The sequence below is a fragment of the Pongo abelii genome, chromosome 8 (genome assembly GCF_028885655.2).
Source record: "Pongo abelii isolate AG06213 chromosome 8, NHGRI_mPonAbe1-v2.0_pri, whole genome shotgun sequence".
Classification (NCBI taxonomy): Eukaryota; Metazoa; Chordata; class Mammalia; order Primates; family Hominidae; genus Pongo; species Pongo abelii.
Window position 1 is genome coordinate 106,974,622 of NC_071993.2, and position 70,948 is coordinate 107,045,569.

The window sequence follows — 70,948 nt, forward strand, 5'->3', positions numbered from 1 at the left end:
AACCAAAGGTCTGTTGGTAATAGACCTTTCCTAAAAAGACCCCCTTCTTGCATGGGGACCAGTCTGCCTTTGCAGGACTAACAAACTGGCTAGAAGATTAGAAATTACAGTTTAGGGGTCATGCAGCCTCTGGCTCTAAGAGCCTGAACCTCCCCAAATTGCTCCTGGGGATAAAATCACTATTGTAAAACCTAAGATCAGTGTTTGAGATATCTTGCAGACCCTGTACTCGATGGATCAGCATACATCACCCAAACTGGTAATCTGGCCCAACCAGTTCTGCCATCGCACCCAGGAACAGAAGACATTAAGAAAACCTCATTTCAACCTCCTAGGATTCCATCTCCAACCTGACCAATCAGCACTCCCCACTTCCCAAGACCCTACCCACCAAATTATCTTTAAATACTCTGATCCCCAAGCTGGGCACGGTGGCTCACACCTGTAATCCCAGCATTCTGGGAGGCCGAGGTGGGCAGATCACTTGAGGTCAGGAGTTCGAGACCAGCCTGGCCAACATGGTGAAACCCTGTCTCTACTAAAAATACAAAAATAAGCTGGGCGTGGTGGTGTGTGCCTGTAATCCCAGCTACTAGGAAGGCTGAGGCAGGAGAATTGCTTGAACCTGGGAGGCAGAGGTTGCAGTGAGCTGAGATTGCACCACTGGCTGGCACTCCAGCCTGGGGGACAGAGCAAGACTCCGTCTCAAAAAAACCAAACCAAACCAACAAACAAACAAAAACTCTGATCCCCAAATGCTCAGGGAGACTAATCTGAGTAATAATAAAACTCAGGTCTCCTGCACAGCCAGCTCTGCGTGAATTACTCCTCTTTCTCCATTGCAATTCCCGTCTTGATAAATCACCTCTGGCTAGGCAGCAGGCAAGGTAAACTCAATGGGCCATTACAGTGAGGTAGATGTTCTTTTTCTTCTTTTCTTTTCATTTTTCTTTTCTTTTCTCTTCTTTCCTTTTCCTCTTTTCTTTTTATTTTTCTTTTCTTTTCTCTTCTTTCCTTTTCCTCTTTTCTTTTTCTTTCTTTTCTTTTTTTGATAGAGTCTCACATTGTTGCCCAGGCTGGAGTACAGTGATGCAATCATACCTCACTGCAGCTTCCACCTCCCCAGCTCAAGCAATCCTCCTGCCTCAGCCTCCTGAGTAACTGGGACTACAGGTCCACGCCACCACACCTAGCTCATTTTCGCATTTTTTGTAGAGATGGGGTTTTGCCATGTTCCCCAGGCTGGTCTCAAACTCCTGCGATCCTCCTGCCTCAGCCTCCCAAAGTGCTGGGACTGCAGGTGTGAGTCACCATGCCCAGCCAGATATTCTTTCTTTCTTTTTTTTTTTCTTCAGATGAATAACTATGACTCAGAGAAGATAAGTTATTCGCTCAAAGTCACACAGCCAATAAGGAACGGAGCTAGAGTTAATACCCATGTCTGTCGGAGTCCAAAACCTGTGCCCTTCATTAGGGGCTTCTTCCCCTTTAGGAAACACCACCTATCCAGTCTGGCATTCCATGCAGAGGGTTTCCTCTTTAAACTAACTTTCTAGCTATAAAATAGAAAGGGTACCAGCCAGGAGAGGGCTGAGCCCAAAGTTGGAGGCCCTTCCTTCATATCCTGTCAACCCTGCCCACTCTCGTCCTGTGAGTCCTGATTTCATGCCCTTTGTATGCACAGAGAAATTTTCATGTGGTCATAGCCAGACCCTGTATTTTCTGTATAATACTTGGTCTGTATAATCACCTCTGATTTGAGTGCATTTTACTAAGAATGGTTTTTAGGGCTTGCTTTAAAAATCTGCATCTCCTTTAGTACTTAAAAATCCTCAGGTGGCAGGCAGGGTGGATCTGAATCAGAGTGGAAGTCTAAAAGCAGCAGAGAAGCCCTAGGGAGCTGGCAGGAAGTGCTCTGGAGTTTCCTGGTGTTCCCCACCCCTGCTGCCTGCCCGGGCTGAGGCCACCTTTTCTCCTTGCTTTTAGTGGTCTCCCCTCTGCCCCAGCCAGCTCTTCAGGCAGCAGCAGGCACTCATTCTAAATCTGATTCTGCACTCCCCTCAGCAGAACCCTTCAATGGCTACTTGTTTTTCTCAGGATAAAGTCCAAACTCTGTGCTATGGCTCAAAGGTCCTTCATGATTTGGTCCCTCCCTACCCCACTGGCCTTGGCTTCTGGCGTCTCACTCAGCTGCCACCATGCTGAATTTCATGCAGCTCTCCTGAACAAGCTGCAGATCTTCCAAGAGCCTCAAGCTGTGCTGTCTCCTCAGCCTAACTATTGTTCCCCCATTTCTTTCCACCTGGGCAGTGCCTCTTTATCTGACCTCATTATATCTCACCTTAGACTCCACTAGCTCTGGGAACCCTTTCCTGACCTTCCCAGGACTAGAGTAAGGCCCTTCCCACTGGCTTCTGTCCTCACCCCAGAGTCAATGGAATCCCAGCAATTATTACAAGGTACTGGAATGATCTGTTTCCCTTCCCAAGGAGCCTGTGGCTGCACTGAGATAATAGACTGTATCTTCTTCCCCCTTATATTTTCTGAATTTATCAAGAGCAAGGACTCAAAATATGTTCCCTGCATGAATAAATGGAAGAATGAATAAAATTCTGTGGATATGCCAGTGAAAGTACTGTGACCGTATTTCATAAACATTAGCTCTGTCAGCTGACTTTGTACCAAGGAACCTGAACACAAAGTAAGTGATATTCAGACAATCTGGAAAACTGAGCGCATGTGGCAACCTCAGGTATAAAGTTTCACTGAATTGAAAAATAGAAACCCTCTCAAATAGCTGCCTTTTTATAACAACAAGAAAGGCACCAAGGAACATGGGATTAAAATTAGGAAGAAATAAAAAATAGAAAGAAAGGATTAGCCTTTTAACCTGAGAAGTGAATTCCCTAAGTGGGAAAAAGATACATTTTCTTCTGTTTTCTTTTCGACCACAGATAGAGAGATTGCTCAGGTAACAGAAAAATGAATTATGTGTTAATCCTAATCCCGAATGGCCTCCAGAGGAGGGCAAGTTGTCACAGCTAGAGCACCTATGTTTTCTGATGGGTATGGGAATTCAGTCAGCCCTCCATATCTGCAGGTTCCCATTCAACCAATCTTGGATCAAAACTATTTAAATAAATAAATAAATAAAAAATAATAATACAGACTGGGCACCATGGCTCATGCCTATAATCTCAGCACTTTAGAAGGCAGAGGCGGGAGGATCACTTGAGCCCAGGAGTTTGAGACCCTATCACTACAAAGAAATTTAAAAATTAGCCAGGTATGATGTCACGTGCCTGTGTTCACCATGTTGGCCAGCTACTTGGGAGGCTGAAGTGAGAGGATTTCTTGAGCTCGGGAGGTTGAGGCCGCAGTAAGCCATGACTGCACCGCTGCATTCCAGCCTGGGTGACAGAGCGAGGCTGTCAGAAAAACAAAAAATAAAATAATGCAACAATAAAAATAGTACAAAGTAAAAATACAATGTAACCACTACTTACACAGCATTTACATTGTATCAGGTATTATAAGTAATCTAGAGATGACTTAAAAGTATATGGGAGTATATACCTAGGCCAAATGCAAATACTATGCCATTTTATAAAAGGAACTGAAACACTCTTGGATTTTGGTATCTGAGGGGGTCCTGGAACCAACTAGATGCCAAGGGATCACCATACAGTCATGTCACTTAATAATGTGGGTACATTCTGAGAAATGTATCCCTAGGTGATTTAATCATTGTACAAACATCATAGCGTGTACTTGTACAAACCTAGGTGGTATAGCCTCCTACACACATAGGCTAAAAGGTATAGCCTATTGCTCCTAGGCTACAAATCTGGACAGCATGTTACTATACTGAATGCTACAGGCAATTGTAACACAGTGGTAATTGTGTTACATATTCTTTTTTTTTTTTTTTTAGATGGAGTCTCACGCTCTGTCACCCAGGCTGGAGTGCAGTGGTGCGATCTCGGCTCACCGCAACCTCCATCTCCTGGGTTCAAGCGATTCTCCTGCCTCAGCCTCCCAAGTAGCTAGGATTACAGGTGCCCGCCACCACACCCAGCTAATTCTTTGTATTTTTAGTAGAGATGGGGTTCACCATGTTGGCCAGGCTGGTCTCAAACTCCTGACCTCAGGTGATCCACCCAACTCGGCCTCCCAAAGTGCTGGGATTACAGGCATGAGCCACCGTGCTCGGCCTGTGTTACGTATTCTAAATCTAAACATATCTAAACATAGAAAAGGTATAGTAAAAACATGGTATTACAATCTTATGAGACCACCATTATACACGTGGTCCATTGTTAACCAAAATGTCATTATGTGGCACATGGCCATAATTATTTAGTAGAGTTCAATTTCTCAGTGGTAAGAAAAGGGCTGGTTAATTAGAGGTCCTGTGGGGAGAGGGGTAGATGAGGAAACTGGAGCCTGCCCTGCCTGAGGCTGAGCTCTGAAATGAAGTGTATGGCAAAAAACCACTTCCCACAGGGGACTCAGGAACCCCCACATGCCCAATGAGGGTTTGTAAACTTGCGTGCTGCAAGGTAGGTGATGAAAGACTACACATCCCTTCAAAATCTTTAGTAACATCTACTTTGCTCAATAATGCTTTTAGTACAAATGGGTTCTTCCTGGGGAACTCAAAGAGGTGCAGAGTGCTATGTCGTGCTTGGGATAGAGCCAGGACACAGCCATGCCTCAGGGGCAGCTGCACATATTTCCATATCCAGCAAATGTTTTGAAAGATGCATATTTATTAAATGTCCATGTACAAAGAAGGGTAGCCATGGCACTAGGTATTTGCATGTCAAATTCTTTTCTTATTAAGATGCTATTGGCTATTGCTGAAATGATCCTCTGGGATTTCAGAAGAACTGGTCACTAATTTTGCTATGGGAACAACATCAATGATGGATCACTTACTTCAGCATTTCAGTCATGGTTCAGAAATCTTCACTGAGCACTAACTCTGTTGCAAACTCTGTGCTAGATTCTGGAGATGCAGCTGCCAACCAGCCAGAACCAGTCTCTGGATGCAGTGTGGACTGGCATGGAGCCTAAACCAGACTCTCAGAATGGAAAAACCTTACCAAACACCACTAGATGTATGTACTACCACATCAGCTTTCTTTTCTTTCTTTCTTTCTTTTTTTTTTTTTTTGAGACAGAGTTTCACTTTTTTGCCCAGGCTGGAGTGAAGTGGTGCAATCTCAGCTCACTGCAACCTCCAGCCCCCAGGTTCAAGTGATTCTCCTGCCTTAGCCTCCTGAGTAGCTGGGATTCAGGTGCATGCCACCATGACCAGCTAATTTTTTGTATTTTTAGTAGAGACAGGGTTTCACCATGTTGGCCAGGCTGGTTCCGAACTCTTGACCTTAGGTGATCCACCCGCCTCCGCCTCCCAAAGTGCTAGGATTACAGATGTGAGCCACCACACCTGGCCACCACATCACCTTTCAATAGATGCTAATTTCTTTCATGAGGACCTAGAGATGGCTTACTCCTGGAACAGACGGAGACCATTCTGAATTGTTCTGAATATGTTTGTATTTAAATATGTCCCAGATAATAAAATAGAAAGAATGCTTCATCTGATCTGAGAGCAGGAGCAAAGCCTTTCTGAAGGGTTGCCGGCACTGTGGGTTTCAGGCAGGGCCTCTCTGGAGCTGCCTCATCTCCATTTCTTTCTTTCTGGCCTGGGGCTGCACTTTGGCTCTGACTCCGTGCCTTCTGCTGGGAGCTCTCCTCACAGGGCTTACTTGAGGGATACTTCTTTTGAGGTGGAAGTTAACCTGGAAGAAAAAAAGCAGAAGCTAGGAGATCCATTTGGACCATCTTTTGCCATAGTTCCAGTTTCTGAGGGCTGGGTACTAGGGAAAATTATTATAGCAGTGACCCAGAGAAGCACTGGTGGTGTCATACAGACTTGGCTAACATTCCCCCAAAATTGGTATGCAATCATTGGTGATAGATAGAGTGTGACTGGATGAACTTAATATACATTGATTTTATATGTATTAGAAAAAAATGGGCTGGGTGTGGTGGCTCATGCCTGTAATCCCAGCACTTTGGGAGGCTGAGGCGCTGGATCACCTGAGGTCAGGAGTTCAAGACCACCCTGGCCAATATGGTGAAACCCTGTCTCTACTAAAAATACAAAGAAATTAGCCAGGTGTGGTGGCACACACCTATAGTCCCAGCTACTCAGGAGGCTGAGGCAGTAGTATTGCTTGAACCCGGGAGGTGGAGGCTGCAGTGAGCTGAGATCTTGCCACTGCACTCCAGCCTGGGTGACAGTGAGACTCCATCTCAAAAAAAAAAAAAAAAAAAAAAAAAGATTAAGAAAAAAATTAGTTTGGGCATGGTGGCTGTAATCCCTGCACTTTGGGAGGCTGAGGCGGGCAGATCACTTGAGATCAGGAGTTAGAGACCAGCCTGGCCAACATGGTGAAACCCCGTCTCTACTGAAAATACAAAAATTAGCAGGGCTGGTGGCACATGCCTGTAGTTCCAGCTATTTGGGAGGCTGAGGCAGGAGAATTGCTTGAACTCAGCAGGCAGAGGTTGCAGAGAGCCAAGATCATGCCACTGCACTCCAGCCTGGGTGACAGAGTGAGATTCCATCTCAAAAAGAAAAAAAAGTAAAGAAAAGAAAGAAAAATATATCAGCCAGGCGCGGTGGCTCACGCCTGTAATCCCAGCACTTTGGGAGGCTGAGGCAGGTGGATCACAAGGTCAGGAGATCGAGACCATCCTGGCTAACATGGTGAAACCCCGTCTCTACTAAAAATACAAAAAAATTAGCAGGGCATGGTGGCGGGCACCTGTAGTCCCAGCTACTCAGGAGGCTGAGGCAGGAGAATGGCGTGAACCCGGGAGGCGGAGCTTGCAGTGAGCCAAGATCGCGCCACAACACTCCAGAATGGGCGAGAGCGAGACTCCGTCTCAAAAAAAAAAAAGAAAGAAAAATATATCTACACATCAAATATGATTTCACCAATACTGCCACTTAGGACAAGAGCCATGATTGACAGTGCTGTAATAATCTTCTTTATGCTGCCTGGGTTGACTCACAGGTGCCATGCTCAGGCATGCCAGTAAGTGTCACCATGCTTCAGAACTAAACCTTCTGCCTACTTGTTTGACTTTAAAGATAGTAGAGATGATAAAGAGTGTTGGTATGGACTTAGGGATTTATTTTACTTTTTTTTTTTTTTTAAATTTTAGAGATGGGGTCTTGTTATGTTGTCCAGGCTGGACTCAAACTCCTGGGTTCAAGATCCCCCTGCCTCAGCCTCTCAGTCTCCTGAGTAGCTGGGACTACAGGCACATGCCACCACACCCTGCTTGGATTCTTAAACTGGAAATTTCCATGTGTGTTAATGCATCCTTTCAGGCGCTACATTGCAACTTCTCTTCTGGCCACAGCACGCAGATGGAAAGATATTTTTCACGGACAAATGTGGGACATTCGGGGTGTGGAAGAGCCATAGAACTATCCCAGGCTGAAGAGGAAGGAGAGGGAGTGGCACACTGTCCTAACCACACTCCTCTGGGGCAGGCCTGGGCTTTCCCACGCTTGGAACAGCTTGAGCCCCTGAAGCCAGCTGGGAGTTAAAAAACATGCCACTGATTGAGAGGCCTCTCTGTAGGGTTATTTCCTGCCCCTTCCGCAAAAATTGATAGCCAATTTTTCTGCTAGTTCCTCCAGGAGGGAAGGGGAGAATCAGAGCCAACTGTGCTGTATTATTTACCAGTTCCTATTTAGTAACATAGGAATCTAGGACAGAAAAAAACGAGAGAGAAGAGAGACAAGAAAATGAGGCAAGGACAGACGAAAAGGAAAGGAGTGGTGACATGTGGAAGGCCTTGGGGAAAAGCAAAGAGAACACTGGGCCCCGGAAGATATTTTACTTCATTTTATTTTTATTTTGAGATAAGGTCTTACTCTGTCATCCAGGCTGGAGTGCAGTGGTACAATCACAGCTCACTGCAGCCTCCATCTCCTGGGTTCAAGTGATCCTTCCACCTCAGCCTCCCAAGTAGCTGGCACTACATGTGCATGACACCATGCCCGGCTAATTTTTGAACTGTTTTGTAGAGACATGATTTCGCCATGTTGCCCAGGCTGGTCTCAAACCCCTGGGCTCAAGTGATCTGCCAGCCTCGGCCTTCCAAAGTGCTGAGATTACAGGTGTGAGTCACTGTACCCGGCCGAGACATTTTAAAGCTGGAAATTCTGTAATAAACAATCTTTTTTTTTTTTTTTTTTTTTGAGATGGAGTCTTGCTCTGTCGCCCAGGCTGGAGTGCGGTGGCACAATCTCGGCTCACTGCAACCTCCGCCCCATGGGTTCAAGCAATTCTCTTGCCTCAGCCTCCCAAGTAGCTGGGATTACAGGCGTGCGCTACCACACTTGGCTAATTTTTGTATTTTGAGTACAGACAGGGCTTCGCCATGTTGGCCAGGCTGGTCTCAAATTCCTGACCTCAAGTGATCCGCCTGCCTCAGCCTCCTGAAGTGCTGGGATTACAGGTGTGAACCACCACACCTGGGCAATATTTTTTTCCTTTTTTCTTTCCCAGACAGATGGATATCTGCTTTAGACTGGGAAGGGAGATAGACTGCTTTGTGATCAATAAATGGGTTTTTAGTTGTTACTGTGTCTGGAAATTGTATCCAAATGACAGACATCTTTTCTCCTCTGAGTATATTTGACATAATGATGGGTTATGTTAATTTATTTAAAGAATAAGTGAAAAAGGGGGCAAAATTCTTTGAAATTGAGTGTGTTACTCAAGAGGATGTGCAGTTGTTTGAATTTGGCGTTGAACAGACTTGCTGGTAATGCAAAACTTATATATGTAGCTGCTTAACAGTCATTCAATTTTAGGATATAACAAGAAAAAAGGGAAGGAGGACCCCAGATCAGCTAATAGGCTGCAATGAAAGATTTACTCTCTGTTTCCTGCAACTGTAAGGAGAAGTAATTTACATTATTTAGGAGATGGGACTAGGGGAGGGGATGGAGGAAGAAACTATCTGGAAATTCCAGAGGAATTCTCAAAGGACTTAAAGCATAGTTCTTTCTCCTGATCCTTGTGTTACAATAAGGAGCTACAAACACAGGTTGTACACTTAGTATGAGTTCCAGTAACACATTGGCTAAGAAGGGAGCCAGAGAGCCTGATATAGGTTCGAATACTGACTCCCACCACTTGCTATGTGATATGACACAAGTTTCTTTTATCTTCTCTAAGCCACAAATAGGGATACTTGCATCTACCTCACAGGGTTCTTGTGAAGGTTAAATGGGATAATGCTAGAAAGCTCTCATATCATGTCATACATAGTACTTATTCAATAAATAGTAAAAGACAAGCTTGACTTGACTGCATTGTGTTAATAGGGAAAGGTGGTGGGAGGGTCTACTAACGGTTGTGTACAGAAGGAGTGAGGCGGCCCTAGGAAAGGCTGACTTTTAGGAAATGAGATCTGTAGATGGCCGTTAAATAGGACTGCCTCATTATTTTGTCCTCATTTGAGAAATCTGAGGATTAGTGTCTACGATCTCTGAGCTCTGTTAGCTCTCAGATCTTAATACAACCAAAACTGAAAAGATCCAGGCTGTAAAATCAAAGAAGTTCTTTGCTTCTCATCCTATCTATAAAAGAAAGCCCTGGAGAGTTGAATCTTGAAGAGTAGCTGGCTTTTTGCGGCATGAGTGGAAAGCAAGATCAGGGCCCATGGAGCACCAGAAAGGATGGTACAGCGCCCTCTGGTGGCAGTCCTTGCCAGTGGCACAGAAGAATGCAAGCCTGCTGCCTTTCTCTGTGAAAACTGGTCTTAAAGAAACTATCAGATTTAGGCCGATCACATTCTAAGCGGAGGGAGCACAGTGGCTCACGCCTGTAATCCCAGTGCTTTGGGAGGCCAAGGTGTGAGGATCTCTTGAACCCAGGAGTTCAAGGCTGCAGTGAGCCATGACTGTACCACTGCACTCCAGCCTGGGCTACACAGAGAACCCCATCTCTACAAAAATAACAAAAATTAGGCCGGGTGCGGTGGCTCACGCCTGTAATCTCAGCACTTTGGGAGGCCGAGGAGTGTGGATCACCTGAGGTCAGGAGTTCAAGGCCAGCCTGGTCAACATGGTGAAAACCCGTCTCTACTAAAAATGCAAAAATTAGCTGGGCATGGTGGCACATGCCTGTAGTCCCAGCCACTTGGGAGGCTGAGGCAGGAGAATCATTTGAACCCAGGAGGCGGAGGTAGCAGTGAGCCGAGAATGTGCCATTCACTCCAGCCTGGGCAACAGAGCGAGACTCTAGTCTCAAAAAATAAAAATGGCCAGGCGCGGTGGCTCACGCCTGTAATCCTAGCACTTTGGGAGGCCGAGGCAGGCAGATCACCTGAGGTCAGGAGTTCAAGATCAGCCTGGCCAACATGTCAAACCCCTGCCTCTACTAAAAATACAAAAAATAGCTGGAGGTGGTGGCACATGCCTGTAATCTCAGCTATTTGGGAGGCTGAGGCAGGAGAATTGCTTGAACCCAGGAGACAGTGGTTGCAGTGAGCCGAGATTGAGCCACTGCACTCCAGCCTGGGTGGCAGAGTGAGACTCCGTCTGGAAAAAAAAAAAAAAAATTAGCTGGACAAGGCGGCATGTGCCTGTAGTCCCAGCTACTTGGGAAGATGAAGCAGAAGATCTCTTGAGTCTGAGGCTGCAGTGAGCCATAATCGTGCCAGTGCACAGCCTGAGGGACAGAGACACTCCCTGTCTCTATGAAAGAAGAAGAAGAGGAGGAAGAGGAGGAGGAAGAGGAGGAAGACAGGAGGAGGAGGACATATCCGACCTCCCTTGTTTGACTGTAGGTCATAAGACCCTACCTTGTTTGACTATATGTCATAAGTCCCTCTTTCCAGAGAGGGTATTGACCCACGCCCAGAAGGAAGAAATTCATGGTCAGAGAGCCCAGAAGAATCTGGAAAGATAGGCCTTGCTAGATTTCTTCACTCAGTGCATAGCATTAGCTGATACTTTTTTTTGTCCAATTGCATTTATACCTAGCTGTACCTACTTTGTTGAACCTACGCATAAAAGTGGACAATTTCCCCTGTATCTTTGGGCCTTCATTCTGAAGGCTTCTGTGTATACACGTTAAATAAATTGGTATGCTCACACAAAACAAACAAACAAAAACAAAAAACAGGCCGGGCACAGTGGCTTACGCCTGTAATCCCAGCACTTTGGGAGGCCGAGGTGGGCAGATCACCTGAGGTCAGAAGTTCGAGACCAGCCTGACCAACAAGGAGAAACCTCGTTTCTACTAAAAAGAAATACAAAAATTAGCCAGGCATGGTGGCACATGCCTGTAATCCCAGCTACTCGGGAGGCTGAGGCAGGAGAATCACTTAAACCTGGGAGGCAGAGGTTGCAGTGAGCCAAGATCATTCCATTGCACTCCAGCCTGGGCAACAAGAGTGAAACCCCGTCTCAAAATAATAATAATAATAAAAATAAAATAAAATAAAAATAAATTGGTATGGCTTTTCTCCAGTTAATCTGCCTTTTGAGAGTTGATTTGGCCGCTGCATACTAAAGGCTTTATGTGCACATTCTCATTTCAGCCTCTGGTGAAGGAGGCACTATTATTACCAATTTACTGAGAATAAGAGAGATTAGGTAATTTGTCCAAGGTCTGTGGGCAAATGAGCTGAATTTAGAACTAGACAGTGCTTTAAATCACTATGCTATGTTAGATAGAAGAGGAAAAGCCAAAAGGAAGTGAGGAAGGATATAATAGGAGAGTGACAGAACAAAAATTAGGATGTGCGAGCAATTAATTCTTTAAAAAACAGTAAAAGAAAGAAGCTGGGCAAAGATTAAAGCTGTGCAATCACTTAAGATTTTGTAAGGGCCAAGGGTGGTGGCTCATGCCTGTAATCTCAGCACTTTGGGAGGCTGAGGCAGTCAGAACACTTGAGTCCAGGAGTTCAAGACCAGCCTGGGTAACACAACGACATCCTTTTTCTACAAAAAGTAGAAAAATTAGTCGGACATAGTGGTGTGCGCTTATACTCACTCTCAGCTACTCGGGAGGCTGAGGCGGCAGGATTGCTTCAGCCTGGGAGATCAAGGCTGCAGTGAGCCACAGTGGTGCCACTGCACTCCAGCCTGGGTGACAGAGCAGGATACTGTCCTCCAAAAGAGACTGTATACGTGATCTTTACAGTGAACCGTCAAACTTAGCCTAACTCACCAATGTTGGTTCCGCAGGACCCACGGTCACAGTCACCGTCTCTGGGTCAAACCCAGGTGCTGTGGCACTAACAGTGTAGATACCCGGAAGCAGCAGCCGGAAGTAATCACCATGGTCACCTGAAAGTCACAAAGATACAACTCAGTCTACTGATTAAAAACCTGTCCCAAATAAGCTGGGGTTTTTAACTGACTACAAGGTTGGCTTTTCTTTTTTTTGAGACCAGATCTTGCTCTGTCACCCAGGCTGGAGTGAAGTGGTGCGATCTCGGCTCACTGCAACCTCTGCCTCTCAGGTTCAAGCAATTCTCCTGCCTCAGTCTCCCAAGTAGCTGGGATTACAGGTGCGTGCCACCATGCTCAGCTAATTTTTGTATTTTCAGTAGAGACGGGGTTTCACCATGTTGGCCAGGCTATTATCGAACCCCTGACCTCAGGTGATCTGCCCACCTCAGACTCCCAGTGCTGGGATTACAGGTGTGAGCCGCTGAGCCTGTTGGCTTTTTTTTTTTTTTTTTTTGAGATGGAGTCTCACTCTGTCACTCTGTTGCCCAGGCTGGAATGCAGGGGTATGATCTCAGCTCACTGCAACCCCTACCTCCCGGGTTCAAGCAATTCTCCTGCTTCAGCCTCCCAAGTAGTTGGGATTACAGGTATGCACCACCACACCCAGCTAATTTTTATATTTTTAGTAGAGATGGGGTTTCACCATGTTGGCCAGGCTAATATCGAACCCCCTCGCCTCAGGTGATCTGCCCACCTCAGCCTCCCAGTGCTGGGATTACAGGCGTGAGCTGCTGAGCCTGTTAGCTTTTGGCTTTTTTTTTTTTTTTTTTGAGATGGAGTCTCATTCTGTCACTCTGTTGCCCAGGCTGGAATGCAGTGGTATGATCTCAGCTCACTGCAACCCCTACCTCCCAGGTTCAAGCAATTCTCCTGCCTCAGCCTCCCAAGTAGCTGGGATTACAGGCATGCACCACCACACGCAGCTAATTTTTATATTTTTAGTAGAGACGGGGTTTCACCATGTTGGTCAGGCTGGTCTCAAACTCCTGACCTCAGGTGATCCGCCCACCTCGGCCTCCCAAAGTGCTGGCATTACAGGCATGAGCCACCGAGCCCGGCCGTCTTTTCTTTTTCAAAATAAATAAACAGAGTCCGGTTCTCACTATGTTGCCCAGGCTGGTCTCAAACTCCTGGGCTCAAGTGATGCTTCCGCCTCAGCCTCCCAAAGTGCTGTGATTACAGGCATGAGCCACTGCACCCAGCCTGGCTTTTCTTAATAGCATGACACTAGTAAAGATTTAAATCATTTGTGGACTATCTTAATAGGAGTATGGCCTCAGCTCCTACGAAGCAGGAGTTTTACTGTGCTCTACACTGAACGTGTTAAATGTAATTCTAGACCCTGTAGTTAATACAAACTCATCTCCAGTAAAGGATCACTAGGAGAGAGGAAAGGTTGAAAGGTCTGTGAATGTTTTGCCTAATAAAGAAATTACGTGAGACCACAGTTTTGATATTTGAAAGGCCACTGTGAAGAAATGATGTCTATCTAAAGAAATAAGAATGAGAAGTATGGGTTTAAGTTGCAGGGAGGCAGATTTTGCTAGACAGAAATAAAACCTGTTGAGGCCAGGTGCGGTGGCTCATGTCTGTAATCCCAGCACTTTGGCAGGCCCAAGTGGGTGGATCACCTGAGGTCAGGAGTTTGAGACCAGCTTGGCCAACATGGTGAAACCCCCATCTCTACTAAAAATACAAAAATTAGCCAGGCGTCGTGGCACATGCCTGTAGTCTCAGCTACTTGGGAGGCTGAGACAGGATAATTGCTGGACCGCGGGAGGTGGAGGCTGCAGTGAGCCGAGATCACGCCACTGCACTCCAGCCTTGGTGACAGAGCAAGATTCTGTCTCAAATGAAACAAACAAACAAACAAACCTGTTGAGAGAAACAGAGCTACAAAAAAAGGAATGGACTGCTTTATGAAATTGTGAGCACTCAAGCACAGACTAGATCAGAAGCCTGGAAAGGCTACACAGATGTACAGTGCAAAACCTGCGCCACTGAACATGGAGGCCCTGAGTTGGACAAAAAGCTGTCGGCGGTGTTGTATGGGTGTAATTTTATATTCAATGGGAAGGCTGGACTATATGACCAGTAAAGATACGATTTTGAGAGTCCTACCTCTTTTTTTGAGATAGGGTCTCACTCTGTTGCCCAGGCTAGAGTGCAGTGGTGCTATCATAGCTCACTGCAACCTTGAACTCCCAGACTCAAGCAATTTTCCTGCCTCAGCCTTTTGAATAGCTGGGACTATAGGCACACACCACTGTGACTGGTAAATTTTATTATTTTTATTTTTTGTAGAGACGGGGTCTTGCTATGTTGACCAGCATGGTCTTGAACTCTTGACCTCAAGCAATTCTCCCAGCTCAGCCTCCCAAAGTGCTGGGATTACAGGCATATGCCATTGTGCCCAGTGAGAATCTTATTTTTAATATTTCTTCTATTGGGCTGGTTGTAGTGGCTCATACCACTGCACTCCAGCCTGGGCGACAGAGCAAGACTCTGTCTCAAAAAACAAAAAAATTTCTTTTATCACCTTCAAAAGTATGGCAAGGGAAAAATAAAATTCAAAAGAAGCCTGTTTTTCTATAACAGGGAAAGAGCATTTTGGCTAATGACTTTCCATACCTTTAGACTCAATTATGACAGTGATTTTAAAATTCATTTTAAGTATATAGCAATGAATATTTGAAATAATAAATACAATAAACATTGAGACAAACAATAATGAGGAAGTTTTTTTCTGCCCCCTATTAAATGCCTGTAATTTACTTTACAATACTTCAGCAAAGTACATGTGTTGGATAGTTGAAATGTCACCCCAGGGGTTGTCGTTTTCTTAATTGGAGACTTGAATCCTGAAGTGGTTAGCGAGTGTTGTATCAGAAAGGCCCCATTCCAGATGCAGCTACTATGAGGGCTTCAGCTAGCTTTCTCTCTCAACAACACTAGATGCTTTGCTCAGTAATAACGAATGTTTACAATGGGTTTTTCCACTGGCGAAATGAAAAAAAAAAATTTTTTTTTTTGAGATGGAGTCTTGCTCTGTTGCCTAGGCTGGAGTACAGTGGCTCGATCTTGGCTCACTGCAACCTCCACCTCCTGGGTTCAAGTGATTCTCCTGCCTTAGCCTCCTGAGTATCTGGGACTACAGGTGCCTGCCACCATGTCCGACTAATTTTTTGTATTTTTAGTAGAGATGGGGGTTTCACCATGTTGGCCAGGCTGGTCTTGAACTCCTGACCTTAGGTGATCCACCCGCCTTGGCCTCCCAAAGCGCTGGGATTACAGGTGTGAGCTACTGTGCCCAGCCTAATAATTTGTTAATTAACACAATGGCTGGTGAAAGTGGCACTTATTGGAAAAATTAGTGGGGTTTAATATGCTTTGTTTTTATTGTTGTTTTGAAACAGTCTCACTCTGCCCAGGCTGGAGTGAAGTGACATGATTTCAGCTCACTGCAACCTCCACCTCCCGGGTTCAAATGATTCTCATGCCTCTGTGCCTTAGCTTCCTGAGTAGCTGGGACTACAGACCACACCACTACACCCAGCTAATTTTTTTTTTTGAGATGGAGTCTCACTCTGTCGACCAGGCTGGAGTGCAGTGGCATGATCTTGCCTAACTGCAATCTCCACCTCCTGGGTTCAAGCGATTCTCCTGCCTCAGCCTCGCGAGTAGCTGGGACTACAGGCACACACCACTATACCTGGCTAATTTTTTGTATTTTAGTAGAGATGGGGTTTCACCGTGTTGCCTAGGCTGGTTGCGAACTCCTTAGCTCAGGCAATCCGCCTGCCTTGGCCTCCCAAAGTGCTGGGATTACAGGCGTGAGCCACTGCTCCTGGCCACACCCAGCTAATTTTTGTAGTTTTAGTAGAGACGGGGGTTTCACCATGTTGGCCAGGCTGGTCTTGAGCTCCTGACCTCAAGTGTTCCTCTCGCCTGAGCCTCCCAAAGTGTTGGGATTACAGACATGAGCCACTGTGCCCAGCAATATACGTTGATTGGCTAGACTGTTTTAGAGACATTCCCACACTTGCTTGGACAGAGCATAAGAATCTAGCAAAAGCCAGGTGTGCACTCTTGGAATCCCAGCACTTTGGGAGGCTGAGGCAGGCAGATCACTTGAGCTCAGGAGTTCGAGACCAGCCTAGACAACAGGGCAAAACTCTGTCTCTGTAAAAAAATAAAAAATAAAAAATAAAAAAATTAGCTGAGCATGGTGGTGTTCACTTGTAGTTCCAGCTACTTGGGAGGCTGAGGAGGGAGGCTCACCTGAGCCTGGAAGGTCAAGGCTGCAGTGAGCCCTGACTGCACCACTGCACTGCAGCCCAGGCAATAGAGTGAGACCCTGTAATCCAGCTATTTGGGAGGCTGAGGCAGAAGAATTGCTTGAGTTTGAGACCAGCTTGGACAACATAGTGAGATCCCATCACCTTGCTAGAAAGAATCTAGCAACCTCTGAAGAAGGCTGTGCTCATAAGAATGATTCCTACAACTCAGAAACATCTCTGTAAAAAACGGAAAAAGAAAAAACAAATAAAAAGGATGGTTCCTGAGTTTGGATTCCTAAACAGTCCTGTGTCCAGACATTGGGCTAACAGGCTCTGCTTGTCTGATACTTCACTGTGAGGCTACAGGATTCTGCCTTTAGACATTACCTTTGCCTTGAATGAACCTTTCATGTAAGATGCACTGAGATCACTTTAAAGGACAGAAAGCTGAGCGTTAGTTTATCCAGCTTAAACAGATTGTAGGAACTGTGAAATGGCTGCTTGGTAATAAATGTTAGTGTAGTAAAATTCAGGTGAGACTTGCTAGTATTAAGGTTGTGTGGAGGGCTGGGTGTGGTGGCTCACACCTGTAACCCTAGTACTTTGGGAGGCTTTTGAGCCCAGGAGCTCAAAACCAGCCTGGGCAACATGGTGAAACCCCATCTCTACAAAAAACACAAAAAATTAGTCAGGCATGGTGTTGCATGCTTGTAGTCCCAGCTATATTGGAGGCTGAGGTAGGAGGATGGCTTGAGCTCAGGAGGCAGAGGTTGCAGTGAGATCACACCACTGCCCTCCAGCCTGGATGGCGGAATGAGACTCCTTTTCAAAAAGAAAAAAAAAAAAAGAAAAAATGGTGGAGATTTAGGCAAATCTCACCTACCTGTAACCATAACCATTGGTAGCCACTGTTATGCATTAAAAGCAAAATAAAACAAAAAAAAATCCTACAAGTTGTGCATGATCAAGCTGGGCTGAGTCAGCTTACAACACCATTCTGCTGTGAGATAATTCTGTACCCTTCTAGGAGGTTCCAGGTAGCTCTAAGATCCGCCTCCACCATCAATCTTGCCCCAACAGTAAGCCTATGATGGAAAGAATCTTGCTAACTTTCCCAGTGGAGGTGTAGGGAAATGCCAAGTCAGCAACAAGGCTAACTATCTGTTTTACAGTCCTCTTTCTACCCGATTTCACACCAGTATGTGAGCTATTAACAGGCTTAAGCCCAGAAAATACCCCTAACAAAATTGTATGTGGTAGCAACTCCTGAATGCTGACGAGAAGTTACATTTACATCAGTCTTTCCTGGTCCTGACCTCTCAGGGATTGCTTGCATCAGAAGCAAAAGATTTTCCATTAAAACATCTTGGTTGTTTGATTCAGCCTCTTAATTTACTGTCTCCATCTTCATTGCCCTTCTTTCTTCCATCCCCCCCACTCCCAGCATCCTTGACATCCCTGCTGGTTTCACCGGCTTACAAACTGGCCCCTTGATTATGCCGAAGAAGATGCAGGAGTGAATGCTTTCTTCTTACCCCTAAGCAGTGACCACCTACCTGAAGTGACATCATGGTTAATCCCACTGACAGAAATGACAGCATTGGCGAGATTATTGTAATTCTCATCAAGCACCATTCCCTTGATGCCCTGGTGAACCTGCAGGAACAAGTACATAGTTATGATCATAAAACATTTGTACCATTCGTACAGTCTCAAAGCCCTTTCTCTTATGTTTTTGCATTTTATCTTCACAAAGATGATGGTAATAGTCCCTTAACTGGTCTCTTTGCCTCTCTCCCTGCCCCAATTAATCTCTTCGCAATTAGAGTGGTCAGAGCGTTCCTGTTAAAGCCTGTCTCAAATCATGTCACTATCCTACTCAAAACCTAACTCACTCTGAGCAAAAGCTCAGTTCTTGTGATGGTCTGTCTGTAAAGCTACCTGTTAGCTCTCTGATCCCATCTCCAACCACCTTTTCTCTCCCTTACTTCTGAGATCAGTCCAGCCACACTGGTGTCCTGGCTTTCTTTTCTTTCTTTTTTTTTAAAAAAAAATTTTTTTTATTTGCTGTGACAGACTGTAATAAAATACACATAAAATAAAATTTACCATTTTAAGTGTACAGTGTTATTAAATACATTTAGCTAGGTGCAGTGGCTCATGCCTGTAATCCCAGCACTTTGGGAGGCTGAGGTGGGCGGATCACCTGAGGTCAGGAGTTTGAGACCAGCCTGGCCAACATGGTGAAACCCCATCTCTATTAAAAATACAAAAATTAGCCAGGTGTGGTGGTGGACACCTGTAATCCTAGCTACTCAGAAGGCTGAGACAGGAGAATCGCTTAAACCCAGGAGGCGGAGGTTGCAGTGGGCTTAGATCACACCACTGCACTCCAGCCTGGGCGACAGAGCGAGACTCCATCTAAAAAAAAACATTTGTAATGTTGTGCAACCATCACCACCACCCATCTGCATAACTCTTTTTATCTTAAAAAACTGAAACCCTATATCTATTAAACAATGATTCTCCATTATCCCCTCCCCCAGCCCCTGGCAACCACCATTCTATCAATACTTTCCATCTCTATAATTTTGACTACTCTAAGTACCTCATATAAGTGGAACAATACAGTATTTGTCTTTTTGTGGATGGCTAATTTCACTTGGCATAATGTCCTCAAGATTCATCCATGTTGTAGCATGTGTCAGAATTTCCTTCCTTTTTTTTGAGATGGAGTTTCGCTTTTGTTGCCCAGGCTGGAATGCAATGGCGTGATCTCGGCTCACCACAACCTCCACCTCCCGGGTTCAAGCAATTCTCCTGCCTCAGCCTCTCGAGTAGCTGGGATTACAGGCATGTGCCACCATGCCCAGCTAATTTTGTATTTTTAGTAAAGACAGAGTTTCTCCATGTTGTTCAGGCTGGTCTCAAACTCCCAAACTCAGGTGATCCACCCACCTCAGCCTCCCAAAGTGCTGGGATTACAAGCGTGAGTCACCACACCTGGCAACAAATTCCTTCCTTTTTAAGGCTGTATAATATTCCACTGTATGGATATACCACATTCGTTTATACAGTCATCCACCAATGAACACTGGGTTGCTCCCACTTTTTGGCTATTGTAAATAATGCTGTTACGAATATGGGTGTGCAAATATCTCTGAGGCCCTTATTTCCATTCTTTTGAATATATACTCAAAAGTGGCATTGTTGGAGCACATAGGAATTCTAATTATTTGAGGAATTGCCATTAACTGTTTTTCATAATGAATGTACCACTTTACATTCTCATTAATAGTACACAAGGGTTCCAGTTTCTCCACATCCTTGCAAACATTTGTGAATTTCTGTTTTTTTGATAGCAGTCATCCTAATCAATTTGAGGTGGAATCTCACTGTAGTTTTAATTTGCATTTCCCTAATGATTAGTGGTGCTGAGCATTTTTCCTATTCTTTTTTTTGGTTTTGTACTTGCAGTTGTGTCCATTTTGAGGAACCCTTTTATCCCCTAGATATCTGCATGTTTCTCTCCCTAACCTCCTTGAAATTTTTGTTTAAATGTCACCTCCTCTGTAAGACTTTCTTCATAGCATTTCTCTTTTAACATGTTATACAATTTATTGTTTATTGCCTGTCTCTCCTCACTAGAAGGTAAGTTCCATATGGGCAGGGATATTTGCTTATTTATTCATAATTCACAGCATATAGTACAGTTTCTGACAAATAGTTGTGCTTGATAATTTTTTTTTGAGAAGAGTCTTGCTCTGCTGCCCAGGCTGGAGTGCAATGGCATGATCACAGCTCACTGTAGCCTTGACCTCCCGGCACAAGACAAGCGATCCTCCCACCTCATCCTCCTGTGTAGCTGGGCCTACAGGAGCATGGAGCATGCCACCATGCTTGGCTATTTTTTTTTTTTTTTTTAGTGGACATGGGGTTTAGCTGTGTTGCCCAGGCTGGTCTCAAACTCCTGAGCCCAAGTGATCCTCCCATCTCAGCTTCCCACACTGCTGGGATTACAGGTGAGAACCACTGTGTTCAGCTGCTCAATAATGTTGAATGAATAAATCTCAATGGAAGAAGACGCCCAGATCTATTGGACTGAGTCAGAGCAAAAGTCAGACCTGAACCAGTGAAACACCTTGCCTACCATTGAGAAGCACTTCTCTTTTTGCAAACATGAGAGTTAACAAATGAGGTTCTACCTGTTCCAGGAACTGGATTAGGGCTTCCCGATTACCCAGCCACTCCCGCTGTAACTCCTCTTGGGGTGGAAACTTGTCGCAACTCAGTTCCAGCGTGATCTCAAAGCAGTTGGTATGGAGATAATTAAAGTCTTGCATTCCTAAGGGAAAGAGGGCAGAGGCAGATTTCCATAACCAGGTTCCCACCCAATGCCCCATTTCATCTCTCTCTCTTTTTAAAATTTTCTGTGTTTATTTATTTGGGAATTACCTTTTAATTTTATTTATTTCATTGGCACATAATGTGTACATATTCATGTACATCACATAATAATATGTACGTATTCATGGGGCACGCATAGTGACGTTCAATAGACACATGTATGGTGATTAGATCAGGCTAATTAGAATATCCATTCTCCCAAACATTTATCATTTCTTTGTGTTGGAAACATCCAGCACCCCCTTCATTACCTTCTTTTTTTCTTTTCTTCATCAACTTCTATTCTACCTCTTGACCTCTATTTCTTTCTTTCCTCCATAAAATTTTTCCCAAGTTCCCAGTTCACATGCCTCTCTCTCTGCAGTTTCCTCTCTTCATAAATGCCCCTTTTGTCATCTTCATCCTTTATGTTTTTTTCCATTTCATGACTGAATTTCACTTCTTGTCCCTTTTATCATTTCCAAAGTCTGCTTATTAGCTGTGCCTTACTATAGACTATGCACATGGACTGTTTTTAAAAGAACAGATTTTCTCCTTGAACTACAATGTTCTTCAGACCTGGAAGGTTAGGAATGAGATTAACATTTTGCTTTCACATCCCCTCTCCTATCTAAGAACACAATATTAATCCGAAAATACCCATCCCAGAAAAACAGACTCCCGAAGAAGCAGAAGACAGCTATATTTTCTTCTTTTTCTATAAAATACTTGCTTGTTCTGATCCTCTACATTATTCAATTGAATCAATTACTTTTTAATATGTTTCTCATTATTAGGATGGTTATTTACATTACAATTTCATTTGGGTTAAAAATTATCCACTTAAAAATGTCTATACTACCCAAAGTGATCTACAGATTCAATGCAATCCCTATCAAAATCCCAATGATGTTTGTTGCAAAAATAGAAAACCCATCCTAAAATTCATATGGAATTTTAAGCAACCCAGAAGAGGAAAAACAATCTTGAAAAAGAAGAACAAAGCTAGAGACTCACAATTTCTGATTTTAAAACTTACTACAAAGCTACAGTAATCAAAACAATGTGGTACTGGTGTAAAGACAGGTATACAGATCAATGGAATGGAAGACAGCCCAGAAACTCTAGCATATATTGTCAAAGCATTTTTGACAAGAATGCCAAGACCGTTCAATGGGGAAAGGACAGTCATGTCAACAAACGGTGCTGGAGAAACTGGATATCCAAATGCAAAAGAATGAAGTTGGAGCCTTATCTAACACCACATACAAAAATTAACTCAAGATGGATCAGCAACCTAAACATAAGACCCAAAACTATAAAACTCTTAGAAGAATATATAGGGCAAAAGCTTCATGACATTGGATTTGGCAATGATTTCCTGGATATAAAATCAAAGACACAGGCAACAAAAGAAAAAAAATCACAGATTAGACTTCATGAAAATGGAAAAATTTTGTTCATCAAAGGACAGTATCTCTAGGACAGAATAGGTGATGACAGAATCAAACAGACCAACAAACAAACAAATACAATGTCAACAGAGTAAAAAGACAACCATGGAATGGGAAAAATATTTGTGATTCACATATCTGATAAGATATTAATATTCAGAATACACAGAGAACTCCTAAAACATAACAATAACAACAACAACAACAAAAACCCCAAACAACTTGATTTTTTAAATGGGCAAAGGACTTGAATAGACATTTCTCCAAAGAAGGTATATAAATGGCCAATAAGCACATGAAAAGATGCTCAATATCACTAATCATTAGAGAAATGCAAATCAAACTACCATGAGATACTACCTTGAACTTATTACGATGGCTACTATAAAAAAACAAAAAAAACAAAACAAAGAGTTGGGTGAGGATGTGGAGAAATTGAAACTCCTGTGCACGGGCGGTGTTTTCTATGGAAAACAGTATGGTAGTTCCTCAAAAAAATTAAAAATAGAACTACCTTATGTCCAACAATTCCACTTTTGGGTTTATATATCCAAAAGAACAGAAATCAGGGTCTCAAAGAGATATTTGCACATCATGTTTGTAGCACCATTATTCACAATAGCTAAAATGTGAAAGCAACCCAAGTGTCCATTGGTGGATAAATGAGAAACAAAATGTGGTATAAACATACAATGGAATATTGTTCAGCCTTAAAAAGTAAGGAAATTCTGACAAACATCATAACATGGATGAACTTTGAGGACATTATGGTAAGTGAAATAAGGCATTCACAAAAAGACAAATATTGCATGATCCCACTTATATGAGGTACTTAGAGCAGTCAAAATCATAAAGACAAAAAGTAGAATGGTGGTTGCCAGGGGCTGGGGTAAGGGGAAATGGAGAGTTATTGTTTAATGGGTATAGGGTTTCAGTTTTACAAGCTGAAAAGAGTTCTGGAGATGAGTGCTGGTGATGACTGTACAACATCACAAATGTACTTAATAATACGGAATCATATGCTTAAAAATTATTACAATGGTAAATTTTATGTTATGTATATTTTAGCACAATAAAAATGAAGCTGGGCACGGTGGCTCACACCTGTAATCCCAGCACTTTGGGAGGCTGAGGCACGCGGATCACTTGAGGTCAGGAGTTTGAGAACAGCCTGACCAACATGGTGAAACTCCGTCCCTACTAAAAATACAAAAATTAGCCAGGTGTGGTGGCAGGTCCCTGTAGTCCTAGCTACTCGGGAGGCTGAGGCAGGAGAATCGCTTGAGCCGGGAGGCAGAGGTTGCAATGAGCCAAGATGGAGCCACTGCACTCCAGCCTGGGTGACAGAAAGAGACTCCATCTCAAAATAAATAAATAAATGAAGATGAAAAAAATTATCACTTACTTTTTAAGCAGATGAGTGCAAGCAGCTGTTACAGAAAGAATGGGGAAAGTTGAAGAATAATAACTACAGCCTATTAAATTAGCTGTCTCCAAACAGTATGGAGGTTCCTCAAAAAACTAAAAATAGAACTACCAGTTGATTCAGCAATCCCACTGCTGGGTATATACCCAAAACAAAGGAAATCAGTATGTTGAAGAGTTATCTGCACTCCTGTGTTTGCTGCAGCACTATTCACAATAGCCAAGATTTGGAAGCAACCTAAGTGTGCATCAACAGATGAATGGATAAAGAAAATGTGGCACATACACACGATGGAGTACTATTCAGTCATTAAAAAAAATAAGATCCTGTCATTCGCAAAAACAGGGATGAAGCCAGGCAAAGAAAAACAGACTTTTCACGTTCTTTCTCATTTGTGGGAGCTAAAAATTTAAATAATTAAACTCATGAAAACAAAGAGGAAGGATGGTTACCAGAGGCTGGGAAGGATGGTGGGGGTGGGGAGAATGGGGATGGTTAATAGATACAAAAAACAGTTAGAAAGAATGAATGATAGCACAAAAGGGTGACTACCATCAGCAATAATTTGCTGTACCTTTTAGAATAACTGAGGGAGTACAATTGGAATGTTGGTAACACAAAGAAATGAATGCTTGAGGGGATGGACATCTCATTTACCCTGATGTAATTATTACACATTGCATGCCTGTATTAAAATATCACATATATCTCATAAATATATACACTTCGTATGTATCCATAAAAATTTAAAAATGCTTGAATAAAATAAATAAGTAAATTGGTTCTCTCCATGCATTAGAATCACCTAGAAGGCTGAACCTTCTGGCTAAATACAGCTTGCTGGGCTTCACCCCCAGAGTTTCTGATTCAGTAGGTACGAGGTGGGGTACAACTTATTAGAAATGTACATTTCTAGTAAGTTCCCAGCTCATGCTGATATGCTAATCAAGAGACCACACTGTTGGAAGAATCATTTTGATAAATTTAATGACCTTGGAATTGTACCAGCTTAATTTACGGCAATGGTTCTCAGTGGAGGCATGGGCCTTGCTCTCTCAGAGGATGGAGAGGGAGAGGGAGGAAAGAGAGAAAAAAAGAACAAGCATGATTTGAAAAAGTATATTGGTTATTTTCAATTTGGAGGGCAAAAAATATTTTGCTTTCCTAATGCAAACTAAAGAAAGTAACTTTTAAAAAATTTAAAATTATGGATGTATTTATTTATTTTTCAGAGACAGGGTCTCGCTCTGCTGCCCAGGCTGGAGTGCAGTGTCATGATCATAGCTCACTGTAGCCTCAAACTCCCACCTTAAGCCATCCTCCCACCTCAGCCTCTCAAAGCGCTGGGATTACAGGTATGAGCCACTGCACCCAGCCGTGCCTTGTATTCAAGCGAGTTTTCGTCCCCAGTCTACCCTCCCAGTACATGGCAACTCCTCGGTTTTGCACTTCTCTACTCTCCACAGGACCAGCCACCAACTCAGCTCTCACCAATCTGTGGCCTGGGCCATGGCGAGGTCAGATTTGAGGGATGGGGAAAGACAGGTGCTAGAGAATGATTCCTAAAAGAACTCAGCTTCTTGCTCCAGACTCTTCTCTATCCTTCAATCCAGTGAAGGCTCATAAACAGAGGTTCTATCTTGACCCCTGGTCATGGGGAAGGCCCAGGGGATAGAGACAGAAGTCTCTTGTGGAGGTTTCTGCTCTTGAAGGCTACATTATCAATGGCCAATGTCCATGGCAAACCCCTGCTTGTGGGGGCCTGGCAGTTAGGGTCCAGGAAATGCATCTCAGGGGAACTGGTTGTGCCCAGGCCAGCTCCTCTGCTCATCTGTTGCTGTGTGAGACATACCTCTGTGCTACTTTTTAAAATACAGTTACATCATTTATAAGCCAGGCATTTCCAAATGCCTTATGTGTATTATTTTATTTAATACTCATATTAAAATTATGAGGCAAGTATTCTTTCTTTTTTTTTTTTTTGGAGTCTCACTCTGTTGTCCAGGCTGGAGTGCAGTGGTGCAATCTTGGCTCACTGCACTGCAGCCTTGACTTCCTGGGCTCAGGTGATCCTCCCACTTCAGCCTCCCCATTAGCTGGGACTACAGGTGTGCACCACCATACCCAGCTAATTTTTCTTTTTTTTTGGTAGGGATGAGGTCTTGCTATGATGCCCAGGCTGGTTTCAAACTACTGGCCTCAAGAGATTCTCCCTTCTCGGCCTCCCAAGGTGCTGGGATTATAGGCATGAGTCACCATGCCTGGCCTTATTATTCTTAATTACAGATGAGGAAACCAAAGCACAGAGAGAATAAGTAATTATCCATCCCAGAGCTACATGACTAGTAAATGGGCAAGACAGTTTCAACCCAATCTACTCTCAGATCCCACAAGTGACTACATTATTTTCCTCCTATGCCCTAATCTATTGTGTAAACCACCAGTTTTACAGGACCAAAAGATGTCCCAACCTTAGTTATTTTTTGTTTTTGTTTTTTTGAGACGGAGTCTCACTCTGTCACCCAGGCTGGAGTGCAGTGATGCGACCACGGCTCACTGCAAACTCTGCCTCCCAAGTTCACGCCATTCTCCTGCCTCAGCCTCCCAAGTAGCTGGGACTACAGGCGCCCGCCACCACACCTGGCTAATTTTTTCGTATTTTTAGTAGAGATGGGGTTTCACTGTGTTAGCCAGGATGGTCTCGATCTCCTGACCTCATGATCCACCCTCATCGGCCTCCCAAAGTGCTGGGATAACAGGCATGAGCCACTGTGCCCGGCCATCCCCACCTTAGTTTTAAAGAATCACAATATGATCACTAAATGCCAACCTGAGACTTCCTCATTTTCCAGATCTCAACTTGAGTGCAAAATTCTATGCTATTCCCATTGTTTCCCTGAGAAAACTGGGAATTTAGGAGAAATGAGCACTATTCCACTTGAGCTTGAGAAGTTCCCAGGACTCCCCTTACCCTTGCTGAGAGAATACCAGGAAGCCCCATTGGTGATGCCATCTGGGAAGTAATCTCCGCAGTTCCAACCTTGGAACATCCATCCATGTGCATAGGAGTAGACCTTGGCCAGCTAGAGGAAAAGCAGGAGGAAAACGACCTTGATGATTCCCAACTCAAACGGCAATGCTCCTACTCACAGTTAGGTTGAAGCCAAGAAGCCCTGCTGGGTATATAAACAGTGAATTATTTGCTTTAGTGAAAGAAAATAAGATCAGGGATAGAGACAGCGTGTGTATGTGTGTGTGTATGAGTGTGTATATGGAGGTGGGTATGTGTGAATGCATGTGTGTGAATGTGACTGTGTGTCTAAGAGAGTGTATGTGTGGCAGACTAGAGTTATGAAATCTGTATTCTGATTTTGTCACTATCTTGGGGCTGAGTTTTCTCTTGTGCAAAGTGAGGAGTTGCACTAGATGATATTGAAGGTCCCTTGTTTTTGTGCCATTTTCTAGCCGAATTTTGTCAAAGAAATCAAGGAGTAAGTAAGGCAAGACTTCTCCAGGAAAAGTAATGCATATTTAGGGGGTGAGAGGTGTGCGTTGGAGGGAGAGGAATATATTTGAACTCTATAATTCTCCTTCATTACTATTTACTATACAGTGGGCAAAGTGAGATCAATGGAGAAAAAAACAATGTGCTATTCACCATGTAGTTCATTAATGATTAATACTTAATATCATTAATGTTTATTTAAATTATATAGATATATTATATATTAATACATTCGTATATAATTTTTTTTTTGAGACGGAGTTTCACTCTTGTCACCCAAGCTGGAGTGCAGTGGCACAATCTTGGCTCACTGCAACCTCCGCCTCCCAGCTTCAAGTGATTCTCCTGTCTCAGCCTCCCAAGTAGCTGGGATTACAGGCACCCACCACCGTGCCTGGCTAATTTTTGTATTTTTAGTACAGACAGTGTTTTGCCATGTTGGGCAGGCTGGTCTCAAACTCCTGACCTCAGGCAATCCGTCTGCCTCGGCCTCCCAAAGTGCTGGGATTACAGGCGTGAGCCACCGTGCCAGGCCAATAATTACAAATTTATTATATTATACCATTTTATATATTAATATAAAATTAATGTTAACATATCGTTTTGAACTTTAAATCTTTTTCATGTAGTCTATTTTTCTTTTTTTCTTTAAGGCCCCACCTAATACTATCACAGTCTATTTTTCATTAATATGGATATATTATCATAAAATTCTACTTTAGACCCCCCAGAAATTCACATTTAATGACACTCGTGCTATTAGTCTTTGGGCATTTTTCTCGCTCATCATTAGCCTAAGTATTTTCTGCATCGTGGTAATTACTATAAAGTTTTCTTTGTATTTACTTTGTTATGAATCTATGGCTTATCATTCAAAACCAAATGTCATTTACTAGACTGTAAGCTCCTCACAAACAAGCGGTATTTTCAATTACTTTCTGTGGCCTCGCGCTGAAAAGGGTTCTGTGTTACTGATCTTAAGCTCATCTCCTGAGCCCCAAGTTCCCCTGGCGGGACAAGCCCCTTCTCCACATACCTTCTGGAAAAGCTTGTCGTCAGGCGTAGGGGTGTTGGCGGTGCGGCGGACCCCTCGGACCCGGTGCTCAAAGGACTTGTCATACGGGTAATTGGCCACCACCGCCCCTCCGTGGAGATTGGCTGAAAGAACAAAGTTGAAGGAGTGCATCCACCGGATCACTGCCCGGGTCTCGGGTTCCACCTGGGAGGAGGCGAGAGGTTGGCGGTGAAGGGGCAACTGGGGCTACCAAACAAATGGCGGTTAGAGTAAGTCTGTCAGGAAGTGGCCTGAGGAGATAAAATGTCTGAATGAAACAGTGAGCGTCTTGGCGGATATGAAAAGTGGAGATGGGGAAATGTTGACCTTTGGCATGATGGTTTCAACAATGGCGTGTATAGAGTTTTTTCAAAATGAAATCTTATGTGGAATCCCAATATACAAAAGAGGTAAAGAGAGAGCATTTAGGGCAAGGAAACTATTCTGCATGATACCATAATGGTGGCTATATATCATCATACCTTTGTTGAGACCCGTAGAATGCACAACACCAAAAGAGCAGTAACGTAACTATGGACTCAGAGCGCTCATGATGAGTCAAGGTAGGTTCATGACTGACTGTGATAAACACACCCCTCTGGGGTGGGATGTTGATGGTGGGGTGGGTGGAGTGGGGTGGGGAGTATATGAGAACTCTACTTTTTGCTCAATTTTGCTGTGAACCTAAAACTACCCTAAAAAATAAAGTCTGTTGAGAGAGAAAGAAAGGGAGAGAGAGAGAGAAGTTTTTTGTTTTGTTTTGTTTTTTGTTTTTGAGACAGGGTCTCACTCTGTCACCCAGACTGGAGTGCAGTGGTGCAATCTCAGTTCATTGCAGCCACCACCTCCCGGATTCAAGCGATCCTCCTACCTCAGCCTCCCTAGTAGCTGGGACTACAGGCATGCAACACCACACCTGGCTAATTTTTGTATTTTTTGTATAGATGGGGTTTTGCCATGTTACCGAGGCTGGTCTTGAACTCCTTAAGCAATGTGCCCATCTCCACCTCCCAAAGTGTTGGGATTACAGGCGTGAGCCACCATTCCCAGCCAAAAAAGAGAAGTTCTGTATGAAGAGATATCATGATTGGAGAGCTCAGAGCCCCAGCTTGGCCTCTCTCTGGACCCTAGAAAAGGGTTTCCCATTTTACCCACTGCTCCAGTGACTTCTAAGTCATCTTAGCAGAAATTTAGGACTCCAATAAATCAATCTGAAAAATGCTAGTTTACAGTAATGGTTTTCAACCTCCTTTCTCCCCGCTGTAATATTGACATGTAGAATACACTCCTGTGGTCATATCCAAATTTCATGGGTTAGACATACTGTCAGATGGGCCAGTCTTGGCTAAGCAGTGAAATTCCACCTTTCTATTGCATATTATATTGCTAGTGAGTGACAATATTCCAAAGAAAGCCTTGAATCCACTTGGACTTGCAGTGTAAGTAAATAATTTACAGTCTACAGCATTTTTCCTCCTCAGGATGAACAATTTTAGAGATTATGTAGTGTTACTGTGTTAATGGCTCCTTCTAGACCACGGTCAGCTCTACAGGCTCCATCTTTTCCATCCCAAGGGGACTGGATAAATAGGGTTGAGTCTCAATCAGAATGAATATAATTGCGAGGGCACCAGTCTTGGTCTGTGACCAGGGCTCAGACCCTCTGGGGCAGTTCTGTCTTTGAGTCCTAAGCCTCTATCAGAACAAGGCCAGCTTCTCACTGTTCCTCTTCCTCAAGGCTATTCCATCAAGAGCAAGGGAAACCTCTTTGCTTTTCCCCCTAAAATTTAGACAGAGGATTGAGTGGGAGCCTAGTTATCATTGATTCAATTACCTTATTTTACTTAGAGAAACAAGTTTAATACATCAGAACATTCTTCTGGTTGGATATGCTGACTAACACGAAGTTCTTTGCTTTTTGGCTTTGGTTTTTTTGTAAGACGGAGTCTTGCTCTGTTGCCCAGGCTGGAGTGCAGTGACGCCATCTGCAACCTCTGCCATCAGGGTTCAAGCAATTCTCCTGCCTCAGCCTCCCAAGTAGCTGGGATTACAGGCACCCACCACCACAGCTGGCTAATTTTTGTATTTTTAGTAGGATGGGGTTTCACCATGTTAGCCAGGCTGGTCTCGAACTCCTGACCTCAGCTGATCTGCCTGCTTCTGCCTCCCAAAGTGCTGGGATTACAGGTGTGAGCCACTGCGCCCAGCCTTACAAAGTTATTTTTTATTTACTGTTTACTTGAACCAAGAGGATAGTTGCTGTTTGAAATCTAACATGTCAGCATGGCTTTTGCTTCGTTTTCAAGGGAGAAAAAAACCCAGAATACTCCATTTGGGAGACTCCCAATTAAAAGGCTTACACCTGCTTTGCTTTTCTTTCCCCAGTCTCTAAGTTTAGACATTCACAAATAGAACATTTCAAACTATCCCACACAGCGTGATCACCAGGGGTGGCAGTGATGCTCAGAGGATGCCTAGTTATTTTCAGGAGCAGGCCCACCAGCAGGGTGAAACCACTCACGTTACCAAGGACTTCCATTACAGGCCTCTTGGAGAGTGAGGCCTAGGAATATTGAATGGGATCCTCCAATTGGAAGAGTAAGGGAAATCAGGGAGGGTATAATAATGATAAAGTAGTCAAAGGTCATATAGAAAGGGAAAAGGGGCCAGGTGTTGTGGCTCACACCTGTAATTCCAGTACTTCGGGAGGCTGAGGCGGGCGGATCACAAGGCCAGGAGTTCGAGACCAGCCTGACCAACATGGTAAAACCCTGTCTCTACTAAAAATACAAAAATTGGCCAGGGGTGGTGGCACGTGCCTGTAATCCCAGCTACTCAGGAGGCTGAGGCAGGAGAATCGCTTGAACCCGGGAGGCGGAGGTTGCAGTGAGCCAAGATTGTGCCACTGCATTCCAGCCTGAGGTAAAAGAGCAAGACTCTGTCTCCAAAAAAAAAAAGAAAGAAAGAAAAAGAAAAAAGGGAGAAGAAAAAACTAAGGGTTAGATTCCCTGAACTTTTTTTTTTTTTGAGACAGAGTCTCGCTCTGTCACCCAGGCTGGAGTGCAGTGGCGGAATCTCGGCTCACTGCAACCTCCACCTCCCAGGCTCACGTGATTCTCCTGCCTGAGCCTCCCCAGTAGCTGGGACTACAGGCAGCCGCCACCATGCCCGGCTAATTTTTTGTATTCTTAGTAGAGATGGGGTTTCACCATGTTAGCCAGGATGGTCTCAATCTCCTGACCTCGTGATCTGCCCGCCTCAGCCTCCCAAAGTGCTGGGATTACAGGCATGAGACACCGTGCCAGGCCAAAAAATGAGGGTTAGATTCCCTGAACTTTTTTTTTTTTGGAGACGGGGTCTCTTGCTCTGTCGCCTGGGCTGGAGCAGGCAGGACAATAGTTCACTGTAACCTTGAACTCTTGAACTCCTGGGTTCAAGGGATCCTCCCAAATAGCTAAGTCTATGACATGTGCCACTACACCTAGCTAAATTTTGTATTTTTGTTTTGTAGAGATGGGGCCTCACTATGTTGCCCAGGCTAGTCTCAAACTCCTGGCCTCAAGCAATCCTCCCGTCTCAGCTTCCCAAAGTGCTGGGATTACAGGTGTGAGATACCACACCCAGCCTGAGCCTCTTTCTATAGCTAATTGTTGGTAAGCATACAGCTTATCACATGTAAGACAGACTTCTCTATAGAATGCTTCTGTCCACAGTCTAGTGTAGTAGAAAGAATGTTGGAATAAGAATCAGAAGGCCTGCATCTTCATCCTGATTCCATCAATCACTACCTGTGAGAATGTAAATTATTTTCTCTCTAAGTGTAATAGCTATAAAACAGAGATGGATAACACTGCTTGGTACATTTCACATGATGGCATGATCAACTGAAACTGGCTGTGAAATAATTTTGGAAAATTGTTAAGAACCATGCAACCAAATGATACTGCTTTCATATCCTTCACCACAATCATCACTAATATCAAACATTTAACCGGCCACGGTGGCTCACGCCTGTAATCCCAGCACTTTGGGAGGCCGAGGCAGGCAGATCACGAAGTCAGGAGTTTGAGACCAGCCTGGTCAACATGGTGAAACCCCGTCTCTACTAAAAATACAAAAATTAGCTGGGTATGGTGATGTGCACCTTTAATCCTAGCTACTCAGGAGGCTGAGGCAGGAGAATCGCTTAGACCTGGGAGGCGAAGGTTGCAGTGAGCTGAGATCGCACCATTACACTCCAGCCTGGGCGACAGAGCGAAACTCCGTCTTAAAAAAAAAAAAAAATCACTTAGTGAGTGTGTGCTCCATGGAGGGCTCTATGCTGAGGAGAAAATAAATACAAAGACACAGAAGAAATAGATAATATTGCTCTAGATGGGTTAACACTGAATTGAGTTGATGCTTAATTCTTGCTTGTTTAGTTGATGTAAAGATGGCTTAGCAGTCTTTCTGCAAGAAATTCCAGATGCTGATTTACCTGCTTTGTTTGCAAATTTCATCTCCTACCTGACTTTTCCAGTTGTCTGGAAGGGGCAGGTGGTGGTTGGGGCCTCCGTACTTCTCGTTGTAGTAGATATAGGTATTGAGATCAGGGAAGTCGCGGTTCAGGTCCACTCCATTTGCATTGTTCCTGCCAACTAGATACCCAGGCTTGTTTGAGCCCTAAGGGAAAATGAAAAGACGAAAAATGAAGGTTTCAGATTGAATCCTATATTTTCTAACTTTTTTTTTTTTGGAGATAGGTTCTCACTGTTGCCCAGGCTGGAGTGCAGTGGTACAATCTTGGCTCACTGCAACCTCTATCTACTGGGCTCAAGCGATCCTCCCACCTCAGTCTCCTGAGTAGCTGGGACTACAAGTACATGCCACCACACCTGCTAATTGTTCTTTATTCTTTTCTTTTTTTGGTAGAGATGAGGCTGGTTGCCCAGACTGGTATCGAACTCCTGGGCTCAAGTGATCCACCCACCTCGCCCTTCCAAAGTGCTGAGAGGCCAGGTGCAGTGGCTCATGCCTGTAATCTCAGCACTTTGGGAGGCGGAGGTGGGTGGATCGCTTGAGGTCAGGAGTTCAAGATCAGCCTGGCCAAAATGGTGAAACATGATCTCTACTAAAAAATACAAAAATTAGCTGGGTGTGGTGGCGCGTGCCTGTAGTCCCAGCTACTCGGGAGGCTGAGGCACATGAATTACTTGAACCCAGGAAGTGGAGGTTGCAGTGGGCCAAGAATGTGCCACTTTACTACAGCCTGGGTGACAGACCAAGGCTCTGTCTAAAAAAAAACCAACCAAACAAACAAAGTGCTGAGATTACAGGCAACAGCTACTGCATGCAGCCATGAATCCTATATTTGAAGGACATTGTATAGTTCTTAGATACTAGCTTAATCAAATGATGTAGCATTTTTTTCTCTTTAGGGAAAAAATCACAAGAAGATGAATCATTTTCTTCTGTGACTTATCCAAAGTCACAGTGGTGGGCTTCAAGTTCCCTGTAGATCACGTGTAAGAGGTACATATCTCAAGAGAAATTCTAATGAGAGTAGGGTGTTTCAGGATCATGGGAACCCCAATGTTTTATGAACAGCTTTATTGAGATATAATTCATATACTATAAAATTCACTCATTTTAAATGTACAATTCAATGAATTTTAGTATGTTTACAGAGTTGTATAATCATCATTGCAATCTAATTTTAGAACATTTCTGTCACACCAAATAGACACCTCATTCCCATTTACAGTCACTTCTCATTTTCATCCCAGCCCTAGGTAATAACTTTCTCTCTCCTTAGACTTGCCTCTTCTGGACAGATCACATAAGTCAGTCATACATTATCTGTTCTTTTGTGGGTTTTCCCCCCTCTCTGGGCATAATGTTTGTGAGGTTCATCTATGTTGCAGCATGTATCAGTACTTCATTTCTTTCTATTGCTGAATAGTTCCATTATGTGGATTTATCACATTTTGTTTATCCATTCACCAGTATTAGTATTAGTTTAATACTATCAGTATTAGGAAACTGTATTAGTTTCCTAGGGCTGCCATAACAATCACCACAAACTAGGTGGTTTATAACAACAGCAATTTATTCTCCAGTTTATTCTTTGGAGGCTAGAAGTTGTAATCAAGTCAACTGGATGGGCGGCACACTCTCTGGTCCCCTTCTTTGTTTCTTCCAGTTTCTGGTGGCCAGAGGCAGTCCTTGGCATTCTTTGGCTCTTAGACCCATCACTCTAATTTCTGCTTTCATCTTTACATGGCCTCCTCCCCAGTCTGTCTGCATCTCTATTCGCAAATTTCTTTCTTCCTACAAGGACACCAGTTATGCTGGATTTAGAGTCCATCCTGATCCTAGGTGACCTCATCTTAACTTAATTGTATCCATAAAGACCCTCAGTAGGCCCTCCATATCCATGGGTTCCACATGTGTGGATTCAACCAACCTCTGGTTGAAAATGTAGTTAGGCCTATAATGGTTGCATCTGTACTGAATATGTACATACTTTTTTCTTGTCATTATTCCTTAAACAGTACATTATAACAACTGTTTATATAGCATTTACATTGTACTGGGTAACATAAGTAATCTAGGGATGATTTAAAGTATATAGGAGGATGTGCATAAGTTATGTACAAATACTATGCCATTTTATATAAGGGACTTGAGCAACCGAGGATTTTGGTATTGGTGGGGGGCCCTGGAATCAATCACCTACGGATACTGAAGGATGACTATGTATTTCCAAATAAGATCATAGTCACAGATTTCAGGTGAATGCAAATTTTGGCAAAGGCTGGTAGGGGGAGATTCATGGACATTTGGGTTGTTTTCACATTTTGGCTATTGTTAATAATGCTGCTTTGAACATCCACGTACAAGTCTTTGTGTGGATGTATGTTTTCATTTCCTCTGGGTAGATATCTATAAGTGCCGAGTCATAAGCTAAGTCCATGTTTAATTGTTTTTTGTTTGTTTGTTTTTGTTTTTGTTTTGAGACAGGGTCTCACTCTGTTGCCTAGGCTGGAGTATAACAGCATGATCATGGCTCACTGCAGCCTCAACCTCCTGGGCCCAGGTGATCCTCCCACCTCAGCCTCCTGGTAGCTGGTGCTTACAGGCACGCGCCACAACACCTGGCTAATTTTAAATTATTTGTAAAGATGGGGTTTTGCCATGTTGCCTACACTGGTCTCAAACTTCTGGGCTCAAGTGATCCAGCCACCTCCCAAAGTGCTGGGATTACAGATGTGAGCCACTACGGCCTTATGTTTAACTTTTTGAGAAACTGTTAAACTGTTTTTCAAAGTGGTTACACTATGGAAACTCACTTCTCCCCCTTTCAAAAAATTTAGGATCCTTACTTATCTTTCTTTTGAGCAATATCAACTTTCTGGATCCCTTAATTTCTCTGTCCATATTTCAGATTTTATCATTTATTTCCTCATGTATTCACTCACTCATTAGGTCATCTATTTAGTCAACCAACATTTACTTAAGTCCTTCTCTATTCAGAGCTCTCAGATAGACACTGGGGAAAGAGATAGGTGAGACATTATAGTCTAGCCTTCTAGGAATTCATAGTACACATGGGGAGATGGACACACACATAAATAATTAAATACATAGAGTGATAGAATAGAGATATGTTAAAAGGCTCATTCAAAATTGAAATTCCATTTAATGTTTTGTGTGGCATTGGAGAAGGGAGATAGTGCCAGCTGGGTCCCTGTAGACTGAGAAGGTGGAGCCCAAATTGTTGGCTGTTCCTGGAAGTGAATGAATGGATGCCGGGAAGCTAGAATCTCACAGATGAATTGCCGCTCTCATATTTTCCCTTTTCTAACCAATAAAATGTGGCAGATTACATTTTTTTCTAATAATTCAGTATTATTCTCAGATTTCTCCTCTTTTCATGGCACCCTGCTTGTATTTCATTTTTAGATCCTATTGAAAACATAATTGTTTTGAAGTTCCTTTAAATTTCCTACATCAGTTGTGTTCCAGTGGAAAACATTTATTGGATCTTTCATTTTGGTGTACACTTCTGTGACATAATGATTTTCTTTATGCTTCCAGGGGCTTGTCACTGCTTGCTTATTTATATCAAGGCAGCTCTTGACTGTCAGCATAAACAGCTATGGGCATTATCCACTGATTTCCCTGCACACTGGTCAATAGTTAAGTTGGCAGGAAGGGGCTTCCCCTAACAGAAGGTTTCATAAACAGGGCTAGTGTTGTGTTTCCTATTATTGCTGTAACAAATTACCCCAAATTTAGTGGTTTAAAACAGCACGAGTGTATTGTCTCATAGTTTTGGAGGTCAGAAGACTACAACGAGTCTCACAGGCCTAAAAGCAAGGTGTCTCTCCAGTTTCTAGAGACCATTCACATTCCTTGGCTCTTCCATCTTTTTTTTTTTTTTTTTTTTTTTTTTGAGACAGAGTTTTGCTCTTGTTGCCCAGGCTGGAGTGCAATGGCGTGATCTCAGCTCACCGCAACCTTCACCTCCTGGGTTCAAGTGATTCTCCTGCCCCAGCCTCCCGAGTAGCTGGGATTGATTACAGGCATGTGTTACCACGCCTGGCTAATTTTGTATTTTCAGTAGAGACACGGTTTCTCCATGTTGGTCAGGCTGGTCTTGAACTCCTGACCTCAGGTGATCCTCCTACTTCAGCCTCCCAAAGTGCTGGGATTACAGGCCTGAGCCACGGCGCCCGGCCAAGGCTCTTCCATCTTTAAAGCCAGCCGTGTAACATCTTCAGATCTCTCTCTGACTGTGACCTTTGGCCTCCCTCTTCTACATTTAAAGGACCCTCATAATTGATTACACCGGGCCCCATCCCCCCACAATACTCCAGGTTATTTTAAGGTCAACTGTTTAGCAACCTTAGTTCCATCTGCAACCTTAATTCCTCCTTGCCCAGTAACATAACATATTCATAGGTTCTGAGGATTAGGACATGGACATCTTTGGTGGGGGGCATTATTCTGGCCACCTATAAGTGGCTTCAAAGTCTGGTGGCCAGGAAGTTCTTCTCTGTGTAGCCACACAGACAGCTTGCCTCTGGGCATGGCAGGTATCTCTGAGAGTCTGAGAACCTGATGGGTCCTCTCGGGTTCAGGTTCAAGATCTGCTCCCTCTGAACAAGAACACAGCAGGTGAGCAGAGGTGACCAGCTTCCCAGAGATGGCTCTAAGATTCAGTGGACTGGCAGGGATTTTCCCCACTCCCTCCCACCCCACCTACTGCAAAGGATGTGGGCAGGACTGAGCTGGTTCTCCGTTCTCCCCACTGCAATACAGGAAAGGGCTAATAGAAGGAAATCAGCCAGGCTGGGATTCCCTCCCACACCTCTTTCCAATTTTCCTGCTCTTTGGGAAGTCAAGTGTTGAGGAAGAGTAGTGGGCACCACTCTGATTTCCAGTGGTGAAAGAAAATTCGCTTTCTTCATTTGTAGAGTCATTTCAGCAGGAAGTGGTGAGACTACAAGAGTCAAGTTTGTGTTTGGTTCAACGTCCTGGCTCCATCCCTCTCTCTGTCTCTACTTACCCCCCAGCCCTATCCTCAAGTCAGTTTAAAATATGCTTTAACGTACTCTCCCCCCAAGAAAATCCCGCCTTTTTATTTTTTTTATTTTTTATTTTTTATTTTTTTGAGACGAAGTTTTGCTCTTGTTGCCCAGGCTGGAGTGCAATGGCACGATCTCGGCTCACCACAACCTCCGCCTCCTGGGTTCAAGCAATTCCCCTGCCTCGGCCTCCCGAGTAGGTGGAATTACAGGCATATGCCACCATGCCTGGCTAATTTTTTGTATTTTTAGTATTGACAGGGTTTCTTCATGTTGGTCAGGCTGATCTCTAACTCCCGACCTCAGGTGATCCACCCACCTTGGCCTCCCAAAGTGCTGGGATTACAGGCCTGGCCGAAAACCCTGCCTTTTAAACACAGCTTTTAAAGGAACATCTCCATTGCATAAGGCAGATCGATGCCTGGCCTCACCCTTGACAATACTAACTCAGTAGGTCTGGGGTGGGACCTGGGAATCTGTATTTCAAAATCTTCACCTGTGATTCTGATGCACAGCCACAAAAGAGAACCATTGATTTAAAGTGAGGCATATCGGTCTGAAACACTTAAGATGTTACTAATAATAATAAGACGAATGTTAGGCATGCTGACATTTTGAATTTATGTTAGAAAATAAAGTAAAAAGTCCTGCTAGGCACGGTGGCTCACGCCTGTAATCCCAGCACTTTGGGAGGCTGAGGTGGGTGGATCACCTGAGGCCAGGAGTTCGAGACCAGCCTGGCCAACCTGGCGAAATCTCGTCTCTACTAAAACTACAAAAAATTAGCTGGGCATGGTGGCGCATGCCTGTAGACCCAGCTACTCGAGGGCTGAGGCAGGAGAATTGCTTGAACCCGGGAGGCAGAAGTTGCAGTGAGCCGAGATCGCACCACTGCACTCCAGCCTGGGCAACAAAGTAAGACTCCATCCCAAAAAAAGAAAGCCCTTAGACATTTTTTCTTATCGGTCCCACTGCAAATATAACTCTAAAATATAGAACCAATAGGCTAAGTACTATACTAGTAGAGGAAACAACTCTATGGAAATATAATAAAGTATGAAGAATGTAGAATTAGCCCCCTATCCCCAATTCTGAGGAAAGCCTGTTGTCCTTGTTATTTTCTCCACAAATGCAAATGGAAATGTAGTGTGGAAGAAAGAAAGGTATTTAGGGTTTGATGCTAAAAGTTCAGGAAAGGAGCTTTATTTTGCCTTATCCCTCCACATCTGTTGAGTATTTTCCAGGTTACAAAGTGTTATCACAGATATTGCCACATTAATCCTCACAATAAAACCCTGAGGTCATCTGGAAAGGTGTTGAGGGAATGCAGGCTCAGAGAGAGCCCACGTTTATTGCCTGAGGTGCTGTAGGACTGAACCCACCTCTTCATCCTTTCTTATATTTCTGATGGATTTTTTCTCTTAGCCATTTCTTCTTTTACTTTTAACATTTGTGACATTTATAGTGGGACAGAGAGGGAATCTTGTCCACTGGACTTTATTTCCTAAGAAGGCCTTGATCTCTCCCTGGCATCTCCCTTAGACCTCGTACCTGGGCAGCAGCCACCTCATAGCCGTCGGGGTTCATGGATGGCAGGATGTGAATGCGCGTGTCCTGGATGAGCTGGACGATGCGCTGGTTCCTGTTCCGGAACTCCTCGCACAGAAACTCCGACAGCTGCAGCATCAGCTCACGGCCCAGCGCTTCATTGCCGTGCATGTTCCCCACATACTTGACCTCTGGTTCCACTGCAAGGAAGAGAAAAGATGGGGGAAGCTTGGAAGTGCCATTGACGCCTAACCTTGCACAAGGACCTTTTTTTCTCTTTTTCAGTAACGAATGAAAGAAAATCTCATGCTTTCATTGGGTCCTTTGCAATAATCCCTGAGCCCCTTCCTAACCAATTACAGTTACAAAAGCTACAAAAATTCATCCCAGGGATAATAATGAGTGCCATTTATTGAACCCCCATAGTGTACTGGACAGTTATGTTCGATACTGCTAAAATTCACAGAAAATCTGTAAAGTGGGCATTAATAGCCTCAGGGTGAGGGTAATAAGGATGGGAGAGGTTAAGTAACTTGTCTGAGGTTGCCTAGCTAATGGCTCTATAGAGGCCCAAGCCCAGGTGGCACTTACAGTGCCATTTACAGTAGCACTCTGCTTCTCAGAGACAAACCTTTCAGGATAAGGATGTTCCCCATAACCTGCTTTCATGAAGTACTCTAGGTTTTAGCATAACAGCTGCTAATGATCCCAGTTGAAAACTTAATTTTCTTGGCACTTGAAAAGTTTCTTGCTCCATCTGAACAAGAACACAGCAGGTGAGCAGAGGTGACCAGCTCTGCAGAGATGGATCTAAGATTCAGTGGGCTGGCAGGGGTTTTCCCCACTCCCTCCCACCCCACCTACCACAAAGAATAGGATTGTGGGCAGGACTGAGCTCGTTCTCCATTCTCCCCACTGCAGTACAGGAAAACTGAAATCACTCCTTCAAATCCAAGCAGGCCAAATCTGAAGGCACAGAATAGGAAGACACCTGCTATGTCTCATTCCTTAGTCTTCTCTTGGGCCATGTTAACTGTTCAACTTGAGGTAAGAATTGAGGATCTGAAAGTTTCTTGGATCACCTAAAGAAAATCATTCTTGCTGTCTTTTAAGAGGAAGGCGAAAAGCTCTTGCCAAATGATTTCTCTTCCACCCAATACTTTCCTGCCTCCATGACTTTTCTCATTCTGTACCTCTTCATCTTCTCATTTCCAAATCCTTCTTACCACCCTTCTAGGCCCAGTTCACATGATATTCTGTGAAGTCATCTTGGATTCTCCTTGATGAGAGAGAGCTCTCTGTTGACTTCCCTGGTTTTACCTTTTTTTTTTTTTTTTTTTTGAGATGGAGTCTCACTCTGTCACCCAGTCTGGAGTGCAGTGGCAAAATCATCCCAGCTCACTGCAACCTCCACCTCCCGGGTTCAAGCAATTCTCCTGCCTCGGCCTCCCAATTAGCTGGGACTACAGGTGCCTGCCACCACACTTGGCTGATTTTTATATTTTTAGTAGAGACAGGGTTTCACCATGTTGGCCAGGCTGGTCTCAAACTCCTGACCTCAGGTGATCCACCTGCCTTGCCCTCCCAAAGTGCTGGGATTACAGGTGTGAGCCATTGCACCCAGCTGGGTTTTACCTATTTGTATACGTGTTCTATTTCCTTTACCGGACCTGGCCTTAGCAGTGTACATAATTTTTAACTTGTGACACCATCCATTATTATTTATCTTAGTATATCTACAGCAGTTTTTCTCAAAGGAATGCTTATAATCCATAAGGATCATGTGGTGGATTTTCCTTAGTGGGTATTCTTTAATCTTAGTGTGTTTTTTTTAATCGTAGATTATGTCTTTCTTACTTTTCTTGGTGTTAAAATGTCTTTTCTGTTAGAAAAGGATGGATGTAGCAGATGACAGGTAGTTTTCTTCACATCCTTATTCAGTAAAATAAAATTTGGAAGATCTGTTTTAGTTCCCTCTGGTCTCCTATTTATTTGATTAAAAAACACACCTTTTTTTAACTTCTTTATGAAATCTGTAAGTCTGGGAACCACTGCCCTAAAGAACTTTGAACAGTGCCATGAACTTAGTAGATGCTTAATATCAGATTCTTTTGGTTATCCTTTTTCTTTTCTTTTTTCTTTTTCTTTTTTTTTTTATTTAGAGACAGGGTCTTGCTCAGTCGTTCATGCTGGAGTGCAATCATAGCTCAGGACGGCCTCTCGAATTTCTCGGTTCAAGCCATCCTCCCACCTCAGCCTCCTGAGTAGCTGGGACCACAAGTGTACACCACCACACCAGGCTAATTTTCTAGAAAAAAATTATTACAGAGACAAAGTCTCACTATGTTGCCCAGACTGGTCTGAAACTTTTGGCCTCAGGCAATCCTCCCAAAGTACTGGGATTACAGGCATAAGCCACCATAGCTGGCCTCTACTTTCAATATATCTGGAACACAACCACTTCTCATAACAATCACTGCTACCATTTCGGTTCAAGCCCCTGCACCTTCAAGCTTGGTACTATTGGCCATATTAGGTTATTGCAATACATCTCCCACTTGGTCTCCCTGCAGCTGCCTAGCCCCTTTAAAGTCTATTCTCCAGAGTCAGGGGTTGGCAAAACTTTTTTATTAGGGACTAGAGAGTAAATCCTTTAGGCTTTGTGGGCCGTGTTGTCTCTGTCACAGCTACTCAACTCTTCCAGCAAAAGCAGCCACGGACAAGATAAAAGTGAATGGGCGTGACTATGTTCCCATAAAACTTCATTTACCAAAACAGGTGGCTGGCCCTTGGGCTGTAGTTTGCTGACCCCTGTTCTGAGTGATCTTTACAAAATTTAAGTCAGATCGTCTCCCTCTTCTGCTTAAAAAACCCTCCAGTGGCTTCTCACTTGACTCAAAGTAAAAGCCCAGATCTTTACCAGGGCCTATGAGGCCCTGTGTGATCTCCTATTGCCTGGTGTCCCCATCACATGGCTGTGACCTCCTCTTTTGCTCTCCCCTCGTTCACTTGGCTGGAGCCGCACTGGCCCCCTTGCTGTTCCTCACATGTGCCAAGCATTGCTCTTCCCTCTGCCCGTCATCTTTTCCTCCCCAATAACAGCACGGCATGTGCCATCACACCCATCCTTCAGCTCTCTGCTCAAAGCTACCTCAGTGGAGATGCCTCTCCTGAGTGCCTCTCCTGCTCCTCCTTGTCTTCCTCCATGCCATCCTTATCTCTTTTTCCCGATTTAATTTTCTCTACAGCACTTATTTCCATCTGATGTAATATGTATTTACTTAGTTACCCATTTATTGTCAGTCTTACCCCACTAGAATTCAGGCCCATGAGGGCAGGGTCTTTGTTTTATTCTCCGCTGTACTTCCAGAGTCTACAAAAGTGCCTGCATATTGTAGGTGATTGGTAAATATTTGTGGAATGAATGAATGAAAGGAATGAATTGGTGAATAGTAGTTATAGCACTTCAGAGAAAAGAGGGAACAGTGAGGGCTAGAGTCCTGTGAAAAAGCTTCAAGGAAGGCCTTGGAAGCTAGAAAGTACAGGAGCACCAAGGAGGGGGCTTGGAGTGTTGGGGTGCTAACCCCGTAATGTCCATGAACACTCGCAAGCTTCCACAGTGAACATATGATCTGATTGACAGCAGGCTACTTGTTATGGAAGTGCAGTTTCAAAGTGAGGCAATTATCCCAGGTAAACCCATGGCCTTCTTTGAGCCTCCTCCATGCAATATTCTGATTCCCATGGCCAGTCCACTGGGTGTGAGGCTTTTAAAGTAGGAAGTGGGATTATGTCAGGATTTAGGAAAATTTTTCTGGCATCTGTGTACCAAATGGAAGATTCAGAGTGCAGCAGTTAGAAGTGAGAGACCTGGCTGGGCACAGTGGCTCATGCCTGTAATCCCAACACTTTGGAGGGCCAAGGCTGGCAGATCACTTGAGGTCAGGAGTTTGAGACCAGCCTGGCCAACATGGTGAAACCCCACCTCTATTAAAAATAAAAAAAAATTAGCCAGGCGTGGTGGTGCACGCCTGTAATCCCAGCTACTTGGGAGGGTGAGGCAGGAGAATCGCTTGAACCCAGGAGGTGGAGGTTTCAGTGAGCTGAGATCGCGCCACTGCATTACAGCCTGGGCAACAGAGTGAGACTCTGTCTCAAAAAAAAAAAAAAAAAAAATGAAGTTAGAGACCAGTTGGGAGTTCAGTGCAATCATGTAGGCAGCTTGGGATGGAGTCTGGACTCGGGCAGGGGATGTGGAAGCGAAGAGGTAAAGGGAGATTTGAAGTTGACAGTTTGAAGGAGGAACTGGTAAGGAAAGAAGTGAGAAATTAGGAACAACTTAAATGTCCATCAATATATGGACAGTTAAACACAGTCATGCAATGAGCTATTACACAGCCAAAACCACAATGATGTAGATCTGCACTTATAGGCATGGATGCTATCCATAACAGATTGTGAAATGAGAAGGGCAGTTATAATATAATTTCATTTTTATAGAAACAATTACATGAGTTTGTGTCGGGGGTTTAAATATGCATAGAAAAAAGTCTGGAAGGATATACATCAATACATTAACACTGGTGGGATTTGGGGTGAGTTTTATTATTTTTTTCCTTATCTAATTTCTAAATTTTAATCCAAACACGGATTGCTTTTATAGTAGAAACAAACTAAAGAAAGGAATCCAGGCTAAGTGTGGTGGCTCATGCCTGTAATCCCAACACTGGGAGGCCAGGGTGGGTGGATCACCTAAGCCCAGGAGTTTGAGATTAGCCTGGTTACCATGATGAAACCCTGTCTCTACTAAAAATACAAAAGTTAGCCAGGCGTGGTGGTGCATGCCTGTGGTCCCAGCTACCTAGGAGGCTGAGGGGAAAGGATCACCTGAGCCCAGGAGATCGAGGCTGCAGTGAGCTGAGATCATGCCACTGCATTCCAGCCTGGGCAACAGAGCCAGACCCTGTCTCAAAAAAAGAAAAAAGAAAAAAGAATCCAGTAAATACAACTAACACCCCAGTCCCCAAACTCTCTCTAGAATACCACCCTGTCACTCCCCAAAGAGATTTCCCTATACCCTTCTAAGTTTCCTGGCAGAACTAGAAGGGCTCATTGTTTCTGCCTATGTCTCCTGAGCCATTGGATGGGGAGAGACAGAACAATAGCAAGGGGAAAAGAAAGGTAATGGGGGAAACGAAGGGATATGGGACATGAGCAGGGAAGAAGACTCACCTTTTACCATTAAGGTTTTGAGCAAACAGAACCCAAAAAGGAGGAAAAGGCTGAAGCCTGAAGGAGGGTTGTAGCTCCCCAGAGGCAGTGGCAGTTTGAGGGCTAAGAGGGAAATAGCACAGGCTTTCCGAGAAAGAGATAATACCTTGTAGGCGGAGGCGTCCACGGACCACCCCAGGGACCACCCCAGAAACCACCCCAATTACTGGATTTGCAAGGGAAAGGCCCTGCCCCACACACCCTCAAGAGCTGTTCAGGACTTACAGGGCTCATGGATTCCAGGGTGGTCGCTGAACTCCAGCACGTAGAGGTGTCTCCCCTCCACGCTGCGCCCAATGCTGTAGACCCGCGTGATGCCGGGGCATTCGTTTTGCACCTTGTACAGCGTCCGCACAAGATCATCATAGCGGTGGTGGCGGAAGGTCACCGGGGCAACCAACTTGAAGAGAAGGAGGAGGTGGAGGAAGACTGAGAGCAGGTCTGACATCTTACTGGGCTTTTTCAAAGAGAGCCACTGAAACGCGCCCCACCTCCTTAAACAACCTAACCTCTTCACCCGCCAAAATCCAAGGTCCGCCTCGCTTCCCGCTTGTAAACACCAGTCCAACTTGGAAGACGTTCCCAGCTGTCCGTCCAAGGCTGGAAATTCTTTATGTCGCTCTGGAATAGCCACTCATCTCTCCTCCCTCACTCCCTTTCTTTCTCTAATCCAGGAAAGCCTTTTGAAAGGTTTTTTGCACTTCCCCAGATGGGTAGTTTCACTGATTCTGGTTTACTGGTTAACTGGACTGTAAACAGGCTTCAATAAAGAGCTGCTTATAACCCTTTGATTCCCGGAGAATTTTTTAAAACTTGGCCTGTGCCTGTTCCCTTTATTACAACTTTCAAAAAGAGTTCTCTGTCCCTTTTGATCCATCCCACGTACTGCTGCCTGCCTATCTTTCTGAAGCATGGCTGTATTTTGTCCTTTTTTTCCTCAAAAATCGTTCAACAGATGCCATTAAGAAAAGGAAAAGATTAGCCTCGGACTGGGAGAAAACAATTGTAAATCATGTATCTGATAATACCCCCATAATACGTAAAGAATCCTTACAATACAATAAGAAGACAAACAACCCAATTAAAACACGGGCAAAACATTTGACCAAAATAGATATACAAATGGCTAATAAGCACATTTAAAGGTGTTCAGTGTCATTAGTCATTAAGGAAATACAAATTAAAACCACATGAGATCCAGGCATGGTAGCTCATGCCTGTAATCTCAGCACTTTGGGAGGCCAAATTGGAAGGATCACTTGAGCCCAGGAGTTTGAGATCAGCCTGGGCAACACAGCAAGACCCCATCTCTACAAATATTTTAAAAATTAGCTGGGTGTGATGGCATGCCTGTAGTTCCAGCTACTAGGGAGGCTGAGGCAGAGAATCACTTGAACCTGGGTGGTGGGGCCTGAAGTGAGCCATGATCGTGCCACTACACTCCAGCCTGAGCAACAGAGTGAGACCTCATCTCAAAAAACAAACAAAAAAAAATCACACATGAAATATACTTTACCTCCACTAGAATGGCTATAATAAAAAAGACAGACAATAACAAATGTTGGTGAGAATAGGGAGAAACTGGAACCCTAATAAACAGTGCAGCCAGACCAGGTGCAGTGGCTCACGCCTGTAGTCCCAGGACTTTTGAGAGGCTGAGGCGGGTGGATCACGAGGTCAAGAGATCGAGATCATCCTGGCAAACATGGTAAAACCCCCTCTCTACTAAAAATACAAAAATTAGCTGGGCATGGTAGCACACGCCTGTAGTCCCAGCTACTCAGGAGTCTGAGGCAGGAGAATTGCTTGAACCTGAGAGGAGGAGGTTGCAGTGAGCTGAGATCACGCCACTGCACTCCGGCTTGGTGACAGAGCGAGACTCCATCTCAAAAAAAATTAAAAATAAAGATAAATAAATAAATAAATAAATAGTACAGCCAGTTTGGAAAACAGTTTAGCAGTTTCTTACAAGGTTAAATATATACTTACTATATAATACAACAGTTTCACTCCTAGGTACCTATGCAAGAGAAATGAAAACACACATCCACACAAAAACTTGTACATAAATGTCCATAGCAGTATTGTTCACAAGAGACAAAAAGTGGAAACAACCCAAATGTCCATTAACCACTGAGCGGATAAACAAAATATGGCATATCCATACAATGAAATAGTATTTGACAATAAAAAGGAGTGGAGTGCTAATATATTGTACGATGTGAATGAATCTTACACAAGCCTGGTAAAAGAAGCCAGACCCAAAACACCACAAGTGGACACAAAATTTCTTTTTAGAGTGATAGAAATGTTCTAAAATTAGATGATGGTGTGGTGGTGATGGCCATACAACCCGATAAATATACTAAAATTCATTGAATTGCATACTTAAAACAGATGAATTCTATGATATGCAAATTGTATCTCAATAAAGCTGTTTTTAAAAGGGAATAAAAATAATTACAGCCCTCTGAAAGAATTAAATATAAATTTACCATACAACTCAACAATTCCATTCCTGGGTACGTACCCAATAGAACAAACTTGCCCGCAGAATGTTCACAGCAGCATTATTCATAATAGGCAAAAAGTAGAAGCTACCTAAATGTCTATCAACTGGTGAATAAATAAAATATGATATAACCATACAATTGAACACTATTCAGCAATAAAAAGAATAAAATACAACTACCTGCTACAATGTGGATGAAATTCAAAAACACTATGCTAAGCGAAAGAAGCCAGACATGAAAAAAACACATAATCTGTAATTCCATTTATATGAAATGTCCCGCAAAGGTAAACCTATAGAGACAGAAACTAAAATAATGTTTGCCTGAGGTTGGGGATGGGAATGGAAATTAACTGTAAATGGGCATGAGGGATTCATTTTCTAATGGATGAATCAGCCACTCAAACTGGATCCAAGGAAGATCTTATTGGAGTGATGGAGATGTTCTAAAACTGGGTGATGGTAATAGTTGGTCAGCTTGATAACTTTACTAAACATCATTTAATTGTAAACTTACCGGGTGCGGTGGCTCACGCCTATAATCCCAGCACTTTGGGAGGCTGAGGCAGGTGGCTCACTTGAGGTCAGGAGTTCTAGACCAGCCTAGCCAACATGGTGAAACTCCATCTCTACTAAAAATATAAAAATTAGCTGGGTGCGGTGGCACCCACCTATAATCCCAGGTACTCAGGAGGTTGAGGCAGAAGAATTTCTTGAACCTGGGAGGCAGAGGTTGCCGTGAGCTGAGATCATGCCACTGCACTCCAGCCTGGGAGACAGAGAGAGACTTCATCTCAAAAAAAAAACAAAAAACAAACAAACATTTAATTGTAAACTTAAAAAGGGTGAAAGTTGTGGTATGTAAATCAGACCTTAAAAAATTGTTTTGTTTTTTTTTTTATTTTTTTATTGAGACAGAGTCTCACTCTTTTCACCTAGGCTGGAGTGCAATGGTGCAATCTCCACTCACTGCAACCTCCGCCTCCTGGGTTCAAGCGATTCTCCTACCTCAGCCTCTGGAATTGCTGGGATTACAGGCACCCGCCACCACGCCCAGCTAATTTTTGTATTTTTAGTAGAGACGGGGTTTCACCATTTTGGACAGGCTAGTCTCGAACTCCTGACCTCAGATCATCTGTCCGCCTCGGTCTCCCAAAGTGCTAGGATTACAGGCATGAGCTACTATGCCCGGCCTAAAATTGTTGTTTTTAAAAAGCAAAGTTTCAATGAACCTTCATGCACTGTCATGTAAAATTCAAATGCCTCAGATAGCCTTTTTGTCCTTGCTACCAAGTCCAGTTGTAACTTGTCATCCTGTCCCTCACTCTAGGGCAGCACTGTTGCTCCACCTACTATCTTTGGAGCATGCCCCTGCCTTCCTGCTTTCACTCATGCTATTTCCCTAGGTAGCTCAATCCAGCTCAAATTCTGGGTCTTCCTTACCTCCCCTTGTAGTTGCTGCTACAATCAGTCTTTGTATCTCCAATTCTTATCACTTTCTTTGTTATGCACTACTCACCGTGTTAGGTGTTGGGTGTCAGGGTAGAGTGCAGCCCTGCTGGCACACTGCTCTTGCTTTCCAGGGTGATCTGCAGCCCACAGCACAGAGCTGGGCACAGGTGCTCAACATTTGTTGAATGAATGAGTGAGTGAATGAATGAACACACAAATCCATTATTGACTTTCCCCCTTGCATCCTGCTGCTCCGTCTTTAGCAAACTTTCCCAAGAAAATCCTATGTTTTTATAACCAGTCCGTAAAGACAGTGATTCCATCTTGGATATACTGGGTAAACACTATGCGGCCAGGCCAGTCTGGCTCACAGAGAGGTGGCCCAGATAGTCACAGAGGGTTGGCCCTGATAAGTACTAAATTGGCAGTACCAAACATCTGCTGCTTATACCCACAGCTCAAATCCCATAATTTTCTGAGGACAGCCTGTCCCCCCAGGTGGTAAAGGTAGGAATCAAGGCATCACTAAGGCTTTCACACATTAAGCCCTTGATCTAGGACAGTATCTACTGTCATTACTGAGGGCTTGGCTTAGTGACTCCCTGATGTGCCTATGGTTCTTTATGGGGCCTCACTCATGCCAAACAGATGAATCCCATTCTCTAGGAGAGGAATGCACCCTCCCTACCTGTTTGCACAGTGGATTCTTGTAAACAGGGAATATCCTCTGTCAATGAGAAGTGTATCAGGGATGAGGTAGCGATGCCTTCCCTGGAATTCCACAGAGTACCAGAGTGATGCCTGCAAGCCAGAGGGCATACGTTGCCTCTCAAAGCAACTAGAAGTAAAAGGTTCATGGCCTTCAGTGTCAGAGGGATATGATTTCAAATCCAAGTGCAACCCTTTCTTAGGCCATTTGACCTTGGGCAAATGACTTAACTTCCCTAAACCTCAGTTTCTTTCTGTATAGGATAGGGAAATATAGCTCCTCCATATGGGTTGTTGTGTGGATTAAATATGTTGTATGTAAGGCCTTTTTCACAGTGCCTAGCACATAGCAAGGGCTCAATAAATATTAGTAGTAGTAGAAATAGCAGCAACAACATCATGAAGCATCTACTTTGTGCTACAGACCATGCCAGGTGATGGGGATAAAAGTCATTCATTCAACAAATATAGTAAAGTCTTTACTACTAAAAGTCAAAGGCTTTACATATAATGTCCTTTTTCAATCTACAACAAAACCAACAAAGATCCTGCCCGTGTGGTGCTTATATTCCAGTGAAGACACAGACACGATTAAGAGTGAAAAAGCAGTCTCTCTCCTCAAAGATACAGACAAAGAAACAAGCACAACACAGAGGGATGAGTGATGAATGTAACCACATAGGACCACCAAGCAGGTTCACCTCGCCTAGTTTTGGGAGGTCAGTGAGGGCTGGCTGGAGGATCTGCGGGAGTGGAACTAACAAGATTATTTTTAGAGTCCTGTCTCCCACTGTGGTATGCACAATAGTGACCCTCCCAAAGGTGTCCACACCCTAATCCTTGGAAACCGAAATGTGATGTTACATGGCAAAAGGGAATGAAGTTTGCAGAAAAAATGAAGGTTGCAGCCCAACGTGGTGGCTCACACCTGTAATCCAAGCACTTTGGGAGGCCAAGGCATGAGGATTGTTTGAGCCCAGGAGTTTGAGACCAGCCTGGGCAACATGGCAAGACCCCATCTCTACAAAAAATCAAAGGTTAGCCAGGCATGGTGGTGCATGCCTGTGGTCTCAGCTACTCAGGAGGCTAAGGTGGGAGGATCGCTTGAGCCCAGGAGGTCAAGGCTGCAGTGAGCCACGGTCATGCCACTGCACTCCAGCCTTGGTGACAGAGTAAGACCTGTCTCACTGACCTCAAAGATGGTGGAAGAGTGCCACGAGCTACAGAACGTGAACACCCTCTAAAAACTGCAAAAGGCAAGGAAACCCATGCTCCCTGGGACATCCAGAAAGGAACACAGCTCTGCCGGCACCCTGATATTAGTACAATGAGACCCATTGCAGACTTCTGATCTCTAGACCTGTAAGATAATACATTTGTGTTGTTTTAAAATTTGTGCTCATTTTTTTAACCACAGCAATAGGAAACAAACACACCCCCAAATACCCACAAAACTGGGGCTCCTGGGGAGAGGCTGGAGCAGAAAGCTTCATTGTCTGACATCCTCCCAGGGTCTTGATTCAAATCTTGGGCAGCTAGCCCTGCAAATGGCTGTATAGGTCTGGACCAAATGGTATCATCAGAGTTCTTTCTGTTTCTTCTCCTCCTCACCCTAATTTTAGACATTTCCTTCTTTCTGGGTTCTCAGTGTCCTCAATGCTGTCCCCGCCTGGACAGATACATCTCCATTCTGCCTTAGGCAAATATTAATAACACTTTATAATTCTACGTTGGCTTACAGAGTACCAACTACTTCTTTATTTATTCCTCCCAAGGAGGAGGGTACCGTAATTCCATTTTAGAGGAGAAATTTTCCCAGAGTCACATAACTAGTAAGTAGTGGAGGAGGGCCTGGACTCTGGCACAGTTAGCCTAATGTCCTGCTCAATGCATTTCAGTGAATTCAGATATGGAACAAGGGTAGGAAGCCACCAGAGACAGGTGAGCAAAGAGAGTACGTTCCAATCTAGAAAGGGTTGGAAGGAGGCAGAAGGATACTTACCCTCAAGTAGGGACATGGGGGCAATTGTCCTCTTTCCTTTGTCATCCTTCCCTAGACCCTAGACAAAGGAGAGAGGAGAAAGGGGAAGGGAGAGGGTGAGAGCAAGAGCAAAAGAGCAACAGAGAGAGACAGAGAGAGAGAGAGAGAGAGACAGAGACAGACAGAGAATGCCAGCCCTGTGTAGGCAAATGAACCAACCTTCCCAACCCAGACCTCTAGTTATCGTAGTTTTAAGATTTCTTTTTTATATCCCCTGCAGTAACTCTGCAGAAAAGTCTTGATATAATTTAACCCTGCTCAATAAATGTTAGTTGACCACACCTATAAATGAATCAAGAGTTCAGGCTGGGCGCAGTGACTCACACCTGTAATCCCAGCACTTCGGGAGGTCAAGGCAGGCAGATCATTTGAGGTCAGGAGTTCAAGACCAGCCTGGCCAACATGGTGGGACCTTGTCTATACTACACATACAAAAACTAGCCAGGCATGATGGTGTGTGCCTGTAATCCCAGCTACTCGGGAGGCTGAGGCAGGAGAATTGCTTAACCCTGGGAGACAGAGGATGCAGTTAGCGAGATCACACCACTGCACTCCAGTCTGGGTGACAGAGTAAGACTCCGCCTCAAAAAAAAAAAAAAAAAAAGAGTTCAGCTTAGTTCAAATCACCAATCACTCTTTGAGAGATATTTGAATTTTAAGTGTTATGAGAGGGGGTAGAGCAAAGGGAACCCAGCCAAATCTGAAGGGCAAGGAAAGTCAGTCCTCAAGCCAGACCAAGCGCTTTCCAATTCTCTTTCCCATCCATCTCATACTTCTGGTCTTAGCACCATGGTCAACAACACTGAGAGACCTTTCCCAATCATCTCTTCTGGAACTTTCCCTGGTCATGCTGTCTGATCATCCTGCTTATTTCAGTCAGTGTTGGACTGCCAGTCTGTAATTACCTTGTTTATTTGCTTCCTTGTTTATGGACTGTCCCTCCCAGTAGAAGATAAGCTCAGTGAAGGCCAAGACTATTTTATCCTACTGTTCACCACTTAATCCCAGTACAATGTGCTGAATAAATGAAAAACGAAATGAAGTTATGTCTGAACTGAGATCTGAGATCCTAATGAGGAAAAGTTAACCAGATAAAGGGAGTAGAGAAGCTTGGGGTGGAATGGGGAGAGTTTTTGAGAGGCAAGAGCATGGTGGTCCCTCCTAATCACCCTGACCTATTGGAATCAGCCAGGGTCTGTCCTTGAATTTCTTCTCTTTCCCTGCACCTACTCCCAGATGATCTCATCTACAGATCCCACTATAAGCTGGTAACTCTCAAATGTATTTCTCTTGCTTCGACTTCTCTGAACTCTAGAACTGCATTTCTACTGCTTATCTCCCATCACCACTGGGATTTCTAACAGGTATCCATGCCTAATGCCACCCATCTGCCTCCAGTCCCTGGGGTGAGTAGAAACTGACAGATACAAATTGTGTCCATTTTTCTTTTCTTTTTTCTTTTGAGACAGAGTCTCACTCTGTCACCCAGGCTGGAGTGCAGTAGCATGATCTCAGCTCACTGCAACGTCCGCCTCCCGAGCTCAAGTGATCCTCCCACCTCAACCTCCTGAGTAGCTGGGACTACAGGCAGGCACCGCCATGCCCAGCTTTTAATTTTTTGTAGAGATGGGGTCTCACTATGCTGCCCATGCTGGTGGTTGGTCTCGAACTCCTGGGCTCAAGCGATTCTTCTGCCTCAGCCTCCCAAATTGCTGGGATACAGGCATGATGAGCCACTGCACCTGATTCTGTCCATTTTTCTTGAGAGACCAGTACATCCCATTTACATATGTGGGAACCATTAAAATTTAAATGATCTACCCAGATCATATAACTTATATTTGTTTATATCTGAGTCAAGGCACCAAAAAAAAAAGGGAAAAAAAAACACCCTATATTTAGCATATCTGGAGATTACATTGGCTTTTTCTTCTTTTCTTTTTTTTGAGACAGAGTCTCACTTTGTCGCCCAGGCTGAAGTGCAGTGGTGCAATCTCAGCTTACTGCAACCTCTGCCTCCCAGGTTCAAGCAGTTCTCCTGCCTCCGCCTCCCAGGTAGCTGGGACTACAGGCACACACCACCATGCCCAGTTGATTGTTTTTGTATTTTTAGTAGAGACGGAGTTTCACTATGTTGGCCAGGCTGGTCTCGGACTCCTGACCTCGTAATCCACCCGCCTTGCCCTCCCAAAGTGCTGGGATTACAGGCATGAGCCACCGCACCTGGCCTAAATTGGCTTTCTGACTCCAAAGTCTGGGGAGCTTTCTACAGCATTGTAATGCCACCCTCACTTCAGTCTTCATACATTGTGAAAACTGCCTCTAATCTGGTTACCATTCTTCGGGCTATCTTTTAAAAAGTTCATTTTTTAAATGACTTAATAAGCTTATGTAAAAATGAAATACCTTTGTTATAAAAATGCAGACAACATAGAAAAGTACAAAGAAAAAAATAAACTATTACTCCCACACTTTGTCATCCAGATATAACCATTGTTATCAACTGGTGAACATCAGTCTTACAGGGGTTACTCTTAAAATTTGCTGCTTCTCTCCTCTGCCTTCCCAAATTGGCAAATATTACCACAATTGATCCAATTGCTTGGGCCAAAACCTGGGACTCATTCACAATCTTTCTCTTCATCTCACTCCCTGCATCAGCCAGTTATACTGACTTTGCTTGGAAATACATTGGAATCTTACCTTGATTGCTGCCATTATAGTCCAGGTTATCATCTATTTCTTGCTCGGATTAGCCTTCTGAATATTCTCTCCACTTCCATTTTTGCCTCATTAGTTGTATTCTCTGCACAGTAGCCAGAATGTTTTAAAAAACATAAATCAAGTTCCTTTCCCATCAAAAATATTTCAGTGACTTCCCACCATATTTAGAATTAAAAATTTTTGGCCAGGTGCAGTGGCTCACACCTGTAATCCCAGCACTTTGGGAAGCTGAGGTAGGAGGATCGCTTGAGCCCAGCAGTTTAAGACCAGCCTGGGCAACATAGTGTGATCTCACCTCTACAAAACATAAAAAAGTTAGCCAGGTGTGGTGGTGTGCATGTGTAATCCCAACTATTCAGGAGGCTGAGGTGGGAGGATTGTATGAGCCGGGAGGTTGAGGCAGCAGTGAGCTATGATTGCACCACTGCACTCCAGCCTGGGCAACAGAGCAAGATTCTGTCTCTAAAATAATAATAAAGTAAAAATAAAAATAAGTTAGGCAGCTCTAGTGGCTTGCACCTGTAGTCCCAGCTCCTTAGGAGGTTGAGGTAGGAGACTCCCTTCAGCCCAGGAGTTTGAGGCCGCAGTGAGCTGAGATCATGCCACTGCATTCCAGCATGGGTGATAAAATGAGACCCTGTCTCAAAAAATATAATAGAATAAAAAATTCTTACAGTTACATAAAGGTCCAGTAAACAACAGTCACAATGTCCTTCTTTCTACTCTTGAACATATCAAGCTTATTTCTGCCCAAGGCCTTTACATTTTCTCCTTTCCCTGCCAGGAATACTCTTCTAAATTTTTTCACAGCTTTCCTCTTCCCACCCTTTAAGTCCACACTCAAATACACCTTGCAGTGGCTGGCTCTGACCCCTCCACCTAAACTCGGTCCCAGCTGCTACCCCTTATCATTCTCTACCCCCTGACTCAATTCTTCTTCGTAATACTTACCATTACCTGAAAGCATTCTCTGTAATTATTCGTTTCTTTTTAACTTTTTGTCTGTATCCCCCACTAAAATGTAAGTTGCATGAAGGCAAGGATTACTGTCTGTTTTTCCCACTGCTCTGCCCCAATGGCTAGAACAATGCCTGGCCTATAGTAGATGCTCAATAAACATTTGTTGAATAAATAAATTTGCAGATAGAAGGGTAGAGAAATACTTTTTACAAAAACGAGATCATAGTGTTTATGCCTTTAAAAATAAAAATGGTATTGAATATTTAACAAGAAAAATAAGTTGAAACAAAGCTGAAAGAGTTGCTTATCTTTAGAAAAATGGCTTCATACTGGGTCCAGGTGCAGTGGCTCACATCTTTAATCCCTAGAACTTTGGGAGGCCCAGGTAGCAGGATTACTCGAGGCCAAGAGTTTGAGACCAGACTGGGCAACAAAACAAGACTCTATCTCTAAAAAAAAGATTTACAAAAAAAAAAAAAAAAGTCTCCACACGGTGAAATAATAGTTGCCAATTAATGACTCTAAAGCAAAAGAGGCGGCCGGGCATGGTGGCTCACGCCTGTAATCCTAGCATTTTGGGAGGCCCAGGCGGGCAGATCAATTGAGGTCAGGAGTTTGAAATCAGCTTGGCTATCATGGTGAAACCCCGTCTCTACTAAAAATACAAAAAATTAGCTGGGCATGGTGGTGCCCTGTAATCCCAGCTACTTGGGAGGCTGAGGTAGGAGAATCACTTGAACCCGGGAGGCGGAGGTTGCAGTGAGCCGAGACCATGCCACTGCACTCCAGCCTGGGTGACAGAGCAAGACTCCGTCTCAAAAAAAAGAAAAGAAAAAGCATAGAAATCATTAAAGGATGGTGGGTGTCATGCTTTTATGTTTTTTCAGGCAGACATTTCATCTTCAGATGGTGTCTATTCAATCCATGCTGTAATAGATTTTTTTGTTCATTCATTCATTCATGAAACAAAAATATATCAAATAGTTTACATCAATCTCTGATGTATGTGCCAGATAATAAAACAGGCAAGATCCCTGCTCTCATAGAGTGTGTGTGTGTGTGTGACAGGGGCAGGAAGAAACCCAGTAAACACACACACACACACACACACACAATCCAGTAAATACATAATCAATGAGATCTTTTCATATTGTATTTATGAAGAAAATAAAACAGTGTGTGGCTGGGTGGCTGGTTCAGGTTACAGGTCAGAGAGGCCCTGTCTGAGCAAGTGATATTTGACTTAAGACCTGAATGATCAAAGCATTCTGGGGACAGAGCCGTCCAGGCAGAAGGAAGAGAGAGCACACGGTGCTCAGAGCAGGGCAGGCCTGGCTCAGGACTAGAGGGCTGGCCAGTGCGGGAACTAAGAGACCAGGGAGGCCGTGTGTGAGAGGAACACGAAGAGGTGAGCGCATAACTCATTCTCTTGACAAGGAGTTATTTATTTTTTTTTTTTGAGACGGAGTCTTGCTCTGTCTCCCCGGCTGGAGTGCAGTGGCACGATCTCGGCTCACTGCAAGCTCCGCCTCCCAGGTTCACGCCATTCTCCTGCCTCAGCCTCCCGAGTAGCTGGGACTACAGGCTCCCGCCACCATGACCAGCTAATTTTTTGTATTTTTTAGTAGAGACGGGGTTTCACGTGTTAGCCAGGATGGTCTTGATAAGGAGTTCAGATTTTAACCCAAGAGTAATAGGAAGCCATTGGATGGCTTTAAATGGGGGAATGGCGTCAAATAGGCTCTCTCTTCTCCTAAAACCTCCTTTGCAATCTAACGTCTCCAGATTATGTTAGTCACATCATTTGTACATTTCCAGTATTATAACATTTCTGTGTCCATAAATCTCACTGTTATTTAAGCTTTTATTTTTTGAAATGACAGATTATCATCATTTTTTTTAAACTGGGCTTTCTTTTTTCTTTTTTCCCTTCCTTTCTTCTTTCCTTCCCTTCTGTGTTTTCTTTCAGAGGAGAAGCTAATTTTATTGCTTCCCATCATTAAATATGAAACAGAAAATCTACAGAGAAGGAAAAAGAGCTCCATAGAATATAATTCAAATATGAAAAAATCCTCATCTTGTGAGACCTTTGCATTTGTCTGGCCTTCAGAGTAAGTTTTTTTCACTGATCAAGCCTGCCATAAAAATTAAGGTTGCCAGTGTCTCTGTCTGTTCTGCTGGTCTTTTTTTTTTTAAATAGAGACAGGGTCTCGCTATGTTGCCCAGGCTGGTCTCAAACTCCTGGGATCAAGCAATCCCCCTGCCTTGGCCTCCCAAAGTGCTAAGAGTACAAATGTGAGCCACTGTGCCAGGCCATTGGTTTTCACAGAACATTTGAGGTCCTTGAGAAAAGCCATTGAAATCAGTATGTCAAAGAGTCATCTGCACTCCCATGTTCATTGTGGCACTATTCACAATAGCCAAGATATGGAATCAATCCAAGTGTCTATCAATAAAGAAAATGTGGTGTATATACACAGAGGAATATTATATAGTCTTAAAAGAGAAGAAAATCCTGTCATTTGTGACAACGTGGATGAACCTGGAGGGCATGATGTTAAGTGAAATAAGCCAAACACAGAAAGATAAATACTGCATGATCTCACTTATATATAAAATCTAAAAAATTTGAACTCATAAAAGTACAGAATAGAATGGTGGTTACCAGGGCTGAGGGTGGGGGAAGGTGAAAAGGGTGATGGCCACGGGGCACAAAGTTTCAGTGAGAAAGGAGAAATAGATTTTAGCCATCTATTGCACAGCATGGTGACTATAGTTAATAACAATGTTTTGTGTATTTCAAAATTGCTTAGTCTATTTCAAATGTCTTCACCACACAAAAATGATAAGTGAGTGAAGTAATGGATATGTTCATTAGTTTGATATAATCATTCTGCAATGTATGCTGTGCTTGGCTCTTTGTCATGATTTTGTTTTTCCTCTTTTATTTTTCTTCCTGAGCTCATCCAACTCAGCCTGGCCTCCTTTTGATGTCTCACCATCTCCTCCCTCATCTCTTACTCCTCTTTTAAAATGTTTCCCCAAGTTGATAATATCTGTAGCTTGGGAGTTAGTAGGATTCTTTGTCTGAACTCTTCTTCTGTTGTCTGGAATAATTTCTCTTGTGATGTATCTTCTTTTCTCCTAATCATCTCCATGTGTCTCCCTTTCTGGTTATCCCTCATCTTTGAACGGGGGAGTTTCTGTCTGGATCATGATGTGTTGAAAAATAGGGTAGAGGCCAGGTGCGGTGGCTCACACCTGTAATTCCAGCACTTTGGGAGGCTAAGATGAGTGGATCACAAGGTCAGGAGATTGAAACCATCCTGGTCAACTAAAAAAAAATTAGCTGGGCATGGTGGTGTGTGCCTGTAGTCCCCGCTACTCAGGAGGCTGAGGCAGGAGTATCGCTTGAACCCGGGAGGCGGAGGTTGAAGTTAGCCAAGATTGCACCACTGCACTCCAGCCTGGGTTACAGAGCGAGACTCTGTCTCAAAAAAATAAAAAATAAAAAGAAAGAAAAAGAAAAATAGGGTAGAGTGGAGTGAGGAATGTGAGCAGGAGTCATCCACAATGCCCTTTCAGGTTGTTTTCTCAAACACCTGTCACCATGCTTCTTGGGCTCTCTGCTGTTATGTCTTTTCTCAGATACTAGAGTTCAGGACATTGGTATGGCTCAAAACGACCTACTTTACTCAGGTGCTCTGTGTTGTAATCTGATGATTCTAGTCCCTCCTCCTTCATCCCCCCTCACTCAGACAGACAGTTTGGGAAGATATAAAATGGTGTGTCAGTCTGGGTCTTCCTTTAGCCACCTCCCTCTTGGTTCTGCCTTCTTCAGTGTCTTTCCCTATGGTCTCTAATTCTCCAGGGTGTTTCCTATCTCCCAAAAACCTGTATCAGTTAAGATTAGATTCAGCTTTAAGTGAGAGAAAGCCCCATATAATTGTAGCTTTATTTCTTTAGTTGCACATAAATGAAGTTTGGAAGCAGGCAGTTCAAGGCCATTGCTGTCTGGGCTCCTTTTAGCTTGTTGCTTTGCCAGTCTCAACATACATTCACCAACTATCCAAGATGGTTCCAGCCTTGTCAGCATGTTCACATTTCAGCCACCTGCAAGGAGCTCACCTTCTCTCCTTTTATTTTTGAGACAAGGTCTTGCTCTGTCACCCAGGCTGAAGCACAGAGGCACAATCATAGCTCACTGCATCCTTTAACTCCTGGGCTTAAGTGATCCTCCTGCCTCAGCCTCCCAAGTAGCTGGAGCTACAGGTGCATACCAACATTACAGGTGCACCTGCTAATTTTATAAAACTTTTTGTAGAGACAGGGGTCTCACTACGTTGCCCAGGCTGGCCTCAAATACCTGGGCTCAAGTGATTCTCCCACCTCAGCCTCCCAAAGTGCCATTCCTTCCAATGGGTGTGTGAGGATGGGAATTTTGATTTTAAAAAGAAAAGGAGCCAGGATCTTTAAAATCAAAATTCCCATCCTCACACACCTGTTGGAAGGAACATAAAATGGCGCAACCAGTTTGGAAAACAGTTCTGGCAATTTCTCAAAATGTTAAACATAGAACCATATCACACAGAAATTTTACTCCTAGGTATACACTCAAGAGAAATGGAAACATATGTCCACACAGGACTTGTACAAATGTTCATAGCACCATTATTCAAAATGCAGAATATAATTTAACAACCAAAAGACATAAAATAATATACATGTGACAACATGGATGAACCTCAAACACATTATGCTAAGTGAAAGAAGCCATACACAAAAGACCACTTAGTGCATGATTCTATTTATAGAAAATGTTCAGCATAGGCAAATCTATAGAGACAGAAAGTAGGCTCATGGTTGCCCAGAACTGGGGCATTGGGGGATTTGGGAGATGGTGGATAAGGGGTGCCAAGTTTCTTTTCGGGATAATAAAAATTATCTTAAAATGTAGTGATAGTTGCATAACTCTGAATATACTAAAAGCCATTGAATTGTACACTTTAAATGGTGGAATTGTGTGGTGTGTGAATTATATCTCAATAAAGCTATTAAAAAAGGGCACACTTTCCATAATTTCACACGCCACTTTCACTTACATTCCATAGGCTAGAACTTATGGCCATGCCTATGTACAAGGGAAGCAAATAAATACAGTCTTTATCCCATCTAAAAATCATAGGTTCCATTACAATAGAGATAATGATATTGCAGAACATTGGCCATGTCTGCCCCACCCTTAGTCAGACCTTAGACCTTGTTAGTCCACCCACAGAGGATCCTTGATGCATTTCTCGGGAACACGGCACTTCATCTTAGGGAAATTGATCTCTTTCCCAGAGTCTCTACAAGGATGTGTTGGCTCTGAATCCTCGCGTATTTTGGATCAAAATTCATTTCATTCAGCAGTCATCCTTCGTGGTTTTGTTTTACAACTTTTCCCCTGTTTATTGAAAGTAGAAGTTTCTTTTTTATTTTTTTGCTCTTGGCTTTCAGTTGGTTTCAAGAGTTGGAAGTGAATTCAAAATTCCCCTTTCCCACTATCTTTACCTCAAATTTTCCAGAATAAATATTCTTGTGTTTTCTTTTTTCTTTTTTTTTTGAAACAAATTCTCACTCTGTCACCCAGACTGGAGTGCAGTGGCACAATCACAGCTCACTGCAGCATCTACCTTCCAGGCTCAATCAATCCACCTGCCTCAGCCTCCCAAGTAGCTGGGGCTATAGGCGCACACCACTATGCCTGGCCAGTTGTTAAACTTTTTGTAGAGATGGAGCCCCACTATGTTGCCCAGGCTGGTCTCCAACTACAAGGCTTAAGCAATCTACCTACCTTGGCCTTCCAAAGTGCTGAGATTACAGGTGTGACCCATTGTTCCTAGCCCATGTTTTCTTCTAAACACAGCTTTGTAACCCTTCTGGGATTTCCCATACTTTTTGCATCTAGTTTTTTGTTTTGTTTTGTTTTGTTTTGAGACAGAGTCTTGCTCTGTTGCCCAGGTTGAAGTGCAATGGCACAATCTGGGCTCACTGCAACCTCCACCTCCCAGGTTCAAGTGATTCTCATGCCTCAGCCTCCCGATTAGCTGGGACTACAGGTGTGTGCCATCATACCTGGCTAATTTTGTATTTTTAGTAGAGACAGGGATTTCACCATGTTGGCTAGGCTGGTCTCAAACTCCTGGCCTCAAGTGACCCATCCCCCTTGGCCTCCCGAAGTGCTGGGATTACAGACATGAGCCACCGCACTTGGCATCCAGTGCTGGATTTTCAGTGTTCTCTGCAAACATCTTGCTCCTCCTCTCCAAATAAATTCCCCTTAGAACTCACCACCCCCACATCCCCACCACACACTGCTTTAGTCATGTCTCACATTTCAATAAAAGTTCTGTATAAACTGTAGAGTGCTATGTATATGTTCATTGTATTTATTATATTCTTATTGCCTTGGCTAGAATAATTTCCCCATTGCCTATTTTGTAGGGACCACAAATGCAACCCATTTGAATCTAAATGCAGTGTCTCTTCACCCATAGTTGCTCCTCTTGGGAAATGGCACCACCTGTTGCCCAAGTCAAAAACACAGGAGCCATTCTAAATTCTTCCTTCTCACACACTTCCCACAATTACTCATTCACTAAGCCCTCTCCATTTTCTGTGTTGATCCTCATAGCTGACCCTTGCTTTCCCCATCTCCTGCCACGGCCTCGGTTCTGCTCTCACTCATCCTTGCCCAGATCTTGGTAACTGCCTCCCATCATCTATCTTCCTGCCAAGATTCGACCCCCTTCCACTGCACACATCATGCAGTCACCACCATGATCTTTCTTCAATGCAAACCACCTCTTGTCTATTGCTCATCCCTTCCTTCCACTGTTTAGATCCTTTATTGCTTCTCCTTTCTGCTCAGTTAAGCCCACACTTCCTCACATGGCAAAGGCCTGCCGGGCCCTGATGTTTCCTGCCTTCCCAGCATTACATGCCCTGCTCCTTCCTCTCCAGCACCACTCCCGCCTCCTAGTTATACCTAACAAATTGCAGTCTTCAAAAGCCTCTGAGTTTTTGAACATCTCCTCTCCCTCCAATTAGAAGTTAGCTGACTCCTATTTGTGTTTTAGAATAAATCCAGGCATCATTTTCTCTAAACCTTTCCTATCATTTGCCCTGTGTCTGATTTTAGTGTCCTTCCCTTGTATTTCCATAGAACTCGGCACATATTTCTCTACAAACATTACATTGTACTATAATTTTTGGCTTGTGACTTCCTTGATTAAAATATAAGGTCCTTAAGGGCAGAGACCACATCTTATTTGTTTCTGGATTCCCAGTCCCTAGTCTGTAGCTGGCATATAACAGGTATTCATGTTGAAAAGCAGTAACAAAGAATAAACAGTCTCCTCTGCATTTATATTTTGTTGACTTTTTAGAACAGGGCAGGAAATGACTACATGGAGTTCCAGAAACCTCGGCTCTTCCATGTGCCCCCATTAACTCTCCTTCCAACAGGGCAATTGTTGGTTCAGTGACATGTTGACTCAGACTGCCTTCTAGCCAATGGCAGCCACGCATGCATGGACTCTGAATCTATTCTGTGTACCAGTGTTGCCTAATTTGCAAATAGCCTGTACCTGTGTAATCCTCTTTGTTGGGAGTGAAGTGGTTCTCTCTGCTTTTGAAAAAAGCTAATGTGATGTGTGTTTACTGATATGACATCAATGAGGATAACAGGGTATCAAGCAGGAGGTTAACTGGAAAAGAGGAGCCTGGCTCTAAATGATCTGGTCACTTGGGATGGAGGGATTGCCACATATCAGACTTTGAGTAGCTCTATTAACTGGGTTAGTAATGGGCTATGGGCCAACATGTAGCGGGCAACTATATTTCATTGATTCTAAGGCACTCCTTCTTTCACATTTTTATGTCTCTGAAACTGGAGTGTGTCTTAAAACAGATGACATCTTAAATTCAGAGAAAAATAGAAGTCCAACATGTCAATAGTATGCCAGAAAAATATAACAAATTTTAATTGACTGAATAGTGACTAAGCCTGGAATTTCACAAATGAACTAAAAACAATGGCTTATAAAGAATGTCTAAAAACTTGAATTTGCATATGAGCCCCTCCTAATTTCCGGGGAAAATACTGTACATATATTATCATTAATCTACAACCTCCTAGTCTTGGAAGATAGGTGTTATTAGTAATAATCTTTACTGAGATATAATTCACATGCTATAAAATTCACCCATTTAAAGGTACAGTTCAGTGGTTTTTAGAATATAGAGAATTGTGCAATCCTTACAGCAGTCTAATTTTAGAATATTTTTATCATTTCCCAGGAAAATTCTGTATCCATTTGCAGTCACTTTCTAGCCCTAGGCACCCATTAATCCACTGTCTCTAAGGAATTGCTTATTCTGGATATTTTATGTACATGGAATTGCACAAATGCAGCTCACTGTAACCTCAACTTCCTGGGCTCAAATTCCTCCTGCCTCAGCCTCCCAAAGTGCTGGGATTACCAGCATGAGCCACCATGCCAGGCTAGCATCTTGCTTTCAAGGTTCATCTGTGTTGTAGGTTCATGCATCAGTACTTCATTCCTTTTTTTGGCAAATGATATTCCACTATATCAATGTACCACGTTCTATCCATTCTTCAGTTGATGGACATTTGGGTTTTTTCCATTTTTTGGTTATTATAAATAATACCACTATGAATATTCTTGTGCAAGTTTTTGTATGAACTTTGACTGCCGAGACCAGCTCAGTAGGGGAGACCCTAACCCAGGGGCACTAGAGGAATTAAAGACACACACACAGAAATATAGAGGTGTAAAGTGGGAAATCAGAGGTCTCACAGCCTTCAGAGCTGAGAGCCCCGAACAGAGATTTACCCACGTATTTATTAACAGCGAGCCAGTCATTAGCATTGTTTCTATAGATATTCGATTAGCTAGAAGTATCCCTTATGGGAAACGAAGGGATAGGCCGAAATAAAGGGATGGGTTTGGCTAGTTATCTGCAGCAGGAGCATGTCCTTAAGACACAGATCTCTCATGCTATTGTTTGTGGTTTAAGAAAGCCTTTAAGCAGTTTTCCACCCTGGGCGGGCCAGGTGTTCCTTGCCCTCATTCTAGTAAAACCACAAAGTTCCAGCGTGGGCGTCATGGCCATCATAAACCTGTCACAGTGCTGCAGAGATTTTGTTTATGGCCAGTTTTGGGGCCAGTTTATGGCCAGATTTTGGGAGGCCTATTCCCAACATTTGACCTCCCAGCTTCAAGGGATAATCCCACCTCAGCCTCCTACATAGCTGGGACTACAAGGTGAATTCCACCATGCCTGGCTAAATTTTTTTTGTATTTTTAGTAGAGACGGGGTTTTGCCATGTTGCCCAGGCTGGTCTCCAACTCCTGGGCTCAAGAAATCTGCCCACCTTGCCGTTCCAAAGTCCTGAGATTACAGGCATGAACCACCATGCCCCGCCTGGACATATATTTTCATTTCTCCAGGGAAGTGAATAAAATTGCTGGTTCATATAGTAACTCTATGCTTAACATTTTGAAGAACTGCCAAAAGCAGTTGCACCATATCACATTCCTACCAGAAATGTACGAGGATTCCAATTTCTCCACATTCTTGCCAACACTTATTATTATCTTTTTTATTTTAACCATCCTAGTGGGTGTGAACTGGTATTTCATCATGATTTTGTGTTTTCTTAATGACTAATGATTTAGAAAGTCTTTTCATATATTTATTGGTCACTTGTATATCTACTTTGGGGAAATGTCTATTCAAATCCTTTGCCCATTTTAAAATTGGGTTATTAATCTTTTTATTGCTGAGTTATGAGTTCTTTATACATTCTGGATACAAGTTTCTTATTAGATATATGATTTGCAAATATTTCCCCCCATCCTATGGGTTGTCTTTTCACTTAGTTTTTTAATTTTAATAAACTCGTTTGTTTTTTTCTTTTGCCATTTCTACTTTTGATGTCATTTTAAGAAACTATTGCCTAACTCAAGGTCATGAAGATTTACTCCTATGTTTTCTTCTGATATGGTTTGGCTGTGTTCCCACTCAAATCTCATCTTGAATTGTAGCTCCCATAATTCCCACATGTTGTGGGAGGGATCCAGTGGGAGGTAATTGAATCATGAGGGCGAGTTTTTCCTGTGCTGTTCTCGTGATAATGGATAAGTCTCATGGCATCTGACGGTTTTCTAAAGAGGAGTTTGCCTGCACACGTTCTCTTGCCTGCTGCCATGTAAGACATGCCCTTTGCTTCTCCTTTGCCTTCTACCATGATTGTGAAGCCTCCTCAGGCCTTTAATTGACTCACATGTGGAACTGTGAGTCACTTAAACCTCTTTCCTTTATAAATTACCCAGTCTCAGGTATGTCTTTATTCACAGCATGAGAATAGACTAATACACCTTCTGAGAGTTATAGTTTTAATGCTTACATTTAAGTCTATGATTCATTTGGAGTTAATTTTTGTACTTGGTTTAAGGAAGAGGTCCAACTTTATTCTTCTGCCATGTGGATACACCATTATCCTAGCACCTTTGTGGAAAGGACTGTTCTCCATAAAGTTGTCTTGATACCCTTGTTGAAAATCGCTTCATCATAAATGTGGGGGTTCATTTGTGGACACTCAGTCTATATGTCTGTCCTTATGCCAATATCACACAGTTGTTTGGGTTTTTTTCCCTAGTCACTAGACTAGCAGGGAACACACAGTTTTAATGACTGTAGTTTTATATTTTGTTCTTCTTTCAAGATTGTTTTTACTAGTCTTGATCCCTTGCATTTTCATATGAATTTTAGGTTCATTGTGTGAATCTTCTTAATTTGGAGTGGATGCTACAGAAGATTCCCAATAGTGAACTGAGGACCAAAATTATCCAGAAGCCTCTACGTGGCAAAGGAAAGATCAGGGAACCAGGCAGGTCATTTATTGGTACTAGGTACATTTTGGAAATTTTCTAAAGAATCATCATCTCCAGGGGTGGAGGCACTCCCTACTGGCATGCTGGCCTCAGTTTCCTAGTGAGTCAAATGACTGGATTTAGGGGATTGGAATTCTAAGAAAATCAAGGGTTCAGGAGCAAGGGCAGATCTCCAGACAGCTCTGTGTAGACCAGGGCCTGGAGGAGAGTTGGAGGTTACATGTTGCTTCCACATTGACCTAAGGCTTAGGCTCTTACTGCTATTCAATAATTCAAGATTTAAAGGAGACGGGTGGGATGGCTCATGCCTGTAATCCTAACACTTAGGGAGGCTGAGGTGGGATTGAACCCAAAAGTTCAATATCAGCTTTGGAAACATAGTGAAACCGCATCTCTACAAAAAAAAAAAATTAAGAAAATTAGCTGGGGCATGGTGGCACATGTCTATTGTTCCAGCTACTTGGGAGGCTGAAGTGGGAGGATCAATTGAGTCAGGGACGTGGAGGCTGCAGTGGGCCATGACTGTGCCACTGTACTCCAGCCTGAGTGACAGAGGGAGACCCTGTCTCAACAACAAAGAGTAAATAATTTATTTAAAAAAAATAAAAATAGGAACAGCTCTATGTGGGCCAGGCTCTCTCCAACACAGGCTTGCTTTCCTGGAAGGAAGGAACACTTCCATTAGTTCTCTTCATGTTAAAATACAATATGCCCCTAAAAGCCATTGACAACACTAATCAGAAAGGGACTCTCATAAACTGCTGGAGGATATAAATCAGTATAGTTTTTCTAGAGGAGTATTTGTCAATACACATCAAAACACTCTAAAGAAATTTTCACTCTTCAATTCAGTGATTCTCCTTTTGACAATTTATCTGTAAGAAATAGAGATTTACCTATGAGGATATCACTTGCGTAATTATTTACAATATTGATGAATTAGATGAAACCTATACATCTATCTATAATAGATTGTAAATCATTGTGCCTCTAACATACAACCTAAAAATGTCTATATGGATTAATAGCATAGACTGTCTTTTATCACAATATACTAAGTGAAAGCAGATTATCAAATAGATTGTACAGAATGTACCAAATTTTATTTTTAAAATATACACTACAAGAGCCAGGCATGGTGGCTCACACTTGTATTCCTATTACACTGGGAGGCCAACATGGGAAGTTCGCTTGAGCCCAGGAGTTCAAAACCAGCGTAAGCAACATAGCAAGACCCTGTCTCTACAAAAAAAAAAAAAAAAAAAAAAAAAATTAGCCAGGTGTGGTGGCACACACCTGTAGTTCCAGCTACTCGGGAGGCTAAGGTGTGGGGATCACTTGACCCCAGGAATTCAGAACTCAGTGAGCCATGATCATACCATGGCACTCTGGGTGACAGAGTGAGACCCTGTCTCTAAAAAATAATTAGATAAGTAAAAGTAAAAATATACCCGTTAGCAGTGACAAATTCGTACAGGTATGCAGCAACCTCAATCCTTACTTCTTCAGAAGAAAGAATTCAACAGAGGAGGAGCGTAAGGCAGAGTAAGAGACCGAGGCAAGTTTAGAGCAGGAGTGAAAGTTTATTAAAAAGTTTTTAGAGCAGGGACAAAGAGGGCCAAGCAGGCGACTTGAGAGATTCAAGTGCGTGGCTTGACTTTCGGCTTGGGGTTTTATACACTGGCATGCTTCTGGGAATTGCCTCCTTTCTCACCATATTCTTCCGTTGGGGTGGGCTGTCCGCATGGGCGCAGTCGCCTGCTAGCGCTTGCGAGGGGCCACATATGCAGTGTGTTTGCTGAAGTTGTGCGCATACTCACTTGAGGTGCTGGTCTCCCACCAGTCGAGTGTGCCCAGAAGGTGGTCATGTGCCAGTTAAACGCAGCCATTTTGCTTCTTAGTGCGCATGCTTGAGCCCACTCACCCAATTCCTGAGCTCTTAACTAGCTTCAGGTGTTTTCTCTTGGAGCCTGCCTTTCGCTGGCGCTGGCTGCCACCAATTATTATTTTGGAGAGAGAGTTAACAACTGCCTAACCATCACCTGATGGTCGCCTGACATTCCAGGTGGGGGAGGGTGGCTCTCTTGCCCTGCTGGTGTCTACCTACTTACTGTAACATGCATAGAAATCTTTTGATGTATATACAGTAAAATATTAAGTGATTATCTGTAAGGCAAAATTGCAGGTAACTTCTTTCTCCTGTTGCTTTTCTGCATTTTCCATTTTTTATATTGAATATTTATTATCATTGTAATTAGAAACAAAACATATTGGCTGGGTGCAGTGGCTGACATCTGTAATCCTAGTGCTTTGGGAGGCCGAGGTGAGAAGATTGCTTGAGGCCAGGAGCTCGAGACTAGCCTGAGCAACATAGCAAGAGCCCATGTCTACAAAAAAAAAAAAAAAAAAAAAAAAATTAGCTGGGCATGGTGGCCCACATCGGTAGTCCTAGCTACTCAGGAGGCTAAGGTGGGAGGATCCCTTGAGCCCAGGAGTTTAAGGTTACAGCGAGCTGTGATTGCACCACTGCACTCCAGCCTGGGCAACAGAGCAAGAGCCTGTCTCAAAGAAACAAAACATATTAAATGTTATTTTTGAAAATACTAATCAAATGAACATATAAGATAACAGGGGAGAAAAAAATGTGTGTTGGCCAATCTTAAATCATCTTTGCCACCTTCTGGGAAATCGTGACTGGAGCCAAGCAGCTCTGTAAAGGCAGGGACGTGGGAGGCTCTGAATTTCAGAGGGGAAGAAGGAAGATGCAGTGGCCAAGGGTCTTTGATGGCCTCTGGCTCCAAGAAACAGAAAATTAACAACAGTTAACATTTAAAACAAGGAAAGAAACCTGTACATTTTGTTTTGGAGAAGTCAGTATTACAAAGGGGAGATCAAAAAAGAAAAGTTTGCAAAAGCAGGTCCCTTTGTCATTTGGTAATGTGTGACATCTAACTTGGATTGACTTGCTTTGGCTTCTTTAAAAACTGTCATTATATTCAATTACCAAATGACAAATCAGTCTTTGGATGGCTGCCTGATTCTATTAGTGTACAGACTTAAATGGCTCCATCTAGATTTGGGAGTTTATAACAGTTTGATTGCCTTTCCTATTCTCACTGGATTACTTAATCATGCCAAAAACTAAGTGAAGCAAAAAAATTGTCCAAAATGTGCAGGTGTTCGTCTGCATGGGTTTATTTCTATTTACCAAGGGAAAATGGCACAAAGTAATCTGTTTTGTTGAAGCGGCCATTTTTATCCAGAAAGTGTCCTAAGTTTGACCCAAGACATTTTGGGAAACTGTTTGTAACTGAACAAGACCAGAGACAATAATGGCAACACAGTAGTCTTGGAACCAAGAAATGGAGAGCACAGGAGCACTTTATTATGCTTATTGTTTATTTTTGGTTCATAAACAAGTCAAAAATACTTTAAAAAAAAAAAAAGACAGGTTATGATCTGTCACCCAGACTGGAGTGCAGTGGCGTGATCACAGCTCATTGCAGCCTCAATTTTCCAGGCTCAAGTGATCCTCCTATCTCAGCCTCCTGGGTAGCTAGGAATACAGGTGTGTGCCACCATGCCTGGCCAATTATTTTATTTTCTGTAGAGACAGGGTCTTGCTATGTTGCCAGAACTAGTCTTGAACTCCTGGGCTTAAGCTATCCTCCCACCTTGGCCTCTCAAAGTGTTGGAATTACAGGTGCGAGTCACCACACCTGGCCTAACTTTTTTTTTTTTTCTTTTTTGAGACAAGATCTCACTCTGTTGCCCAGGCTGGAGTGCAGTCTGGCTCACTGTGGCCTCAACCTCCCAGGCTCAAGTGATCCTCCTACCTTAGCCCCCCAAGTACAGGCAAGTGCCACCACACCCAGCTAATCTTTGTATGTTTTGTAGAGACAGGGTTTCATCATGTTGCCCAGGCTGGTCTTGAACTCCTGAGCTCAAGCAATCCACCCACCTCAGCCTCCCTAAGTGTTGGCAGGCACGAGCCATTGCGCCCAGCCAACACTCTTAATTGTAGTGGATTTAATAGGACTGAGCATTCTTAAGCTTGCCTGTGAGTGATGATCTCAATTTATGGCTGTTTTACACACACTGTCATACAATAGCTTTTATCTAGTAATCAGATGGTTCTCTGCAGGAAAAGTATTATTATGGTCAATGTGAAAAACTGGAGTTTGCAACCACGCTGTCTAGAAAGGAGCTTTACTGGAATTGCTGCCTTAAATCTAAGAACTGACTTTTTTTTACTGTTTTTTTTTCTTTCTGAATTCAGGTGTGAATGAAAGAAAATGAGATCTGGAAACTTGATGCTATTGAATCAAACTCCACTTTGCTCACTTGTAAATTGGGGTAGGGTAACAACTATGATGATTATGACAACAGCAGCCAGCTTTCCTCCTTGCCTCATACAATCTTTGTGAGGCTTAAATGACCAAATAATATTGGATGCTTTACATTTGCCTGACACCCTGTATTAGCCTGTTCTCACATTGCTATGAAGAAATACCCAAGACTGGGTAATTTATAAAGGAAAGAGGTTAAATTGACTCACAGTTCTGTATTGCTGGGGAGGCCTCGGAAAACTTACAATCATAGCAGAAGGCAAAAGAGAAGCAGACACCTCCTTCACAGGGCAGCAGGGAAGTGAGTGCAAGCAGGGGAAATGCCAGGTGCTTATAAAACCATCAGCTCTCGTGAGACTCACTCACTATCACGAGAACAGCATGGGAGAAACCACC

General features: G+C 43.4%; 1 protein-coding gene across 1 annotated transcript; it reads right to left on the reverse strand.

The window, feature by feature from the left end:
• Positions 1–5,430: 5,430 nt before the first annotated feature.
• CPN1 (carboxypeptidase N subunit 1) lies at positions 5,431–45,534 on the reverse strand. The gene is made up of 9 exons (XM_024253912.3): positions 45,068–45,534; positions 39,575–39,771; positions 32,958–33,113; positions 28,434–28,616; positions 26,864–26,975; positions 20,832–20,971; positions 18,183–18,282; positions 12,282–12,400; positions 5,431–5,810 (listed from the first exon to the last, which is right to left on the reverse strand). The coding sequence occupies exons 1-9, from the start codon at positions 45,288–45,290 to the stop codon at positions 5,664–5,666; spliced, it is 1,377 nt and encodes a 458-aa protein (XP_024109680.3). The 5' UTR covers positions 45,291–45,534; the 3' UTR covers positions 5,431–5,663.
• Between the last annotated feature and the right edge of the window lie 25,414 nt (positions 45,535–70,948).

What these genes read in the sequence shown, in the direction of transcription:
- CPN1 (XM_024253912.3), bottom strand. Translation starts at nt 45,290, where the DNA reads ATGTCAGACCTGCTCTCAGTCTTCCTCCACCTCCTCCTTCTCTTCAAG. An exon ending in CTGGTATTCTCTCAGCAAGG is followed by an intron (nt 20,972 to 26,863) that starts GTAAGGGGAGTC and finishes TCTTTCCCTTAG; the next exon opens with GAATGCAAGACTTTAATTAT. An exon ending in TAACCATGATGTCACTTCAG is followed by an intron (nt 12,401 to 18,182) that starts GTAGGTGGTCAC and finishes TGTGACTTTCAG; the next exon opens with GTGACCATGGTGATTACTTC.